The following is a 72089-nucleotide window of genomic DNA, read 5'->3' on the forward strand; positions in this document are numbered from 1 at the left end:
TAAAATATTTATTTATATATAAAAACTTAAAATTAATTATAAGTTTTTTCTTTATCAACAATAATAATTACTTTATTATTTTATCTATATTTTTTTAATTATTTAATTATTTTTTTAAAATTTTCATTATTTTCTTATTTCAATAATAAAATAAATAATATAATATAATAGATTAGTAATTATATTTTTATTTTAATAATATAATAAATGATATAATATATTAATTTGATAATTGTACATTTATTTAATAATAAAATAAATAATATAATATAATAAATTTATAATTTTATATTTATTTCAGTAATAAAATAAGTTATATAATATATACTCTTATTGGTCATTTCACATATCAACAGCAACAGCTAAACATAGTTTTACAAAACACTTAACATAAATTAGCTATCATCAGCTACCAGCTATTAGCTATCAGCTAACAGTAACAGCTAACAGCTACCAATTATCAGTTGTATCCAACAGTTAAACCAAACAGGCCCTAAATATAAATATTAGTGGTGAAATCACATTTTCCACTAAAAGGTCTTCTCTTTAATGGGGAAATTTATTTTCCCCACAAATTGTATCATCTTTAGTGGGGCAAAATTTCCCACTGAAATGCTTGCTTTTAGTGGGGAAATGACAATTCCCTACAAATTGACATCTTGTTTAGTGGGGAAAAATTTCTCCACTAAAAGATTTGAAATTAGTGGGGAAATGGCAATCACCCATTAATTGTAAAGCATTAGTGTCCAATGTTTTACATATTGAAATATTTCAATTTCCCCACATTAATTAATTCAAAGATTACAATAATATAATAATAGCTACAATTTATAAATATATAATCATTTACATAGCACAAAATAGAATCTATACATCAAAATGTTATAAATATCTTCCCAAAATGGACATAGCTCATTTAGTTTTCTTTACATAAACAAAAGTATAAAGCAACATGTTTCATACAAAAAGGAGAGAACATGTTGAGGATCGACCCATAATAATATACATGCAATCGATCTTTGACCATATGGAAGCACAATTTTAAGGCCTAATCAAGTGAAACAATATGATATTAGAATTCATCATAAACAAATTACAAAGTTATTAAGAGCATGAAAAAGTAGAAAATTGAAATTAAAATATGAGCTTCTAATGTACAATTATATAATTCACCAAAATATGATGCTACATATAGGTAGAAAATACTTGTGACCTTTTGACAAAATGGTTTAATAAGCTTGACCAAATCTAGACCATTGTCTTCATTGATCTACATTTTGCAATTAAAGAAATGTAAGTGTTATATGACAAATATATGGAAATGAAGGTTGATAATAACTTGCTAATTATATTCATTTAACAAAATGGAAGCATCTACATAAATGCAAAACTAGCACAAATGATATAAAATGAAAAACATATACCTAGCATAAAAAACAAAAAATTTAACTTCTTATTAAGTATTCCTTCTACTCCCCACTCACCTTAGCTATTTTCCTTGATAAATTTCCCTGTGAAATATATAAAGATGATAATTTTCCCCAATTTGACAAAATAGGTTCAAAAAGTTAAATTTATACAACTAAAATGCATGTGATGCCCAAGAAATCAAATCATGAGGAAATTAAAGGATATTACAATGAACAATTGTTTGAATGGACTGGTTCTTAAATACTTTCCCAGGAGAGGACATGGACACGCGCATTGTTCTTTGATCTAAAATAACAAAGTAGATATTAGTCTCTTGAACCTTTTTTTTTGACAAAAAAAAAAAAAACAAAATGTTATAAAAACAAAAAGTATGTATAAGTACAAACGTTTTTCACTTCTCATGTGAATCATGTAAGTTTCTATATCTTTTGAAGCAAATTTACATGTCGAGCATTTCAATCTAACCGGAAAGTTGAACATATATTAAAAGATATCAGACATATATAGAAGCAACTCATAGTAATGAGAATGAGGCTATTTATTGTTACATACATCAATATCCTTCACATGATCAGATTCAAGAATTGAATTCTTCATTGCCTATAAAGATGAAATAAATTATTGTGAAAATGTAATGATTAACCTAAACAAGATAATGTAATAAGTACTAATTATTGAAGTAAGATTGAAGAAGCAAAATAATTAGCTAACAGTGTGGTGAGAATTGTGCACCGAGGTCTTGGGTCCAACCTAAAAGTCCTATAAGAAGTAAAAAATATAAGGTACATTTAGAAGCTCTTCATTAAAAAAAAAATTAGGTCATTTATTGTTACATACACTAATATCTTCCAAATGATCAAGTTCAAGCATTGAATTATTTGTAGGATATGAAGAGGACACAATATCCAGTCAAAATGTAATGAATCACTTAAATAATATAATGTATAAGTAATAATTCTTAAAGTAAACTTCAAGAAGCAAAGGGGAAAACAAAAAAAAAAAAAAAAAAAAAAAAAAAAAAAATAGCACTCTGGTGAGAACCGCGCATCGAGCATTTGTATCCAACCTAAAAGTTCAACATGAAGTAAAAGATATGAAGCACGTATAAACTCTTTACTAATAAGATTTGGGTCATTTATTGTTACATACATTAGTATCCTTCATATGATCAGTTTCTCACATTAAATTCTTTTTAGGATGTAAAGATGGAATAAAATCCTATAAAAAAATGCAATGAACCATTGACTAAGATAATCTAATAAGTAATAATTGTTGAAGTAAAATTGGAGAAGGAAAAAATAACTAACAATGGATACATAATCATGCATAGAGGAAAATTCTTGTTGAAGTAATGTGCACATTTTAATGCATGCCAGTGGGGTTGGGTAAATTAACTAGTTTGCAAAGGTTATCAACTTTTGTTATGGGAAGGGATCAAGAAAAGGATGTTCCACATTAAATGAATTGAATAGCCTAAACCAGTTTACAAGTGAAATCTCCATTAAAGGACTAGAAAATGTGAAAAGCATTGCATTGGAGTCTAACCAAGTAAATCTCAAGGAAAAGAAACACCTTCACTCCTTTAAATTGAGATGGCATTGGGTAAATAGTGACACATTGTTGGATAACCTACAAGCTCACCCAAACTTGAAAGAATTATATGTTTATGACTATGGAGGTGTGAGGTTTTCAAATTGGCTTTCTTCTATCATAAATCTTGTCCGAACTTTTATAGTTGGGTTTCCAACCTCCGCTAGACCATCTCCCTTATTTGGAATGTGTCTGTCTTCATGGCTTCGATTCTTTGGAGTATATATCAAATAAGAATGATTATTCCTCTTTTAATTTGCATTAATAATATCATTCTTCCCATTTCTAAAGATTCTTGAACTGTTAACCTACCCTAATCTGAAAGGATGGTGGAGAACGTGGAGGGACGCAGAGCTAGTGCCTCAATCTCCTTGTCTTTCTCAATTAACCATCATAAATTAACCTAACCTGACTTTGATGCCAGCATTTCCATCTCTGGACAAGAATCTATGGCTATCCAATGGCAACATAAGACCAATGCAGCAAACAATGAAGGTGAAGATGATGTACAACAACTTCCGCATTAGCATCAACTTCTTCTCCTTCTTCTTCAATTACTACTCCACTTTCCAAATTAAGGTATTTGGGCTTAGAATCCATGGAGGATCTAGCATCTCTACCTGGAGAGTGGATGCAGAATCTCATCTCCCTTGAGAATCTAATTATCAGCTCTTCTAATTCGATGGCTTTGCCAGACTGGATAGGCAACCTGACATCACTCAAAACTCTAAATATCTATAACTGCCCTAATTTGGCATCCTTGCCAATAGGATTGAGCAAAATCACCACTTTACAAGAGTTTGAGATTTTATATTGCTACCATTTATCTGAAAGATGTGGACACGATATGGCTGCAGATTGACCCAACATTTCTCACTTCCCAATATCAAGATCGACTGGTGTTATATTCAATAACAGGGTATATTGGTGGAGCAAGGAGGATCCTCTGCTTCCACGGGTTAGTACTGACTTCTCTTCAGCCCAATGTCTACCTTTTACAAATTGGGTGTTAACAATATAATTATATGATATATCCTAGAGATTCTTACCATGTTTATAATTATAATGGCAGAGCTATAATGAAAAAGAAAGGAACATTCAACTACCTCTTCAATATATACTTCTCTCCATCTTGCAAATTAATCAACTGTATACTCTGTTATCCCTTCACTTTTATTTTTTTAAGTTGAACTTTATACATTATGTTTGTTAGATATGCATATTTAAATTGAACGATTGTTAATTCTAATGTACAATCTATCTCTTATTTACTCAATTGATTTTTCAATTTCAAACTTGTCTGGTGGCCTATTGTGGATTATCTTAGGCACTTTTTGGTTTAACTTAACTGATAGCTGATAGTTAATGGTAATTGATTTATATTTAGTATTTAGCAATTTATATGTTTAATTATTGCTGTTATATGTAAAATGACTAATAAGGGTATATATTATTTAATTTATTTATATTAAAATAAATATATAATTATTAATTTATTATATTACTAAAATAGATAAATAAAAATTAAACAATCTAAATTAACACAATAATATATATAAAATAGGAGCAACAGTGTAATATCATACAAAATAAATAAAGTTGTGATTGGTAAATTTGGTGCTCTCTAATTTCTCTATTCTCCACTTGTTTGAATAGTTATATAAATAATATATGAAATTATGATTCTCTATTCCGAGCTAAAGATATGAAAAGTTTGTTTTTATATTGAGTACCTAACACAGCTTAAAAATCAATAGATAAAGTAGATTTATTATTGTCAAAAATTCAAAGAATTATCCAGCAGTTATGAAACAACTCATATTTTAGAGCTGACAAAAACTGTAGCTGATAGGCATCTCTTCAGTTGCTTATTAGCTATTAGCTATGTTTTTGAAAGTTTATCAAACACTTTGGTTCAGCTGTTTAGATGTCAATAAACTATCAGCTACCTCAAACAGCTGAACCAAATACCCTCTTTGTCTGCTTCACTATCTTTTGGGGTTTCCTTCTCTGGGGGCAATATATGATAACTTGAATGGTTGATAATATATGATCAATCCTATAGATTCTTACTGTGTGTGTAATTATAATAACACATCTAAAACAATGTCATATAATAAAAAAATCAACAGCTTCATCAGTATATATATATATATATATATATATATATACTTCTTTCTATCTGATAAGTTGATGCGCTGCTTACTTTGTTTTGTCTTCATTTAATCTTTCAAAGTTAAAAACTTTAGCTCAAATTCTATATACAGACATACAACTATAGAAGGATGATTGTACAAAGTTTTTATTAGAGTACAAATCCAATTGAAATTAAGAAGTATAATTAATTTAGGAAGTATAATGAGTTTAGGAAGTTTAATAGAATTTAAATTATAAAGTTTAATAATTAGAGTCCTAAAAGGACTAGATTTTAGTAGCCTATATATATGAATAGTTAGTTGGCCATTATATGGAATGCATTGCAGAGAGCCTACAAAAAGTGGAGAGGTGTATTAAATTCCATGAGTTTTGTTTGAGTGATTTTGAGGGTAAGAAAAATAATTAGTGGTTGTAATTATTTTTCCTTGATAGTGGATTTGTTTGGTGGAGTAGGCTTACGCCGAATCACATTAAATTTTGTGTTTTTTATTTTGTGTGGGTGTGATTTTCATAACAAGTGGTATCAGAGTTGTGGTTCAAGATGGTGAACATAAAATTTGAGGTAGAGCAGTTCGATGGGAAAAATAATTTCAATTTGTGGCAAAGCACCATGAAGGATATTCTTGTATAACAAAGATTAATTAAAGTATTGAACGAGAATTAACCAGTGACTATGAAAGATGATGATTAGGAGGAGCTTCAACAAAGGGTTGTGAGTACGATTTGATTGACGTTAGTCCAAGATGTGAAGTATAATGTCTTGGATGAGACTTTGCCAGTTGTTTTGTGGAAGAAATTAAAGAGCTTATATATATGTCAAAATCACTCACAAATCGTTTATACTAGAAAAAGGAGTTGTATTAACTCAGAATGGATAAAGGTACTAATGTGAGGGATCATCCTAATATTTTTAATAAATTAATTACCCAATTGGTTAGTATTGGTGTGAAGGTTGATGAAGAAGATAAAGTCATCTTTCTTTTAACCTCTCTCCGACAATCCTATAAAAGTTTGGTGACAGAAGGAGACTTTGAAGGTGGAGGAGATTACCGTAGTTATCTTGGATTGCTGCGGATTTGGCTTTGCCCGAGGGGCCTCGTCAATTGCTGTGGATTTGGCTCTGCCCATTGATGAGGGCCTTTTGCCCATTGCAGTGGAGAGAAGTTTCGGACTAAGATGGAGAAAGGATATAGAATTCAAGAGGAAGGGATTCTTATCTATTGGTTAGAGGGCATTTGCCTATATAGTTGAAAACACTCTTTGTGGTGTAATATTGTAATAGTAAATATATTGGGTTATGTCTAGAGGAGACTGACAGAGACTAACTAATATATTTACTATGAGCAGTTTGATGTAATGTGAGTTCTCTTAGGTGTGATTGGGTTTATGAATGATATAGCTTTGAGCTTGTAATGATGATTTATTATTATTGATAGTGGAAGATGGCATGCCCGTGGATGTAACCCTATGTCAAGAGGGTGAACCACGTAAATATTATTATTTTATGTGTTTGCGTTTTACAGTTTACACAATTCCGCGGGGCACAACAAATTAGTATCAGAGTATAAGAATGATCTTGGTGAGTTTGGTTAAAGGTGGAGCTATTGTGATATGTGGAAAGTTGCACATGCAACAATGATGATGCAACTTCAAGATGATGAAGAGATAAAATTTAGGTGAAGCTCTTAATGCAAAATCAAGATGGTTGATGATGCGAAGATTTTTTGAAAAATGAAGCAAGTTACACCCAAGATGAAGATTGAAGAATAGAGATTTGAAGGATTCAAGCTCAAGTATGGAGATTTGATGATTTTATGACACCCAAGAATTTAAGGTATGCAGTGGTTGATGAATTTTGAGTCAGTGTGGAAATTATTAGAATTATAACTCAAAATCCTAATGAGATTTGGAGAGACTTTTTTCTAATTTGAATGGGAGAAATATTCCTATATAAGATAGAGAAATATTTCCTATATAGAGTAGAACTCTTATTTTAGTATTATTACTAAATTGAGTGGAACTCCTAATCGGATTAGGATTGACGAAATTAACACTATAAATAAGAGAATGGTGTAAAAAGTTATTTGGCTTTTAGCTCATAAAGTGAGGTTGTCGCCTATTATAGAGAGAGGTCTTGTCAATTACTATGGATTTGACTCTGTCCATTGATGAGGGGCTTTTGCCCATTGCAGTGGAGAGAGGCTTCGGCCTAAGGTGGAGAAATGACATAGAATTCAAGAGGAATGGATTCTTATCCATTAGTGAGAGAGTTTTTGCCCATATAGTTGAAGACACTTTTTGTGGTATAATGTTGTAATAGTAAATATATTGGGTTATGTCTAGAAGAGATTGAGAGGGAATAATTAATATATTTACTATGAGCAATTTGATGTAATGTGAGTTCTCTTGGGTGTGATTAGATTTATAGGTGGTATACTTTGAGCTTGTAATGATGATTTATTATTATTGATAGTGAAAGATGACATACCCGTAAAATGTAACCTTATGTCAAGAGGGTGAACTACATAAATATTGTTGTTTTCTGCATTTACTTTATTTCTTTGCAGTTTATACGCTTCTGCGGTGTACAACAACTAGCTTGGAATTATATGTTACTTTTGCACACAGCAAACTTTTTTCTACTTTTGGATTTGGAAAGGAACATTTTCTAACTTTTTCACCTCCATGTTCCTATGATTGAAGGTGGATATCAAAACTACAATATGAAGTAATGTGTTATTCTATCAGTAAATCCTAGTTTAATAACTTTAATTTCTCAACAGTTTCAGCCTCTTTCTGTGCTTAAACATAGAGAAAATATTTTATTGTCCAACGTACATAGTAAAATTGGATGGTTTGTACTTTTTTACTACAATTCTAGTGGAGGATCTTTTCGAAGTTTTCCAATTCGTTTCATATTAAAATTTACTTTTTGTGGAGGTATTTCAATTGTTTCACACTAATTAAGTATTTATGAATGGATACAACTCCAAATGTTATGATTCTTAAAATTCTGACCTTCTGTCTGTAAGGGATAGAAGCAAATGATGTTTGTCCTGTGACAGTTGATATCTAGCTATCTCTTTCAGTTTCCCTTATTTTTGACAAAAATATTTGCAATGTATCAGTTTCTTTTAATTTATTTTCTTTTTTAACTTTGTACAGGAATGAGGAGATTTTGAATTGAAGATTATCTTCAACATATTTCGTTTTTCCAGTATTGCAAAGGTATGAAATTTTAGTTATTGCTTGAACTACTTTAAATTTTAACTTTCAATTTCAAAAGTCGGTTTATTTGCTTAGTTCATTTCACCATGTTTGTAGTAACAAAAGTAAGGTTAAATTCAGATGAAAAAGATCATCAGCTGCATCTGCATGATATATTTCTCTCCATCTGGTAAGTTGATCAACTGCCTTCTTTCTGTCTTCACTTATCTTTGAATTGGTCAACAAGTTTGGTTCTGTACTATATGCAGGGCTGGAAGGATGTTGATAACTTGAATTAACTCTTGGAATAGAAATTTAGAATCAATTTTTCATTTTCACAAGCAATCAGAATCTGCATTTTGAATTTATTCTTGGAATAGGCATTCCATCTCTAAATTCTGTCAATTGCTCTTCAACTCACATTGCCACATCTCTAATTGGAGGGTGAGAGGTACACATGGATATGATAAAATTTGGGTAAATTTTTTTGCTTGATGGACGAGGTTTGCATTACATGAGAGGGAGAGAGTGAGAGCAGGAGAGAGAGTGGGTGGAGTGAGATCTCAAATCAAACCCCGCACTCTTCCATTTGCTTCTCTTTGGTGATCCCCATAGAATGTCAGATTATTGGCGCTGGGCTCTTCTTCTGCTTTCCCAAAGAGAAAAGGATTTCCAATTTTTCCTCGTAAAGATCTCAATCCCCAACAGTCCCTTGATTACTTTTATAACTAGAATGTAAGTTTCTTTCAATTGCCATTTCTACCCATTTACTGAAATATTCAGAAATTTTCCCCTTTTTATCTCAATTCAAATACCATTGATCGTATCTATATGTGTGCGGTGGCTCTCAATTGAGTTGAGCTGATTTGCTTTTGTGACTCGAGTTGTTGTCTGGAATCAGAGATGTGATAGATGAAAGAAATCTGACTTCCTTTTTGAATCCCCTAGCAGGGAACTGGCCATTTGTACAAGCCAAACAATTGGCTCAACTAGCTTTGAGTTGCTGTGCAAGGAACCAAAGTAGCCGACAAGACCTTGCATCAGAGGTGTGGATGTGGAGGGTGCTCGAACCAATGAGAGCATTTTGCTCAGCACCAGTCCAATTTGGTTCTTAGGAGAATGAACAGCCTCCTTTCTATTTCTTTCGTCCTATTTCGCTGCTAATTCTGTTGCCTTTTATCTATTCATTGACATAACTGAAACTTCATTCTCTTAATTTATAAAAATACTAGGGGGAAAAAACTTGAGGTTTATCATGCTCGAAATTAACTTTCATTAGGATACATTTTCATTTGGTACTTTATTTGCTTATGTTTGCCGGAAGTGATGCAAGATCCTCATGTGGCAGCAGATGGATTTAGTTATGAAGCAAAGGCTTTGACAGGCTGGCTGGAAAGCGGCTACAACACTTCACCAATGTCAATTGGGTGGTGGAAAAGTGCCAATAGAGCAAAAGAAGAAAAAGGATCTCTTGGGGTTAATCCTGTTAAGAAATATGCAAAAAGCATGGATCTATTTCTTATTTTGACATATTGAAATGGTTCCCCTGCACCTTTTTCGGCTAAAGGGTTGCATTGAAGAAGTTGTTTCTGCTACAGACCTTTCTACAAGAAAATGTTAATACAGCCTAATAGACTATGCCAGATTCTTTTTATCATGTGCTATTGTATTATGCGACTTAATGCAGCCTCAAAATTCTAACTGGCACAATTCATTTATGGAGCATTGTTTATGCATTTGCATTCCACTTGCAAAAAGATAACTTACCTTTGATTGATTCTTTTAAGACTGAACCTTCTTGTTAATCCTTCTCTGTATTCTCATCCTTTTTGTTGGACCACAGTTGAAATATTCTCTTTTGCCCTTCCCTGTGATGTTGATGTGCATATATATATATATATATATATATATATATATATATATATATATATATATATATATATATATATATATATATATATTCTTAATAAATTTCTTCATTATTAAAATAAAGGGGAATTGTGGTTTTACATAAATTCAAGGTGATAGAATCTTTGCATTATTCTTATTATATGAGTCTTTCTTGATATATACCACCAGATAAAGCATTCAATAATCAAGAAAGTTTCAGTTCTGTCTTCCAATGCTCATAATGCTTTAACTTTGAAAATTTTATTGCTGAGATTCTTGAGGACTTACAAGGACTTTCATTATATTGGAAATGGAAAAAATGAATGCAGATGTGCGCAGAGAATGGGGCAGGACCAACAAGGGATGAGTTGGATTTCGAGTTCTTGGGGAATAGAACTAGACAGCTCTATTTGATACAGACAAATGTATACAAACATGGGACTGCCGGGCGTGAGATGAGGCACACGCTTTTGCTCAATCCTAGTGAGGAGCTTCACACCATTCCATCCTCTGGAATGACTAACAGATTGTGTATTCAATTTTAGGCCTTGAGAGTATCATTTCAGGATATGAGTGAACTGATTTAAATTTCCATTAAACTATAGGTTCTTCGTAGATAGAGTTCCTATAAGAGTGCACAAGAACAATGGATAGACGAACAATTTCTTCCTCCGAGAAGCCCATGTACCTATTCTCAAGCAATGGGAATCCATAAGTGGGTACAAGAGATGAGCAAGCGAAAACATACTGTAAAAATCAAAATTTCTTGCATTAATAATATTTTTTGATGATGGAATTTTACAGGCGGAATTGGGTTAAAAAAATGGTATAATCGATGAAATTTTCTTTATCCCTAGATATGATCTTTATGGATATGTTGTTGCTCATATGAAACTCCCCAACAAAGACAACAATTGATCTAGACTACTGCATAACATTTAACTGGGATTTTCTTGTTTCTTTATGATAAAGTCAAGTTTAAAGCATGCTATTCTATACGACGTTGAAAAATTCAACTGTTAATGCATTATTTTGAATATAAAAGTTTATTTTCCCCTTTTAGTTGTTTTTTGGACTTGAAAATAATAATAATAATAATAATAATAATAATAATAATAATAATAATAATAATAATAAAATTCCTCAATTTCTCTTACTTAACCTTTTATCTTTATTTGAGGAGTTTTTTAAAGTAACTAAAGGTTTTTTAAGGTTTAAAAACTTAAACTTTTGTTTAAGAGGATAGAAGATTTTTTAAAATATGAATTTTTGAGGTTTTAAAAACCTTCATTTTCCAACCAAACAAATTTCTCTTTAAAACTTTTATATATTTTAAAAAACCTTCATTTCCTTCTAATATCAAAAAAGTATAAATCTCTAAAAAACTATGAAAAACCTTGCTTTGACAAACTTTACTTTATAAAACCTTATTTTATTTTATAAAACCTTACTTTACTCTACCTCCTCCCAAACAGAGGGTTAGTTTCCAAGAAATAAAATTATGCAAATCTTTTCCACTTTAGTTGAGTTTCTTTTTTTTTCTTTTAGTATAATTTGGATATGTTTTTTATCACAACCCGATTTCTGGGCTGGACCGGCATTAGGACTTAGGTCAGTATAAGGTTTTCGAAGCTAATAAGCCTAACTATTTCTAATCCATTCATAGAGCCCAATAAGGTAGCCCAAGCCTAACTATTTCTAATCCATTTATAGAGCCCAATAAGGTAGCTCAATTTCAAGAAAACAAACAAATAGAGTTCGGCCATAAATTGGAATATCCAACAGGGAGTATTAGCTCATCTGACCTGTAAACAAATAAAATCAATAATATAGCTCAGCTCATCCTCACAATTCTCAAACCACATATATCAACATTTGGGAGCTCAGCTCCCTCCATCATCAATAATAAACATCTCATACATCCATGCAATCTCACATAATTAATTTTACAACTCCAGAACTAAGTTATTACAAACTAAATAAAAATATAACTATTGATCCATGTGAAGTTCTAATTTAAATAAAAGACAATAAAAGCAAATCAACATATTTTCTATTTAAACCTGCAGGGAAAGAAAGCAGGTTAATCACAAATCAAGTCACCTGAGAAAAAATAGTTTAATAGGGGTGGGCGTTCGACTCAGAGAGTAAGATATTGATTTTAAATATAATCTCTATAACTATCTAAATCTAATACATTCATATGTGTGAAATACAACACATTCAAATAGTTCAACAAATTCAATCAATATTCACAAAAAAGATAATTTAGAGTACGTACGCACTCATGTATTACATCAATACATATATAGAAGTTGATACCCTATACAGCTTTCTTAATCCAATACCTGCCAATGAGGTCAACTCAAGTCGGACTTTCGCTTAATAATCTAAGTGCGGGAGCCAGCAAGATCAACTAAAAATCGTGCTCACCCCAACTTATCCATATATAAGGATTGGGTCTCAGCGAATTAAGCTCCAACCGTGACTACCCGTATCCATATTCATACCATACTCGCATCAACACACATAGCTCCAAGTTATTTTAAGACGATGTCCACAAACAAATTCAATAACATATGTAGCAAATGAGTGTGTCTAGCATTTAACCAATTATATACATACATATAAGTGAATGCATAAGCAAATCTTAAATATAAATTAATAATATTGAAATTATAAATAAATCAATATGAAACTCACAGATTATCCAAGTTTTACTGTGGTAGCTGAGAAGAAGAGGAAGGTTGACTCGGATCATCTAAACAATTATATTCAAGAAATTTATCAATAATAAATCCAATAAAGAACTAAGAAGCCGAAGATATCCTACATTTATATCAAAAATCTGGCGAAATTTTTCCTGTACTTAGGACTTACCCAACCTACAAAACAATTCAATTAACATTTATCAATCCAAAATGTCTCAGGAACACAATACAATAACAACACATAAAATAATTATTTAAAAATTTGAGAGGTTATATTTTTTTTCTTTAATTTTAGGCCATTAATATATTTAAAGTTCAATAATTCATAACATTAAACATTTATTGTATTTTTGAATTAATAGTAATTACATTTTATTTTTAACAAATTAATTTTATTTAAAAAAAAAATAAAGTGTTTGTTTTTATCACTGTATTCATTAACTTATAAAACCTTTTTTTCGTTGTGAGAATGTTATAAAACGATTCTATCAATTAAATACTATAAACACTTATTCAATCAACACTTAAACAAGTGATTAGTAAATAAACACTTGTTCAATCAACACTTAAGCAAGTGATTAGCAAATCACATATTTAAATTGATCCTCCAAGATTAAAATTCAGCACCCATCACTATTAGTTTCCTTCTCTTCCCAGCATTCCATATGTTCTATGGAACCAACAGCAACTCAATTGAATTCAACTAAAAATTAACGATAAACACTCACTTTTCTTTATAACAGAGGGGTTAAATTAGGCTTTTGATCTATATTTTCTTTTAAAGGTAAATAATTTCATTTAAATATTTTGAGAAAGAATTGTTTTTGTGTGAGATCTAAACAATGTCATTGATTTTTTTTTCCTACATTTTTTCTCAAGAAAATTAAAAAATAAAAAAAAATAATACAAAGAATTTTGTTTTTCACTAGTAATATTCTATCGAATTATTACTAGCATTTTCTGTGATAATGCTTCGACGAGTTACTGCTCGAGGAACATAAGGTGGTGTTCTGCATCTTAATAATGCCCAATTAATTCCATTAAAAAATTGGTGATGCTTAATTGCAGCTGCTCCCATTGTAGAACCCAACCGTCTTACAGGGTCCTTCACCAGAAGTTGTGTGATCAGATCCTTAGCCGTCGCCGGCACGATGGGCTCCTTAGGAAATTCTAAGGCTCGAGCCACTATGTTGGCTAGGGTTAACTCGTGATCAACCCCTTTAAACGGAGTCACACCATACAACATTTCAAATATGAATATGCCCAAGGTCCACCAATCCACCGCATTGCCATGCCCTTCGCCGGAGATGATTTCCGGCGCCAAGTACTCATGGGTCCCAACGAATGACATTGACCGAACGTCTATTGGCTCTGCCACAATCTCTAGGGATCCACGTTGATTGGATTTCTTTCTGCGTTTACGTTTCGGATGAAAGCATGAGACAGCTGGCACGATGCAATTGGGTAGAATGCATGATGACATGTCGGATTGAGGTGGATCAGGAGGGTACTCATTTATTGAATCTGCAGTCGCCGGGTTTTGATCAGAAACAATTTGAGCCGTTGAAGTTGAAGTATCATCTTTTAAGGAGAGATCAAAATCCGTAAGCATAATGTGACCGTCCGATCTAATGAGAACATTTTCTGGTTTTAGATCGCGATATATAATTCCCATCATGTGAAGATATTCCAATGCGGCCACAACTTCAGATGCATAAAACCTAAAGCCAATAAAAAAAAATTACATCAGGAATTTTTGCATCTTAAAAACTAAATTAGTGAATAATAAAGCTCAATTATAAAAAGATTTTAATAAATATATTCATAATAAAATAATAAAATGAAAAGAATGCAAAATTTAGTTTAGATTAAATAAATTTTAATTTAATAATATTTAAAAATTATTTTAAATTATATAATTTTGAGTTTGAATTTTAATTAAATTTAAATAAATAAATAAATTAGTTTAGAACAATTATGCCCCCTTATAATTTAATGGCATTTTGTTAAATAATGGATTATTTAACTTTGTCACTTTTAATATTTTAGTAAAAATATATGCATGAAATCAAAATTTCAACACATTTTATATTAAAAATCAAACAATCATTAACATATAATTTTCAAAAATAAGAAATATAAACATAAAATTTTTACTTAAATTTGATATATTATATATTCAAAATAAAAATATATAAGATTCATATATTTAATAGATGAGTCTTATCATATATTAGTTTAGGGAAGAAAAAAACTTAATAATATACTTAATATATTAAAAAGTGAAAAAGAAAGAGAGAAAAAAAATATATTGTGCCTAAAAAGAAGAGTAACTTGGAAAGGAAATTCTCCAGATTCTATTATATTATATATAACCAATTTCGATTCCACTGTTTATCTTGAATGGTCCTTTTTATTACATAGTTGTACTCTTATTTTAAGACATTTTTAATAGACATAAATAATCATTAAATTAATAATTTAATAATAATTATTTAATAACATAAAATTTTAAATTTTGATAAATTTTATAAAAAAAAAAATCAATGAAAATAAATCACTAAGGCAATATGATATCATATCCAGGAATTTGAAAAATGCCATTAATTGAGCTTGCCATTTTTTTTTTTTTTTTAATTTTATAGTCTGAGAAATGCCATGATCTAGTGCAGAGTCACTGCAGAAGTTCCATGGACCACATTATGGACCCTACATGCAATCAACAGTCCTAAACAAATGGTAAACCCTACCCCACTTGTGATTAATCATTATGCATCATTCCTCATCATCACCCTTATTTCATAATTTCTAATTAACCACTTCAATTGTTTGATTAAAATTATTGCATTTGATCAACATGTCCACAAAAATGTACATATAAAAATGTAATATATATATATATATATATATATATATATATATATATATATATATATATATATATATATATATATATATATATATAGTGTATAAAAAATAATGTAATTTGAATATTTCTATATAACAATAAAAATTAATTAATTTCATTGGGAAAAATAACACATAAAGTTGGACATTTGAAAATTTTAATATTTTGATATCTTTACTTTTAATTATATATTTTTTCTATTTTGTTGATTATATAATTTATATAATTATATTTCTTAATCTATTTTTATTTTAAAATAAAAATTAATATTTATAAATTCGTCCTTAATTATGAACAAATTTTTTGTAATTGATTAAATTTGAATAGAATTTGAACTCATAATCATACAATTCTAAAAATAGAATTTAATATTAATTATAAAATAAAATTTAATGGTAAATTAAAATAAATTAACTAATACTATATATGAAAAATAAATTTATATATAAATGCATATGAATACATACCGGACGGCAGCTTCATCGAAACGTTTGTCAGGTTGCCGTTGCCGGAGAACATGAAGGTCACCGCCGGGGCAAAACTCCGTCAGCAAACAAGACCATCTAGGAGAGTCTAAAGTGGCATATAAGGTAGGTAAAAAAGGATGATCCAACACTTCCAATATTTCTCTCTCTATTCTGGCCCTAGTTTCTTTGTTCCTGCTTGCTATTTCCTTCCTGTCCATCACCTTAGCAGCGAAAAGGCACCCATTGCCTCCCTTAAGCTCCACAAGGTACACAGTCCCTATGTCACCGCTTCCTAGCCGGTGAACGAACCGGAGATCAGCTAGGGTTAGGGTTGAGTTATCACAGTTGGAACGTAGGATTGCTTGCCAACATGAATCGCATGGAGGTGCGTGGTGGGGCTTGGAGGAAGTTGACGAGTGGTTGGATACAGTCCAAGTGGTTTCAGACGCAGAACTTGTACTATGCTTTGTTTCATTAGCAGTAGTAGTGGTGGTTGTGGCGGAGGAGGTGATACTAAGGTCGTCAAGGTCATCAGTGAGATCTTCCAGGGATGGTTCCATGGTGGTGGCGGTAGTGGTTGTAATGAGAAGCGTCGAGAATGGCTTGATGGGTTTTTGAAGGGCAGGGATGAGAAAAGAGGAGTAGAGGCCGGCAAAATGGAGTTGGACCATTTGGCTAATTTAGGAAGAAGTGGGACCCATGGAGGGCCCAACAACTGGATTCCAATTTTGATTATTTTGATTTTAATTATTTTATTGGTACTCTGTACAACTTAAAGATTTAGATTTTTATTTTTTTATTAAATAAATATATTTTTTATTATTTTTTTAGTATTTTCAGAATAATTTATAAATTAACAGTAGAGTTTTCTAAACAATTTTTTTTATGAATTTTTATTTATGAATCAGAATTAGACAAGAAATCTCTTCTGATAATAAAATATTTATAAAAAGAGGAGTGTTTTTTTTTTATTTTCTATGATTGTTTTGATTTTAACTCACTCTACTCATATTTTATATATTTTATTAATAGATTTAATTTTAATAATTTAAAATTAATGGCATTCATTGTATAAATAATCTAAGATACTATTGTTATTTGGTTACCTTGAAGGCTGTACATTCTTTCCTTTTTTATATATAAAAAAAAAATAAACTTAGCTTTCAATCAGATCATGTCCTTGTTGTCATTTGATATAATCCAGCCAAGAATGATCCTTTTTTTTTTTAATTATAAATACACCCTATAAAACTGGACATATTTCTAAATAAAATTATGATAATTTTATATGATAGTTATGATAATTTTATATCATAGTTCTAACCTATTTAAGAAAGTCTTAATATATATATATATATATATATATATAAAATACAATACCATTTGGAAACAAATCTCTTGCTTGGTTGGTAAATGGGAATTGTGAGGTGTAATGCTAATTTGTTACCTTAATTAGATAACAATATAGTGAATATTATATCTCAATTAATATGATATATTTTTCTTTATTAATTCTAAAAATTTTTTAAAACTATTACTATATATGGTCAACCTAAAAATAATTGAGATGGGTCATCCCATAATTAAAAATATGGTAATAGTGATGGTAAAGGTTCAGTTTTTGCTGGTACTCGATTTAATTAAATTTTAATAGGATGAGTTTGGATAATATATAATTAATTTTAGGATCGGTTCTATTTTGAAAAATAATATCTGTTACATATTCAAGTCGAGTTTAAGTTCTACATACTGAGTATTCATTATTTAAAATCGTTTATATAAAAATTTAATTAAATATAATATATATATATAATAATATTTATAATTTCTTATATATTTTATTTTATATAAACTATAATTTAAATGTCTTATGAAATTATTACATTTTTAAAATATAAATTATTAATTAAAATAATTTTTTATTTAAATTATTAATTAAAATATATAAAATTAATTAAATTCAAATTTTTTAAATAATAATAATTAGGTCTCAGATAAATTTAATAATTAAAAATAAATTTTAATTTAATTTAAAATAAATTTATATTTTAAAATATTAATCGAAATTGGACTGTGATTCCTAATTGAGAAAGAAGAGGTGTATGATTTATTCTAAATAATAATTAATTTATTAAGTATATGTTTAATTATAATTTAATGTGCAAGACAAACAAGTACTTTTCTTGTACTGTACTGGAGAAAAGACAAACTTTATTCTGCATCATGGAATGGGACTTTGGACTACTAATTTAATCTCAATTTAATTTAAAAAAAAAAAACAGTTTTTTTTTTTTAAATTTTATTCATTTGCTTGGACACATTAGTCCTTTAATCTTCTTTCTACATGTCTTCGTGTTTGTGGATTTTTGCTACTTTCAATTATTTTGGGCAGATTATATCTCTTAATTTTGTCTTCTTTGAAATTAGCATACAATTTAATTAATAAGCCTATATAAATTATTATCTGCAATAATGATAATTTAAGTGCTAATTTTTATTAAATTTTGGATATCTCGAAGAGCTTAACAAGTGAACCCGCCTGAAAATGCTTAATAATGGGGTTTTACATTGATATTATCTACACTTTTCAGTTTCAAATTTTAAATTTAGGGGATAATTGTTAAAAAAAAATTCTTTAATTTTTAAAATTTGCTATTATATCTCATGTTATAAAAATTGCTAATTAAACCTTAACAATCGCAATTCTATTATAGACATGACATGGCATTTGATGTGCTAGTTAATGCAGTATCTCTATTAGTGAAATAATGATTTTGTTAATGGTAAAATCAATTGATAAGGGTTAAAAAAAATTAAGATTTAACTGATAATTTTTATAATATAAGGTAAAATTATAAAAATATGAAAAGTATATAATTTTTTTATCATTTTTTCTAAATTTAATTTATATTTAAACATTTTTTTATCAAAAATTATAATTAATTCAATTAACAAAATAATCATATAGTATTTATAATCGACAATATTAATATAAAAAAATTATGATATAACCTTGTAGAATAAGACTAATCTCGTAAAATGCTACGTAGGATCTCTTCTGCCCTACTCTAAATTGTTTTGATGTTTTAGTAAATTTTTTTGTTTATTTGGTAGAATTGGATACTAATAATAATTTAAAATTACTAGATACTTTTCCATAAAATGAGGCTTAATTATCAAAATAACCATGAAGTTTGATATTTTTTGTAAGTAAACCCTGAAGTTTGCATAATTGTTAACTAAACCTTCACATTTGATTGATGTGTCAAATTGAATAGACTGTCAAAAAATTGTTAGTGTAGTTAATGAAAGTTCCATGTCAGCTACCATATCATCATGTAGAATGCACATCTAAAACCTTATATTAGGGTTAATTGTCAAAAAAAATTATGAACATTGTCAATTTTTGCACCAACACTTCAACTTTACTCTGTAAATTATTAATTAGTATATCATTTTAATCATACTATTTATTGAGCTGTAAATTTTATTATTAATTTTCCTCTAACTCTATAACTTTCTCCTTAAGAGCATTTCTTTTTTGAAATAAATGTGTCAATAGCTCTTTTTATGGGCCATAGTAAGATAGATTAAACTATTGGAAAAAAAATAATCATTCTTGTTAATCAATTGTCCATTAATATTAACTATCAACAAGCTTATAAGGTATAGATTCCAATCAAAATAGTCAAAACATAAGTCATTGCAATTATCTCCTAAGCACTACATACTAACGGTTTATCGATGATCAGGTCAATTTGAGACACTAATTAAATATGAAGGTTTAATTAGCAATTACACAAATTTTATAATTTAATTGTAAAAACTGAAAATTTCATGATTTTTTTGGCAATTAACCCTAATTTGAAGTTTTTGATGTTACTTCTACAGTGATGATATTACAGTTGATGTGAAACTTCCGTTAAGTATACTAATAACTTTTTGACGGTCGAGTTAATTTAAGATCTCAATTAAACATGAGGATTTAATTGATAATTATGCAAACTTCACTGTTTAATTGCAAAAATTACTAAATTTTAGGGTTTTTTTTTTTGCAATTAACCCATAAAATAAAAGGGTAATGTCTAATTTTGAGGTTTTTAATAATTCTATCTCAATATTTTGTTAATAAAAATACTCTAAACTTTGAATATTTTAACAATTATACCTTGCTGTCTATTCCACTATTAAAGATAATGGATTTTGCCATTTTAGCATAGAAAATGTCTAAAAATATTCCAAACTTTGCCTTTTTTAACAATTGTACCCAAACTATTTTTTTTTAACAAATATACCATAAACTTTAAACTTCACTACAATTGAATCTCATTATTAGTTGCTCCTTTCAATGCTAACAGAGGTGCCAGTCAACACATTTAATCCTCAAAGTGATATCGATTTAACCTAACAAAAAATTTATTTACAGTAAAACTGACATCACTTCCACCATTGTATCATCTCAACAAGTCATCCTCTTTATGACGCTCACCTCTTTCCAATCTAACTCTGTCCTTATAAAGACTTAACCTCACTCTCCATCAATATCCCCTCTCAATAATTTAACCAGACCCATATTAGCAGCCTCAAAATAGTACCCATTAATTTATCAATTATAGTTTATTTTATTTTAAATTAGATATAATTAGTTTTAATTTCAGGGATTAGAAATACTAACCTAACACCTCTTTAGCATTTAATGGGGCAACTAACAATGGAATTCAATTGTAGTAAATTTTAAAGTTCAGAGTATATTTATTGAAAAAGATAGGTTAGGGTACAATTATTAAAAAGTATAAAGTTTGGGGTTTTTTCTGGACAATTTCATTGTTAAAATTGATGGTGGAATAGACGGTTGGATACAATTATTGAAAAATTTAAAGTTTAGGGTATTTTTGTTAAAAAAATTTAACTAATTGTTAAGAATTTCAAAGTTAATTATCCCAAAAATTTTAAAAAAAAAGAAAAAAAGAAAAAAACAATACTCACAAAGGAAAGAAGACAATCATATAGTAAAATAAATCCCACATAAAGAGAAAAGAAAAAACCAAAAACTTAACAGAATGAGAGAAATAAAATAATAAAAGTAAATCTATCAATAACAGATTCAATTTTATTAAAAAAAAGCATGAGTTACTGTTCCTAATGATTATAATTTTAAATTAAATTTGGATTGAAAAGTCTGTAAAGAGAAAAGAAAAAATTAGAAAGAAATTATTCCAACAAATTATTAAAAAAAAAAAAAAGTATTCGTCAAAATGGGATTATAAAGAGTCATGATATAGTTGCATGTTAAGACAATTGAAGCTAACTAATTAGTTGATGGTGTCCTTAAAGCAGTAGCTTGATCATTACAATCATTCAACTCATTATGGAAAGTCAAATTCAATGTCTGTTATTTATGATTGCTTCTTCTACTAAAGTAAAGGATATGATAGTTATAAGAAAGCAGGTTTCTTCAAAATTTTTAAAGTTTGGACGTGGTTGACAATATCATGAATGAGCCTTTAACCATGGATGCCCCTTTTTTCTTTTAACTGCTTTATTATTCATATGGCTTCATTTAAAAAAATTCTTAAAATATGCTTTGGTTTATATTTCAAATTTTGAGAGATCTTAAATTATTTAGTACTTAAAATTATTTTATAACATGACAAGTCTAAGAGTAAATTTTTATCATGTTTCTAATTTTTGGAACTAAAGCATATTAAAAACTCATAATTTTAGAATAAATGAGTAAAATCTGGAGAGTGCTGAAAACTGCTAACATAATTTAGTTGTTTGAGGTCGGAGTTGTCTCTACCATAATGATTTAAACCAATTTGACTTGACTCTTGTTGTTATATATTTATTTTCAATTTCTTGTTATTTTTTAATGTGGGACTCCAATACTCCTCTCTCAAGTGTAACTCGATTGGATTTAAGTTTTTAGGTCCATATGTCACTTATATTACATGCGGTGGCCATCTAGAGTTTCACTTCTTCTTTTATGGTTTCGTTCTTTATTATTAACCCATGGATCTATCTGGGTCCAGCTCATTACAGCACTATCTACCATACTTTTTTGAATTTCAAATTATGACCTATTCTAACACTATATTAAATTTTCTTTGACACAAAGAGATACTATCAGCATGATTTAATTGTTTAAGGTGAGCAAAGTGAAAAGTGATTAATGGAAACAATACAAATCATAACATATTATAGAAAATCTCAAAAAAAAAAAATCTAATTAACCCTATCTATGAATCAAGACCAAAAGCTTCTTATATTTAACCTCCTTTTTTTTTTACCACTAGAAAGTTATGTATTCACTGAGAGATAAATTTTGATAACTGTCCCTTAACTTATCTAGTTGTAACATTACAGTTCATCAACTTAAAAATATAACATAAAACCCCATCAACTTTCAAATTTTGCACAGTAAAATCCCTCTAACCTCCAATTATTAGTTTTTCAGTTAGACGCTGACCTGGACAGTTCTAGCATGGAGCTTAGTAAATATTTCTCTTTTCTCTCTCAAGCTATGTGTAAATTAAATCATTTTTCTCTCTATGGACAGAATAATTTTTCATGTGTAAAGAGAATAATTTTACACTTTGCATAAGAGAGAAGAGAGAAATATTGACTAAGTATCATGCGGGAGCCATTTACATCAGTGTCTAACTGAAAAATCAGTAATTGAAAGTCAGAGGGATTTTACTGTGTAAAATTTGAAAGTTTAAGGAATTTTATGTTACATTTTAAAATTAAAGAACTGCAATGTTACAAGAACAGTTGTTGAAATTTATTCATTCACTAAGTATCCTCAAAATAGAAATTTTGCGTTCACAAATATTTAATCCTTAAACCTTCAATTGATCACCCAGAGTGAAATTCTCTCAATTCAATATATATATATATATATATATATATATATATATATGTAAAATTAAATTTCGCTTCAATATCAGTCTGATATGATATGTCGAATGAAAATACCAAAATTAATTTAACTCAGTATAATTTTAATTGGTTAGGTGCAATTCTTTGAGACTCTTAAAACCTTTCGTAAAGAAGTTAAAAGCGATAATGAGGTAATAAATAATAATTACAGCAACTGCTTATCTATTTCCCTAAAATTATTGCATTAGCTTCCAACATTTCATACTCACGTGCAGACAAAGATGACTTGTAAACAGAGAGATCATAGAACAAATCAAACACGAAACTTCTTATTAGTTGTCCTCTACTGAGAAGCAGCTGTCAAGAAAATGTTCAACAAGCATCAGGATTTGAAAAATTCCAGCTGATACTATCAATGCAATTTTATTAATTTAAGTAACTTGGACTCGGACATGAAAAGCACTTGTTTATTTGCTGAATCAAAGGTTGTTCAAGGTCACCTGTATGCAGAAAGTGTTTTCTAGGACAATTTCACAATAAAATCCAGTAGCCTCGGTGTAAAGAGTGCAGAGCCACAGTTGGAAAGTTAATAATCAACTACTCGGAGACTAGTCGTGGTGCTGTCGCCGGGCAAAGAAATGGGGTTATAGAATCCACTAAAAAATAGCTTTGCTTTAATCAAGCATTACTACAACCAAGAACATAAAAATGACAAGAAGTCTTAAATCCTCAATCAACTACAGAAGAACATGGCTACAGGTCCCTCAGGAAACATTGAATGAATGGCTTATATATGTACTTACAAATGCTGCACAATCTAATCATATGAGCAAAACGCAGAACATATACAATCATATTTAAAACAAATACATATGATAACATTGAGTTGCCTCATAAAAAAAAAATGTCATACACTTAATTTATCCTATATAGAAGGTAGAAGTATAGAACAATGACCATAGTCCACCTATAACAAATAGGTTTCAAGTGCTACCTCTACATCCCCAGATCAGTGTGTACATGATCTTTACATATGATACTATGATACGAGAATATATATGGTGGTCTTAAAATTTCGGCTTATCCAATTCCAACTAAATGAATTGGATGAAATATAAATTAATACATATATTACGCTTCATAAGCCTATTTTAATATAATTATAATAATTAATATAATCACTGATTGAAACCTGGAACATTAGATCAGTAATAGTCAGAACATTTACCCAAATTCTACCTGCACAGTTCAGATACTCATACTATGTAGGTCTGTTTCGAATTCTTTCTTCCCCGCTTTCTTCTTGGGTTGGCACTGATCATGCAAGAGAAGGCATTGACAAGCTCTGGATCCTCTTCAGTTATGAGCATCTTAGCTGCAGATGGGTCTGCAAGCAAGAGCTTTGCTACAAGGTATCCAGCAATAGACCAGGTCTGGAACAGGCGTGCTTGTTTTCCAATGAATCTTGCTCTTTTGGTATCATAATATTCAGGCCACTTGTCCCGTGATATGCATCTTTCGGCAACTTCAACAGCTCTGGCAGCAATTTCTGGTCTATTCATCTTTATGCCTGCAACTGTCAGCTGAAAACAGCCTCAAATATATTAGCATGCATTTCCAATTTCTACTCGCACACACTAACATTCAGGCAAAATATCAGCATGTTTATCTAATATAACAATCAAAGGTACTGAGTTATCCAATTAAATAAGTATTAGGCAGGAACACAGAGGGCAAAACATTCTAAGATAACACAATTATGTCCTTCAAAATTTACACTCACGAGTCACGACTGGTTCCAAAAGGTGTCCTAAACTACTATAGTGATCCTGCTTTTACCTGTCTCTTTACTAGTACTCATATTTACTTTTCTCTTGAAGATACTTTTAACTAAAAAACTTACTAAATCATGTCACTGCAAAGTTTACACTGTAAACTAACCTGCCAAAGAAGAGTTGGCCAAGAACCTGCATTGTGGTAAGACCAAGGCCTGTATCAAGAACAAAGAACCATCACACTGTGAAAATAGAAGGTACAGTGAATGAATCAAAATTTTCAAAGAAATTAATTTTTACGTGTTCTTGGGATCACTGCCTGTGATGATCTGCCATTCCTGGCCTTCAAGAGCAGGATAACATATCTTCAATGGCATGCCTGCTACCAAATCTGTCCACTTGGCTTCAATGAGATCCAATATGGCATGTGATTGATCTATTGTAGCAAGACCACTTACAACAGACCATAAGTTTCCAAGAGAGAAAAATCTAAAATCCATGTGAGCTGGCTGCAAGTTCCCAATTAGATAGCCCCCTTGGTTGGGCATCCATTCCACCAGCCAAGGAGAGATCTGATCTGGATAAATGTTGAACTTATTAACTGCATCATAAGAGTACTCTTCAGTCTTGTAACGATAAATCTCATTTAGTTTTCTCAAATCAATCCAATAATATTCCCTGATATGGAATGACAGAGCAACTAGACGATTGTTCAAAGCTCGGATGAGATCAGCTGATCCATCCTCAGGAGCAAGCATCTCCCGAGCACAAAGTAGTGCTGAATAAAAAAGTGCCTACAAGAACAAATACTTCACATCAGAGAATCAGATTAGCAAATGAAAAACCATTTTCACTTTAACATTCTCATGATTCTAATAGAAACAGATTTCTTAGTTGCCAATATTCCAAAAAATTTAGAGACATATTGGTAAAATAAGATACTAAGAATGGAATGAAACTTGGTTATTGTCAACCTATTGCAACTGATTATGAGATATAAGGTTTAGTTAGGATGTCTTTTCTCTAACAAAATCTTCTACTTGCAAAGATAGGGTAAAATAAACTGAACATAGACAATGCTCTACCCATACAATCATTCATTTTTTTCTTTTTTATTTTTAACATTTCCTCTCATGTCTGTCCATTCCATGGAGCATTTGACATGTTATTAATAAACGAAAAATCAAGGCCATTTGAACATATAATCAGTTCAAGTATGATTGGCCGACCATAATAAAATGTAAGGTATGGGGTTAACATATTTGGGTCTTGCTGTTTGAAACCTCATAATCAGAACTCTAAACATTTATGAATTTTGCTTCCTCAAATCCTTGCTAGTTTCTCCTTGAAATTGTGCAAGTTGAGATGTTCAAAGAAAATTATCATTGAGTAAAACAAGTTTATATGTTCAATTTGCAAAGAACTAGATATGCAAAATTATAATTAGAACAATTAAGATCTAAAACTTCTCCCAAAAATTTGTTATATAATGCTTAAATACTTTCTTATGTTCTCGTGCCCAGGATATCATCACATGCCTGTTAACAGTGAAATTTGATTCAAAAGCTAAAGCTTTTACTTTACTTCGATTCTTTCCTCAACCTGTTGTTGCTGAAAATGTGAGCTCATTAAAAGGGAGCTCTAACCTTAGACTCGTTGAAGAAGAGAGAGTCCAGATCTCAATTTAATTAAAAATAATTGTGCTTACTTTTAATAATTCAAGCAACCCCTTTTATAGAAAAGGTTTACACAAGATTTATTGGAATCCTACTAGTAATAGGAATCCCAAACCAGTAGGAATTATAGTAGAAAGGAAATATTAATTAAAACATAACTAGGAAGGAAAAAATAATAATTAAAATATCTATACTAATAAGGATACTGCCAGCGGAAGCCCATCTAGGTCTCCACTCCTTCTGTAGCTTTTAAAGAATGCATCCATAATATCACTCCCCTACTGGAGAAAGAGCTTGTCCTCAAGCTCAATAGTAGGATAAGACTATGAATCATCCGTAGTCCTTTTCCCCGTTGCTTCCTCTAAATCATCCATCTCCAACTAAAATAACTTCTTACATTGATGCCGGATCACAATTATAGCGAAGCCATCTCTACATGGCTCAATCTTTTACCAAAGAGAGACGAAACACTTTATGAATCGAAATTCTATGATGTGCTAATGGTCTAGTTGGCGGTAGCCTTGGTTACAAGTAGAATTGATGAAACAACTGTTGTTCTTGTATTGGACCATGAATTTGTCCAATTTTCTTGCCGTAAGTCTCACTCAGCCCAACTTCCATTTTCTTTTAAAGGCCCTCGTTAGGTTCATAGCCGCCACCAAACTCAAGGGATTTTTTATCTCCACATCAATCTGGATTGAATTTATCAGGCCTGCAATAAACAAATCAACTTGTTGATCTACCCGACTATTGTTGCATAGGCTAGAAGGCTCTGGAACTAACGTTAATTCTTCCACTGTCCTTGTCTACTTCAAATTAACCAATTTTCCCAAAGAATTGCTACTGAATGGAGGCCCGAATCTCAAATTGCAGTATCCTTTGAATGCATTTCATAATAGTCAGGGTTCTTTTTGTTCTAATCTATAGAACAAGAGTTATGCATTTCCATCATATGAAATGTGGCAAGTCCTACTTTATCTCCTCTCAAGTGTTCATTGATTGGAGAAGAATTGCTTACATCTGAGTAACTAACTCAAAGAGTCCTCTGTACTTCCATCATACATTGGAAAATGCAACTTAGCATATTGTGGCACCATTCCAATTCCTGGGCGTACCTTTGTTCTTCTTTCAGTCCTATTGTCAAAATTTATATTACTGCTACTACTACCCATTCATTTGTTTGATTCCCTTCCTTAGTTCCCACTAATTCCGGGAAAGAATTTTTGCAACTGCTTAGATAAATTCTGCAACTGGGCTTACAATCTTGCCTTTGATTGTGCCACCCGTGCCTCCATCCTAGATTTTGCTTGAACTACTCTAGCTTCGGTCTTCTTAGAAAAGTAACTTCAGTTCTTCTAGAGTGTTTGAATCGCCAATGACATTAGGCTCTGATACCAATTCGTAATATTCTCGTGCCCAGGATCTCGTCACAGCCTATTAACAGTGAAATCTACTTCAAAAGATAAAGGTTTTGTTTTATTTCGATTTTTTCCTCGACCTCTTATTGCTGAAAAAGCGAGCTCGTTAAAAGGGAGCTGTAACCTTAGACTCATTGAAGAAGAGAAAGTCCAGGTTTTAATTTAATTAAAAATAGTTCTACTTAATTTTATTAATTCAAGTTTATAAGAGAAGTTTACATAAGATTTATAGAATCCTACTAGTAATAGGAATCCCAAACCAGCAGGAGTTATACTAGAAAGGAAATATTAGATAAAACATAACTAGGAAGGGAAAAATAATAATTAAAATATAACTAATAAAGATGCTTCCAGCAGAAGTCCATCAAGGTGTGATCTCCACACCTTCTGTAGTTTTTAATGAATGCGTCCATAACATACTTAACCATCTTATGCAAGTCATATATCAAATTAGACTTAATAGTATAGATAGTTGAGAGTGATTACAAAATGAGAATTTGACTAGAGTTCAAATTGAAATTCTTGAATTGTTCAGGGTTTGAATTTGTATTTTTTTCAATTATAAGATTCGAATTTTAATACAACCCATACTTCAAGGATTCTTTTGTAATTAACCAGAAAATTATATCCTTATTCTGCAATTGTGCTTTCTTAACACTGCATTTCATTAGGCTCTGTTAAGGTCTATGTTGTGGACGCTTTTGTTGGGCAGAACTATCATCGATGTGGGACCAGCAGGATCAGTGGCAAAAGAGCTTAATGTGACAGCATGATTTCAGGAATCCAATATTATCTTTTAATTTAGAGTCAATGATTCTGGAAGAGTAATTTTAGGGATTAGTTTCTTTATGTTATTTTCTAAATAATTGTATTCCTATTTAGTTAGGAATTTCTTCTTTTATGGATTCCTTTTGCTGTGTAAGCCTTGCTATAAAAAGGCAGAATTTTATTGAATAAAACCATAAAAAATTATCTCTAAATTTCAGTGAGGTTTAAGGCTCTCTCACTTTCAACGGGTCTTGAGGTTCGGGCTCCCTCCAACGAGTCTGTAGTCTGTCATCATAGCTTCTACAAGAAGGAAGAATCAAAACAAGGGTAAAGTTATAAGTTCTAAAGGAGATTTTATAGTTCATAGACCAGTGACGCGATCCTTAACTCGTGAACATAACAGTCTAACAAACATAGTCTTATCTAATGAAATTAATGATAAAAAAGTGTCAATAAACTTCACATCTCTTTTCATGTTTCACACATCTATTTCCTAGCTCATCTTATCCAAATTCATCATCATGTGCAGACCCTTGGAAAAATCTTTCACATAGTACAACTTTTAAATGCCACTGAAAATTCTCTCTGCGATCCTCCCTAAACCCCAAAACACACTTCAACACCAAACATAAAGGAAAGGATAGTCAAGAAGAATAAGAAAACAAAAATATAACATGGCTGAGTCCAAAAGGTAATAACCCCAACAAAGTGCTGCTCTCAAGAGACAATCAGAGATCATGTTTCCTTGCAGCATTCTTACATCAAGTGGCTGTTCGCTGCTTTGCTTTATACTATACCAAACCAAGCATTTCTTCGATAACATACAACTAGTAAAATCCTAACAAGTCCTTGTGCTTGATTTCATCACCATTTCATAAACTTTCAAAGTTCTACTCATATATAAGGCAATATGGTCTTCTTTTTCTTATTACTTTTTCGTATAACTGCGTCAGCAAGTTTTTTTTACTTAGCCAATGTTACATAGCAGCCTTGCACACCTTTCAAACTCAAGATAACCAGAGAAGAAATAGAGTAGATGAGAAAAGAGAAAAGAGAGTAAATGAGAAGAGAAATAAATTGGATGAGGAGAGAGAATATTTCAGAGATAAGAGAAGAGTATTCTTGTTTATTGATTCTTGGAATGATTCTCCTCTAGCACATTTCTCTTATTTATACAGCAAAGACTCCCTCTACAATAACTACTCTACTCTCTTCCTCATACAACTACAGCTCCATTCCTATTCTTTACTTTCCCATATCTAGCTCTGCTATACGTAACAGCCAGCCTACAGCTTCCCCTTATACTAAACTTTTTGAATCAACAACATGCAACAAATTTTCCCAGATTTTGAACTTCATGTTATCAATCCAAAAATCAGCCTCTCCACTTCACCATACTCTTTGATCGCTCAAAAGACTGAACGGCCAGACCATGCTATTCACTCAGAGCATTGTGACAATTTATTTCACAAAATCAAGGGATATCGGCATAATAACCAAATACACAATTAAGATTTTCTTCTTCAGACACTACTAACTTGTGCATACTTTTCCAACTCCTTTCAACAACTAATTTTTTATAATAGCCATCCCACATATAGGCAAGACATAAAAATATGCATAGCCAAAGTCTAGAGATGAAAGTAGACCAACAGAAATAGTGTGCCACCTTTAAGAGTTTAACAACTTTATCATTGGTTCCAATTTGTACATAACGTATCTATTCCAACTTCAAACGCATACCTTTATGACCTTTATGAAGATACAATTCCTTCATAAAATAAGAACAATATAATATTCTTCTCTTTCTATACACCAGAAAGAACATATCAATTTTTTAAGACACCATCATGTGATCACAACTCCCATCTGAAATACCTTGCCAAACCCTACCCCATCATGTGTGTGTATTTGTGTAGACATCTAACAGAAACAGGACAACAACCAAATTGTTTTTCTACTGAATACATCTCTTCAGATTGGACAATGCTACATAGATTGCCTGCACAGGTTACCATTAAAAACTCTATTCCCAATTACCTGGATTTCTAGAGGGTGGCCATGAATTCCCATACGGCGATCTATCATGCAAGAACCATCAGTCACCAACAATGTTGGGAACATGTCAAAACCATCAGCAAGACACAGCCTCAGAATCATCTTAATTCCAGTCTGCACATCAATCCTCTCTAGAATTGAGAGATCACCAGAACATTTTCCATATGCGCGTAATAAGATAATCCACCATAATCCTATGTTTGACATGTAACATAAGAGGAAATTCAGCAATGTCAAGGGTAATCCAAACATTTCCTGATTCAAGAAACTTCTTGACCTGAAATTTTATTTACCAGAATCAACAGGTGCAACACGACCTATTGCCGCCTCTCCAAAGTCGGGATCCAATACCTCTTCAGTTGCTGAGTCATCACCATCCAGGGGAACTGTACGCACCTTGAAACTAGCAGGCATCAATCCCTGACCCGGGCTGTGACAGTCCATTGTTTTCTCCCAGCTCTGCAATATAAAGAGTCAATATTATAATAGATAACTCCAGAAAAAAAAAATTAATAACAAATAAAGTGGAAATGCATCATTGACCCAGCAGTGAGGCACACAATCGACTATTCTCATCATAGGAAACTTAAAAAACTGATTTTTACTTTAGCATTGATCTAGATGTGTAGCCGCTAATCCTTGGATATGAGCAAATGCTATGCAAACTATACCATGTTTTAGTTTCACAACAACACCAACAAAAGCAAGCAATCACAAAATCCACTACCACTTTCCTTGTTAATTCTTGTTATGGAAAGTCAATCACTATGTTATGGAAAGTCAATCACTATATTATTTCTCTGTATATTTTGTATTCTGTATTCCTATTTAGGATTTCTTATTTAGGATTTCTTCCTAATTAGTAGAACACAATTATAGGAATCAATTGTATATATATACCCATGTACAGATTAATTGATATCAATGAGAATCATCTCTTTCTACATGGTATCAGAGCAGGTCATCAATCTAGGGTGACTATTTGTTCTCACTACCCAGCTCAGGAGAGACCTTGGCCGCCGACCGGCCGTTTCAACCCCGATCAACATCGCCGGCGTCATCTCAACCCCCTCATTCCACCACTGTGTGCTGTTGCCTGATCCAGTATAACCATTAAAGGACTTCTGAGGTTTGGCTCTCAGATCCTATTTCGGTATTTGCTTGATTTGTGATTTTGGGTTATTTTGCTGCTATAAGCACTTTGGATTAGCGTTTCGGTTAGTTTTCTTTGTCTCAACAAATGGCAGACAATAAGAATGTTATTTCTGATGTGATTCCGGTGATGACTAAGATCACGGAACACAAACTTAATGGTTCGAATTACCTGGAGTGGAGTAAAACTGTTAGGGTCTATTTGCGTAGCATTGATAAGGATGATCACCTTACTAAAGATCCACCCACTGATGATACACGACAAACTTGGCTAAGGGAGGATGCTCGGTTGTTTTGCGGCTTGAACTCGATTCATAGTGAGGTAATTAGTTTAATTAATCACCGTGAATTTGTTAAAGAATTGATGGATTACTTAGATTTTCAGATTCTCGTAAAGGGAATATCTCCGTATTTATGATGTTTGTAAGGCATTCTACCGTCTTGAAAGAGGATAAGTCTCTCACGGCTTATTTTATGGATTTTAAGCGGGTATATGAGGAACTTAATGTATTGTTGCCTTTTAGTCCTGATGTGAAAGTTCAAAGAGCCCAACGGAGCAATCGTTATGAATTTTCTTGCAGCCTTCCTTGAGTATGAGATCGCTAAATCTCGATTCTCTCCGCCCGAGATTTCCTCTTTGCATGAAACGTTCACACAGGTCCTTCGTACAGAGAGTACTCAATCTTCACAGCCTGCCAGTAGTGCTCTTATTAGTCGTAATCCAAATGGACAACAGGGTAATAGAAGAGGAAGTAGAGAAGGAATTACAGCAAATGTATAATCAGCGTAATGGAGAGGCTAGTTCTAATCAGAACTCAAGAGGAGTCATTTGTTATTATTGCCATGAGCCTGGCCATACAAAATATAATTGTCCGCAATTTCAGAGAAAAAAATCAGCGATCACAGATGGCAAATATGGCAGCAGAGAATTCTACAGTATCTTCCTCTAAGAAAATTATTTTGGTATCTGCAGAGGATTTTGCACAATTTTTCCAGTATCAGGCATCTCTAAAGCCTACCAGGTTCTCACATCGCGATCACGAGTCGTAAATCCACTACATGCCTTGTGTCTTCTTAATCTAATTGTGTTATTGATTCAGTGCGATGCATCACATGACAGTAATTCTAGTCTTCTATCTACTTTTCACTAATCTCACTTCCTCTCATTACTTTAGCTGATGGTTCTACTTCTTGTGTCATGGATTCTGGAACTGCGAACCCGACTTCGTCAATTTCTTTGTCTTCTGTTTTGTGTCTACCAAAATTCTCTTTTAATCTACTTTCTGTTAGTAAACTTACTCGTACCTTAAATTGTTCTATTTCCTTTTTTCCTGACCAGTGTTTGTTTCAGGATCTTACGACGAAGCAGATTATTGGTAGAGGACGCGAGTCAGGTGGTCTCTACATTCTGGAAAATCATGTACCGCGGTCGCTTGTTTGCTCCAGTACCTTAACACCTCTTGAAGCTCATTGTAGATTGGGTCATCCTTCTTTGTCTACCATAAAGAAGCTGTGTCCTCAATTTCAGTCTTTATCAGTACTAGAATGTGAGTCGTGTCAGTTTGCAAAACATCATCGTTTGCCTTCTATGTCTAGAGTCAATAAATGGGCTTCATCTCCTTTTGAGTTAGTTCATTCTGATGTTTGGGGTCCTTGCTCTGTTACATCTAAAACTGGATTTCGTTATTTTATTACTTTTATTGATTATTACTCTCGTGTTACCTGGTTATATTTAATGAAGAATCGTTCTGAGTTATTTTCTATCTTTTGTGCCTTTTGTAATGAAATGAAAACTCAATTTAATATTTTTGTGCGCATATTAAGAAGTGACAATGCCAAAGAATACTTTTCAGCACAATTTCAGCCTTATATGACACAAAATGGCATTCTTCATCAGTCTTCCTGTGTGGATACCCCATCCCAAAATGGCGTGGCCGAAAGAAAAAATCGTCATCTTCTTGAGGTAACTCGTGCTTTTCTTTTTTAGATGAAAGTACCTAAACACTTTTGGGCGAATGCAGTTTCTACGGCATGTTTTTTGATCAATCGTATGCCGTCTTCTGTCCTTAATGGGAATATTCCTTATACTACTTTGTTTTCTACAAAATCTTTATTCCCTATTGAACCCCGTATTTTTTGTTGTACCTGTTTTGTGCGTGATGTTCGTCCACAGGTTACTAAATTGGATCCAAAATCTCTCAAATGTGTCTTCCTTGGGTACTCAAGGCTTCAAAAAGGGTACCGTTGTTTCTCTCCTACTCTTAATCGTTATCTTATTTCTGCAGATGTCACATTTTTTGAGTTCACTCCATTTTTTCCTCCATCATCTGTGTATGAGAATTAGGGGGAGGAGGATGATCTCTTAATATATACTGTCCAACCAATATCTAGTCCTCTCCCACAGCCTGTTCCTTCTGTCTCTAGACTTACTTGACCTCCCGTTGTTCATGTTTATTCCAGGAGATTGGAGATTCCTGACTCAGATCCTCCACCAGCTACTTCGTTGGGAGATCCTATACCTCATACTAATCATGATTCTGATCTAAACTTACCCATTGCTCTTCGTAAAGGTAAACGTTCATGTACTTACCCTATCTCTTCTTTTGTTTCTTATAATCAATTGTCTTCTTGTTATCGGTGTTTTGTTACTTCTTTAGACTCTGTTCCTATCCCTAATACTGTTGATGAGACACTGTCTCATTCTGGCTGGTGTGATGCTATGAAAGAGGAAATGGAGGCTTTAGATGCTAATGGTACATGGGAACTATTGCCTTTGCCCACTGGTAAGAAAGCTATTGGTTGCAAATGGGTATATACAGTAAAGGTAAATCCTGATGGTTCTGTGGCTAGGTTAAAAGCACGCCTTGTAGCAAAAGGATATGCTCAGACATATGGGGTTGATTACTTTGATACTTTTTCTCCTGTAGCTAAACTTACTTCTATTCGCTTGTTTATCTCTTTAGCAGCTACATATGATTGGCCCCTGCATCAATTGGATATCAAGAATACTTTCCTTCATGGTGATCTTCAGGAGGAGGTGTATATGGAGCAACCACCTGGGTTTGTTGCTCAGGGAAGTTGGGTACAGTTTGTAGGCTTCGGAAGTCTCTTTATGGCTTGAAACAAAGTCCTAGGGCATGGTTTGGGAGATTCAGTGAAGCAGTACAGGAATTTGGTATGCAAAAGAGTAAGTGTGATCACTCAGTATTTTATAGGCAATCTGAGGCTGGTCTAATTCTCTTGGTACTCTATGTGGATAACATTGTCATCACTGGGAGTGACTTTGCAAGTATTTCATCTCTTAAAACCTTCCTCCAAACTCAGTTTCAGACCAAAGACTTGGGATTGTTAAAGTATTTCTTGGTTATCGAAGTTATGAGAAGTAAAAAGGGTATTTTCTTGTCTCAAAGAAAATATGTCATCGATCTATTGACAGAGACAGGAAAATTAGGTGCTAAGCCTTGTAGCGCACCAATGACTCCAACTTTACAACTGTTAGCAGGGGATAGTGAGTTGTTTGAAGATCCAGAGAGATACAGGAGATTGGTAGGAAAATTAAACTACCTTACAGTCACTCGTCCTGACATTGCTTATGCCGTTAGTGTGGTAAGTCAGTTTATGTCTTCCCCAACTGTTGTTCATTGGGAAGCCTTGGAACAAATCTTGTGTTATCTGAAGGGCGCTCCAGGAAGAGGTTTGCTATATGGTAATCATGGGCATTTGAATGTTGAATGTTTTTCAGATGCCGACTGGGCTGGATCTAAGGTTGACAGGAGGTCAACTACTGGATATTGCGTTTTTATTGGAGGAAATTTGGTGTCTTGGAGAAGCAAGAAGCAGAGTGTAGTTTCTCGATCTAGTGCTGAATCCGAATACAGAGCCATGGCACAATCAGTATGTGAGGTAATATGAATACTTCAATTACTAGATGAGACAGGTTTTAAGACCTCCCTGCCTGTGAAATTGTGGTGTGATAATCAAGCTGCTCTTCATATTGCTTCTAATTCGGTGTTTCATGAGCGGACCAAACATATTGAGATTGATTGTCACTTTATTCGTGAAAAGATTCAACAACAGATCATCTCAACAGGACACATAGTATTTTCACAAAAGCTCTGAATGGAGCTAGGATTGACTACATTTGTAACAAGTTGGGCATGATTAACATCTATGCTCCAACTTGAGGGGGAGTGTTATGGAAAGTCAATCACTATGTTATGGAAAGTCAATCACTATATTATTTATCTATATATTTTGTATTCTGTATTCCTATTTAGGACTTCTTATTTAGGATTTCTTCCTAATTAGTAGAACACAATTATAGGAATCAATTGTATATATATACCCATGTACAGATTAATTGATATCAATGAGAATCATCTCTTTCTACAAACAAGCTACCATAAAAAGAATAGCACTATTGCACTCACATGTCTGGTGGCAAATGTCACATTTTATTTACTTTTCCGAATTTACAAGGACAATTAATCACATACAGGCAATTATGGAGAAATTTACATCACTAACAGTAGTAATTGTTTTCTCTTGTTTTGGGTGCAAGGCACTCTCCCTCTCCCATATGCAGCACAAATCCACAATTTCTACCAGAAACTAACCAGTAATGTTGGAGACAAACATTTCAATAACTATTTCACCATAAACCTTAATCATTAGCAATCAACCTTGTGGTATAGAAAATAGTCATTATTACTCAAATGACTATCTTGGAAAAATTTAAAAAAAAAAAAATAAAGAGAGAACATAAATAGAACAGCAATATTCATAAATCAGTTACACACAAATGGGATAAGCAAATGTAAGATAATAATCTGAAGTGACATGCAATATATGAAAATGATTAGTTCACACAATAAAAAAGTTGATAGAATCAACCATTAATTACCTGCAACTGAAGTGTGTGAAGAATGAAATTCCGAACAATATCATACTCTCCCTTCAAAAGAAATGCAATACCAGAAGGTATAAAGTCTCTAATGAAGACCTGATCATAATTCAACACATTGGAACTAGTAGGGTCACTGGCAGCGATTGTTCCAATAGGACTGCCACAATAATAAACCATAGAATTAAGCAATAAGTCCCAAGCTTCATCTTCAATAGAATCTATGGTAACCTTGGAGGCATCTTTACCTATACCTAATGCACCATTACTTGGAAAACTCTCGTTTTCCTGTTTAACTGCACCATTAGATGTCAAATCACCATTTTCTTGTTTCAACTGCTGAACATCATCAAACTCCAAAACATTTGGAGGATTTATCACACCATTAAGGTGTAATGCCCTTGAACTATCTACAAACCAGGTTCCATTTCCATCTTCTGCAGTTAAACCACCAACACTTTCTGCCTGCTGGCATTTGCAAGTCAGAAGCTGCAATCTGTCAACTGTTGAATTCCCAAACAAACCATAGTCTCTTGTCCTCTTTAACCGATGGATTCCTATCCGATTCTGTAGAAAACTTGAACAGTTGAACATTTGCTTACGCCTCGATGCCCTTTTCTTTACACATTTTATGTGGAATTTGGAAGCAAAATTCAAATCTAAATTGCTAGCACGTGGATCAGAACTTAAAATACAAGAACCAGAAGACAAAATTTGCAGAACTGCCTCAGAAGTTCCCATCATAAAATGCTTATCAAGAACATCAAATTGCAACAAATTGAAAATGCCTTTAGTCAAAGTGCTTCCAAGAACTTTGCCTTGACTGAAGACACACCTAAATAATACACCTTCGATTAGAAAGTGTTACAATAATGTAAAAATCATTGCTTTAGATATATCATCAGACAACAGAGCATTCAAATTGTTAAATGATCAAATCATACAAACAAAGAAGTCTCAAAGTTAGTACCTGAGAATAAGCAAAAAAGGAAATATAGAAACTAAAAAAATGCAAAATTTATTGCGAATGAACAGCCTAAAATTTCCTTTAACCTCAGCCTAATACATCATTTTCTTTCCACCTCATTTTGGAACCCAAAACTAAAAATGATCTAAGGAAATCAGATCCTTACTTATTGGCCCCTCTGTTTTCTCAGCAACGAAACAGGCACTTTTAACTGTACCATTACAACATCAAAATTAGAACAAAACTCACTATGATCCACTCAAAATCATTAAAACAAAAAATAATAATAATAATTTTAATTCCACATCATCACCATCAGAATCAACCAACACCGCCAGAAAAAAGACAATAAACATCCAATTTAAATTGAAATTCAGAGAAATAAACAACATCATAAAGCAATCAATCCATTAAAACACAGAACAACCTCAACACCTAAATGGATCTCAGACTTTTCAATCATTAAACCATAAAAAAATAAAAAAATAATAAAAAAAAAGAAAAAGAACCAATTAAGAATCAAAACCCAGATCAAGAAACACCAAAAATTAGCAAAACAAAAATACTCACCTGAAACTAAACCAACAAATTTTGGTTGGGACCAAGCAAAATTATCTGAAGGAACGAATAAAGAGACTTAAATTATAGTATAATCTGCACGAATGCTATGGGTTTTCTATATTGGATAAGCAAACACATAACCCGTGCCTTGAACGAAACTAAACAAGCAATCGCAATCAGAACTAAAGATAGTTTATAAATTTTTTTTTTTTTTTTGGGTTGTTGATTTTTCCTTGTTTGTGAAAACTCGCGGGAGAAAGAGGGTTCACATGACATGAATATCCAACGTACGCCTCTTTTTATTGTCCTTTATTTCTTTTTTTTTTTCTGATATTCATATTTCTTTTTAGGAATATATTTAGATTTTTTATGAAAATAATACACAAAAATAGGAAAGAAAAAATTTTTTTATGAAAATAATTTAATTTTTAAATAAGTTAATTTTTATCATCTAAATTTATCATTAATTCTATTAATTTTTTTTAATTTGAAAAATTCACTTTCTGAAATTTTACTTTGTGAAATTTTAATTTATTAATTAGACACTCTATATTTAAATTTCATATTTAAATAATTATAATTAAAAATATAATTATTTAAATACAAAATATTAAAATTACTAATTTGATAATAATATGGTCTCAACAAATAAAATGTTTTACTAAATTATTATTTTATTTACATGTGTTATTTAATTAATAAAGCATATTATTATTTTAAATATTTTCTATTTAAAATTATAATTATAAAAATATTTAATATTTTTATAAATATAAAATTATTTAAATGTAAAATAAATGATTATTTAAATATAAAATTTAAATATAAAAACTATTTTTTAAAAAAATAAATATGCAGTGATTAAATTTTTTTAAATTTTTAAATAAAATGATCGAAGTTGAACATAATTTGAAAAGCAGAGATTAATTTATAAACACAATCAAATTTTAAGAATTAAACTATTTGTAATTTAAAAAAAATAGTGACTGATTTATAATTTTTAATATACTTCACTAAATACCCTGTAAAGAAAAACAAGACAAAAGAAAAGTAAGGAGTCACCAACAACATGTGACAAGGGCACAATTGGGTTTCCACTAATATTTGCTATTTTCTCTTTGCAATTTATTTTTAGCATATTTTTTAAACAATTTAGATTTGTTTTCTTGCATGTAAGATGAAAGATTATTTCTATTTTTTCTTCAATTTTTTTCTAATTTTTTTATTGAAAAAATATAAAAAAAATATTAATAATGGATTTATGTTCCTCACACTCTTGGCTTAGTAACCTTATAATTTTATTCTTTTAAAAAATAATTTCAAGAGTTTAATATTCATAAATTATTATGAGTCTATTTAATATTTTTATTAAAATTATTCTTTTAAAAATTTATTAAGGTATCTCTCATGATTGTTTTACTATTCATATAAGAATGATATATTTGATATTCATAACTGACTCTTTCAACAATATACTTTTCAATAATCGAATCCTTTTAAGAATGCAGTGTATTTTGTCAATACACTCAATATTTATTTATTATTATTATTATTAAAATTATTATTGAGTTGAGAGAATAATTTAAAAATAAATTTAATAATTTTTTTACAAAAATTTTAAGTGAGTAAATTATTTTTAAATTTTATGTTTTTAATAATATTTAAAATAATATTTTTCCAAAAAAAATTTTTTTTCCTAATCACAAGGTGAAAGGAACCTACATCAAAGTACACAATACCTCAAAAGGCAACTTCTAAAATACTCATCATTTCTTGATTAAATGGAAACTTTGTTGAAAAAGAGAATATAAAAATAATAAATTTTAAATTGATTTTTTTTTCTTTTTTATTTTATTCAATTAGATATATATTAAACTAAATTTTGAATACGAATTACGATCACCAAAATTAGAAGTTTATATATATAATTAGAAAACTTTAAAAAATTTAACTTATTTTATACATATATATATAGCTAGATTCAACCAATTTAAATTTTATAAAATTTTAGCAACGCTAATTTTTGTTTTATAATAGAAAAAAGTTACACATTTATATTTCATTTGTTTTACGATAAATTTTTTTTAGAAATTTTTTTTTTATTTTTTTATGTTTAGATATTTAGAAAATTAATTAATAGAAAATATTTTCTTAATTAAGTGGAAATTAAGTCATTTTTAAGGAAACTAAATCAAAAGAGAAAATTACTTTTCGAACTTTTGACAATCTTATTAAAATGTGAAAACATTTATATATATATATGACATAAGGTTGTATTTGGTAGAATGTAATGCAATTGTCACACCTTACCCCTCTGTAAGGTATAACATGATCCCGTAGAATACCTAATGAACTATCGAACTTCGCCTACAGATAATTCATTAAGTACACTACAAGGGATTTTAAAACTATTTTCTTGCATTTTGGAAGTGGTGAGCATTTTGATAGGAATTAAAATCATTTATTCAAAGCTTATAAACTAGTAAGAATTTTTGTCCATTTTAATTCTACTGCAAATTTTATAAAAATTTTGATAGAGTTTCGTTTGTATTTGGAGAAAACCATTCTTCAAAATCCTATAAAAAGCACTTTCAATAATTTTACACAACTCCCAATCACCAAATAATTTCAAGTCAACTCAAAATTTTGAAAACAAACCATTTCAAATAATTCCATCAACATAGTATGCACAAATTAAATTTACAGATATAAAATTCGAAAATAATATTATTACAATTTATTATACAACTGCTCACTTTACATTGATACTTATGACATTACAGTATTTACATCAAAATAATTACAAGGGTATAAAACAATACCCGTACAAAAGTGATCAAGAGTTCTTGTCAATCCCGCAGCTCACTCTGCTGCTTTCTCTTTGCTTTTATCTGCGACAGCAAAATAAGTTATCGCTGAGTATAAAAATACTCAGTGGTGCACAATAAAAATTTAAAATATAATACATAAATCATTCATTGCCAAAACACAGTTTAAATATTTATCAATCACATTTCATAAATTATCAAAACTCATAATAACACAATTTAGTCAAATAATTTAAGAAACACAGTGTTGCCAATTCATACACAACTTAAGCCATGACACAAAATTTTCGATCAATGCCGCGTTGTACACCACGACAAAGCAATCTACAACCTCACTAATCGAAATCAATGAGGGAGGTGGCTAGCTAGCTAATGAGTACTCATCCGATCTACAACCTCAACTGGTAAACCAGAGAGGGAGGAAAAATAATCGATCTCACCCCATGAATGGAGAAGGAGTAATAAGGCACTGTCATGCTAAGTGTGAATCAAAAATCATTTCAAACATTTTATTCAAATAATTCATGAGAAATTCGATAAATTTCCAAAGTCATAATTTCATTCACAAGGTGGCAACACAATTCATAATTAACTTCAAATTTTCATAAATCACACTAAATCAATTTTTCAATGACAAAAGGTTCAAATAAGGTTTATTGTGCACAAACCTGACGTGAGTTGCCTCTAGGCCTTGACTCAGTCTCTCAGAACTTCCAAGTCTTTTTCAGCTGAAACACACAGTTTTATAGTGTTTCAGTACCATAACTTAGCATAAATCCAAAAATAAATTTAACTTCACTTTTACCTAGCTCTAACGTGCTAAATTCGACGTTCTCGAAATTTTTGTGTTTCGGGTTACTATTCACTATACTATTCAAGTCCAATTGTTGACTTTCTAAGGATTAATAGATATGAGAATTCCAACTTCACCCACATACCACATTTTGGTCACCAAACTTGTTGGTTTTGGTTATTTTCTCAACACTTAAGTCTTTTAGGCAAAATTGTCAATTTTCAGTTTTTGGTGTCTCTGTTGCACTGTTCCATTGGTCATTTTACTGTTGGAATTTGGCAAAACTTCCTTTATAGAAAATGTTCCTTATTGTCTTAAGTTTATTCTCCTTTTTGAATCACTCCAATTGGAGTTTTGTAGCTCAAGTTATATGCAATTTACGTTTACTGTTCATGCTACAGAATTTAGTTCTACAGATTTATTGATCCAAATTTGTTCAGCAATTTGATCAAGTTAAGTCCATAATTTGGTCTAATTTTCTTCATATGAAATTTTCTACTATGTCTTAGGTTTCCATCGGTTCAAGAATCACCTAAATCGGAGTTTTCTAGAGAGAGTTATAGCCATTGAAACTTTACTATTCATATGATAAATCTGCAGTCTGCAGATTCAGTGATCCAACTTTGCTCAGTAATTTGATTGGGTTAATGGCATAATTTGGGTTGGTGTTCTACATGAAAGTTTTAGTTCTATATCTCATCTAACCACTGGTAAAATTTCAGGTCATTTTGACCTGCCTAGCTCGAGTTATGACCAAATGAACAAACACTGTTCATTTGGTCAGTTTGTGCAGGGCAGCCTATAATTTTTCAACTTTAGTCAATTTGTTCACTAGGTTTTAGTCACTTTTTGGGCATGCTTCCTAAATGAAATTGTGTCATTTAGTGCCTATTTTCATTCCCAATTGGTCTCATACTAATTGGACTTGTAAAATTCTATTTTTGGTCCCTTAAAGTTGATTTTTGGTCATGGTGCATACCCAATCCGAATTTGGCTTTGATTCAAACACTTCTAACACACTTAATTAGGTCACAAATGGCCATTTCTTTCCTTAAACTATGTCAAAGACATCATTTAGCACTTCTTCACATTTTTGGTCTCTAAACCCTAATGTTCAAAACCCTAATTCATGTCATTTGTTGCATCTCTTTTTATACCCATCCACCAGTAATGCTCCTTTAGCCCTCTATACATCTTTATACCACCAGGGTGCATGGCAAAAGGAGACTCATGTGCTTCCTTCAAAATGATCTGCCTCCTCAAATCAACATTAGGAACACACATTTTGCCCTGGTGTAGCAACAGACCATCATCTCTTATTGAGAATTTTGGTTTCTTACCCTGCCGGACTTCTTCCAACAGCTTCTGATATTTCTGATCATTCTGAGCAGCCATTCTAATCTGATCAATCAACACTGGCTGTACATGCCATGCAACTGCTGTCTGTCCATCGTCATTAACCTCTAAGCTGGCATGTAATGATCTTAACTCATGCACTAAAGACAAAGGAGTAACCTGTAGACTTGCCATAGTCTTGTGACTTAAGGCGTCAGTCACCACATTAGCTTTCCCTGGCTGATAGTCTATCAGACAATCATAGTCTTTTATCAACTATAACCATCTCCTCTGTCTCAAATTCAACTCTTTTTGGGTGCCCAAATACTTCAAACTCTTATGATCTGTGTAGATGTAACATTTCTCCCCATACAAATAGTGCCTCCAGATCTTAAGAGCAAACACAATGGCTGCAAGCTCCAAGTCATGTGTCGGATAATTCCTCTCATGCGGTTTTAGCTGGCGTGATGCATAGGCAATGTCATTTCGATCTTGCATCAATACACAGCCTAACCCATTGTGAGAAGCATCGCTGTAAACTGTATATTCTTTACCCGGTGTAGGTAAAGTCAGGACTGGAGCCTCAGTCAAACATCTTTTCAATTCATCAAAACTTTGCTGGCATTTGTCCGTCCACTGAAATTTCACATCCTTTCTAAGCAGCTTGGTCAATGGAGATGACAACATGGAGAATCCCTTCACAAATCAACGGTAGTATCCAGCTAACCCCAGAAAACTGCGAATCTTTGTGATATTTCTGGGTGGCTTCCAATTAAGGACAGCTTCTATCTTGCTAGGATCTACCTTAATACCCTCTGCTGATACTATGTGCCCCAGAAAGGATATCTCCTTCAGCCAAAATTCACATTTCGACAATTTAGCATATAGCTGTTTCTCCCTCAAAGTCTGTAGTACAATCCGCAGATGTTTATCATGCTCTTTTGCATTCCTCGAATAGACCAATATATCATCTATAAATACCACAACAAACTGGTCGATGTATAGTCTGAAGATAGTGTTCATCAGATCCATAAAAGCAGCCGGAGCATTAGTTAACCCGAATGGCATAACCAAGAACTCATAATGGCCATAGCGGGTTCTAAGGGCAGTTTGAGAAATACTCTGCTCTTGTACTTTCAGCTGATAATAACCTAATCTCAGGTCAATTTTAGAGAACACAGCTGCACCCCTCAGCTGATCAAACAATTCATCAATACGTGGCAATGGATATCTGTTCTTTATTGTCACCTTATTCAACTGCCGATAGTCAATGCATAACCAGAGAGTGCCATCCTTTTTCTTTACAAACAACACTGGCGCTCCCCATGGTGACACACTAGGGCGGACAAAGCCCTTATGAAGCAGCTCTTGCAATTGCACTTTCAACTCCTTCAATTCTGCAGGTGCCATTCTGTATGGCGTTATGGAGATTGGGTCCACACTAGGCATAACATCAATTTCAAACTGCACTTCTTTTTCTGGAGGTAATCCTGGCAATTCATCAGGAAACACATCCGGAAAGTCACATGCTGTGGAGATGTCCCTCAGTGCCGGACTCCCCACTTGGATGTCTATCACATGTGCCAAGTACGCCTCACACCCTTTCCTAATCATTTTTCTGGCCAGTGCAGCTGAAATGATGTTTGAAGGCAATAACTGCCTCTCCCCATGTATTACTACATCACCATACTGAGGAAGACCAAAAGTGACTGTCTTCAGTCTACAGTCAATCATCGCATGATGCCTGGCTAACCAATCCATGCCCAAGATAATATCATAATCTCTGAAGGGCATTTCAATCAAATCAGACAGAAAAGTGTGTCCTTGGATCACCAAAGGACAATCCCTATATAATTTATTTACCCTGACCTCCTGGCCTAATGGACTAGTTACTAACACATCATAATCCATTGGTACACACTGCATAGCAGTAGAACACATCACACTAGCACTAACATACGAATGTGTGGAGCCAGGATCAAATAACACATGTATATCTTGGTCAAGGATGGAGAAAATACCAGCTACTACATCTGATGTTTCAGCTTCCTCCCTCTGACGCATGGTATACACTCTGACTAGTGCGCCACTGGATACTGGCTGATTAACAGTGCTTTGACTCCCAGAAGTGTTACCAGGACCCCTACCTCTGCCTCTACCTCTAGCAGCTGGCTGTGATCCTCTAGGTGCAGAGACTTGGGCTGATCCTTTAGATGTAGCAGAAGGTCCAGACCGGCGCGGACTAGTGCAATCCTTAGCGAAATGTCCGCTCCCTCCACAGTTAAAACATGCACCAGTAGCCTTGAAACAAACCCCACCATGAGTTCTACCACAAGTTTCACACTTGCATCGATAGAGCTCCTCGGGTGCTTCTGGTCTCGACTGCATCGAGGTGGTCTTTGGCTAGAGAATCGCCTGCCGGATCTACTGAGCCGGATCCCCAAACTGCTTTCCTCTTCCCGCAACCACTCTCGTGTGCTTTTCCAGTAGTCTTTTCCGTCTTTTCGTTCTCGTGTGTACCCTTCTTCACTGCCCCTTCTGATTCTATCCTTTCCAGCCTGTGGCTGTGAGATCAACTCACAAATTCGATGTCCAAACCCACAACTTGCATTCTCAGATTCGGCCTTAACCCGGACTCAAACCTCTTACATCTGTCTCCGGGGGTGGAGACTAAGCTTCCAGCATAGTGGCTTAGCCTTGAGAAGTCTCTCTCATACACTTCTATGGTTCTGTCCCCTTGTTTCAAACTCAAGAATTATTGTAACTTCATATCCACATATGCATCGGGGACCCACTTCATGAAACTCCTCAAAAAGTCGACTGTGTTAACACGGGTGGCTCAACCAGGCTGTGAGGGATAGTCTTCCACCATTCATACGCATCCCCTTGCAACAAGGAAATAGAATACTCAAACTTTAGCTCTTCCATACACTGCAGCTTTTTAAAAACCCGTTCCATTCTTTCCAACCACTGTTCTGCCTCCAGTGGATCCACAGTGCCTTTGAACTCGGTGGCCCCAAATTTCATCAACTTTTCATATTGCCGAGCTGAGGGCTGTGGTTGTGCTACAGGTACTTGCATCTGAGCTTGGAGTGGCACATTTCCCGCCATTTGCTGGAAAAACGGAGCCATCTCATTGCATACAAGCGAGCAGAAATCTGCGGTCTTTGGAGTAGGAGCCGGAGTAGCCGACCCACTCACATTCAGGTCTTTGGGCTTCCCCTTGAACCTCAGCCTCAACAGATTGTTCTTCGGAATGATCTTCTCCTTCCATTCCGTTTTCTCAAATTTTCTACTTCCTGAGATCAAACACAAGGAGGTTGACCTCCGTTAGTGCATATTCATGATGTAAATATGTCATATGTATCAATTAAAGACACTTGAGCAGTTGTATTTATCAAAGAAATATTCACATGCATAGTCAAAATTTATTGCAAAACCATGCTCTGATACCACTAAAACATGTCACACCTTACCCCTCTGTAAGGCATAACATGATCCCGTAGAATACCTAATGAACTACCGAACTTCGCCTACCGATAATTCATTAAGTACACTACAAGGGATTTTAAAACTATTTTCTTGCATTTTGGAAGTGGTGAGCATTTTGATAGGAATTAAAATCATTTATTCAAAGCTTATAAACTAGTAAGAATTTTTGTCCATTTTAATTCTACTGCAAATTTTATAAAAATTTTGGCAGAGTTTCGTTTGTATTTGGAGAAAACCGTTCTTCAAAATCCTATAAAAAGCACTTCCAATAATTTTACACAACTCCCAATCACCAAATAATTTCAAGTCAACTCAAAATTTTGAAAACAAACCATTTCAAATAATTCCATCAACATAGTATGCACAAATTAAATTTACAGATATAAAATCCAAAAATAATATTATTACAATTTATTATACAACTGCTCACTTTACATTGATACTTATGACATTACAGTATTTACATCAAAATAATTACAAGGGTATAAAATAATACCCGTACAAAAGTGATCAAGAGTTCTTGTCAATCCCACAGCTCACTCTGCTGCTTTCTCTTTGCTTTTATCTGCGACAGCAAAATAAGCTATCGCTGAGTATAAAAATACTCAGTGGTGCACAATAAAAATTTAAAATATAATACATAAATCATTCATTGCCAAAACACAGTTTAAATATTTCTCAATCACATTTCATAAATTATCAAAGCTCATAATAACACAATTTAGTCAAATAATTTAAGAAACACAGTGTTGCCAATTCATACACAACTTAAGCCATGACACAAAATTTTCGATCAATGCCGCGTTGTATAGCACGACAAAGCAATCTATAACCTCACTAATCGAAACCAATGAGGGAGGTGGCTAGCTAGCTAATGAGTACTCATCCGATCTACAACCTCAACTGGTAAACCAGAGAGGAAGGAAAAATAATCGATCTCACCCCATGAATGGAGGAGGAGTAATAAGGCACTGTCATGCTAAGTGTGAATCAAAAATCATTTCAAACATTTTATTCAAATAATTCATGATAAATCCGATAAATTTCCAAAGTCATAATTTCATTCACAAGGTGGCAACACAATTCATAATTAACTCCAAATTTTCATAAATTACACTAAATCAATTTTTCAATGACAAAAGGTTCAAATAAGGTTTATTGTGTACAAACCTGACGTGAGTCGCCTCCAGGCCTTGACTCAGTCTCTCAGAACTTCTAAGTCTTTTTCAGCTGAAACACACAGTTTCACAGTGTTTCAGTACCATAACTTAGCATAAATCTAAAAATAAATTTTAACTTCACTTTTACCTAGCTCTAACGTACTAAATTCGACGTTCTCGAAATTTTTGTGTTTCGAGTTACTATTCACTACACTATTCAAGTCAAATTGTTGACTTTCTAAGTCTTAACAGGTATGGGAATTCCAACTTCACCCACATACCAAATTTTGGTCACCAAACTTGTTGGTTTTGGTCATTTTCTCAACGCTTAAGTCTTTTAGGCAAAATTGTCAATTTTCAGTTTTTGGTGTCTCGGTTGCACTGTTCCATTGGTCATTTTACTGTTGAAATTTGGCAAAACTTCCTTTATAGAAAATGTTCCTTATTGTCTTAAGTTTATTCTCCTTTTTGAATCACTCCTATTGGAGTTTTGTAGCTCAAGTTATATGCAATTTACGTTTACTGTTCATGTTGTAGAATTTAGTTCTGCAGATTTATTGCTCCAAATTTGTTCAGCAATTTGATCAAGTTAAGTCCATAATTTGGTCTAATTTTCTCCATATGAAATGTTCTACTATGTCTTAGGTTTCCATCGGTTCAAGAATCACCTAAATCGGAGTTTTCTAGAGAGAGTTATAGCCATTGAAACTTTACTGTTCATATGGTAAATCTGCAGTCTGCAGATTCAGTGATCCAATTTTGCTCAGTAATTTGATTAGGTTAATGGCATAATTTGGGTTGGTGTTCTTCATGAAAGTTTTAGGTCTATATCTCATCTAACCATTGGTAAAATTTCAGGTCATTTTGACCTGCCTAGCTCAAGTTATGACTAAATAAACAAACACTGTTCATTTGGTCAGTTTGTGCAGGGCAGCCTGCAATTTTTCAACTTTAGTCAATTTGTTCACTAGGTTATAGTCACTTTTTGGGCATGCTTCCTAAATAAAAATTGTGTCATTTAGTGCCTATTTTCATACCCAATTGGTCTCATACCAATTGGACTTGTAAAATTCCATTTTTGGTCCCTTAAAGTTGACTTTTGGTCATAGTGCATACCCAACCCGAATTTGGCTTTGATTCAAACACTTCTAACACACTTAATTAGGTCACAAATGGCCATTTCTTTCCTTAAACTATGTCAAAGACATCATTTAGCACTTCTTCACATTTTTTATCTCTAAACTCTAATGTTCAAAACCCTAATTCATGTCATTTGTTGCATTTAGCTAATTAAACACTTATAAACATGCTCCCTTAACTCAATTAAGCTTCCTAACATGTTTAGCTCAAACAAATTTATACTTTGTCCAACCAAACCCTAGCTGTCCAAAATTCTATATAATCCCTCAACAAATTTTCTTTCCATTTTAAATGAATTTCTAAGTAATTCAAGCTAAAACCACAACAATTAAATCTCAAACTTTCAAATTGATGTGTTTACCTCACTTTGTAGATTCCCTAGTTCTTCAATTCTCCAAGTTTTCTCTCCCTTCTTGCTCCCAAAGTGTTTATCTAGGTCTAAGGGTAAGATTTAATGTTGGGATTTAGGGGATTTATGGAAAGGAACCAAAGAGTTCAAGCTTTTGTTCCTTAAAAATGGTGGAAGAAAAATGAGAAAGAGATGAGAGAAAATTGGGGCGGCACTTAGGAAGAAGAAGACCAAAAAATGATTTTTTTTCATTTCTTTTTTGTTATTTTATGTCTCATTAACAAGAATTGACTTGGTCAATTTGGGTAGGCAAATTAAAATTGTATTTTGGGATCATGATGATGTCATCCAATGAGGTAAGCATGAGTTAATAAACTTTTTTCAATTTTCTTTTTTCTTTTATATTTATTTTTTTCATTAGTTCTTTAATTTAATTCCCGACTCTGAAATTTTTCTTTCTCCGATTTTATTTGACAGCTAGGTCAGGAGTCAGCTCTCGGGGTCAATTGACCAAATTACCCCTCGCCGGTTCATCCCGGTTTGCAAATAATTCAATATTTCTTCCGGCTCCCTGACCTAATTATTTGACTGGCTTAACAGTTCTTTTTCGTGATTTTCTCTTTTCCACTGTGTTCATAAGGGTCCTAAGGACCGCAGCGTCACATTTTACGATTCAAAATTTGAGTTTAAAATGACTTCGCAGTCGTTCCTGAGACGGTCACCCATCGCTGTGACTCTTGGCTCGTTTAACCTCTTATGTTCTGTTTTTCTTATTTATACTTAACTAATTGGCAATTACTAATTATTTGTATTTATGGCTTCTTTAGTTGTCTTAAGTGTGGTTCTAATCCCCTTAATTGTCTGGACCAACAACGGTCACCGGAACAGTGAAATATACCAAGCTATACAAATGGGGGTGTTATAACAATGTAATCAGTTCTATAATGAAATCAATGTTTTAATATAATGCAATATATATTTAGTTGCAAAATAAAAATATAAGTAATGTAATGTAATATAATGATAATTTTTGTTTTAGTATTTAATATATTTATGATGTTAATAATAAGTGATAATTGTTGAAATAATTGGTGGTAGAGTGTTAGTGATAGCTAAGTGGTGATGGTGATGATCAGGTGGTGGTGGCAATGATAGTAGTGTCTAAGTAGTGCTAACGATAGCAGTGTCTAAGTGGTGGTAACGATGGTTAAGTGGAGGTAGCGGTGGTGAAATGGTAGTGGTAGTGGTGGCAAGGTTGGATAGTGGTGGTGGTGGCCATGGTGGTGGTGATAACAAGGTATGAGTAGTAATAATAGTAGCAGTAATAGCCAAATAGTGGTGTCAGTGATAGTGTTGACAATAAATTAAAAAAATAAAACAAGTAACTATGATATCATACATTTTTATATATAATAATCATTACGTTATTTTAAGTGTAATTGATTACATTATATAATTGTTATTTATTACATTAATTTTTTTTTACTAAATAATATAATCAAATATGCAATATAATTACGATTACATTACAATTTTAATTAAATCATACCAAATATGACTTAAATTCATATAATTAGTTTAATATTTTAACTAAATAATAAAAAAACTAATTTTCATAAAAAACATTTTCTATATATAAGTTATATTTTTCAAAATAAACAGAGCCTAATTGCAAATAATTTTTAAATTTTAACCTAAAAGAAAGAAGGAATTATTAAAAGAATTTACAGTAATTTATAAAATGGCCTTCCAAATTTGTAAAACTAGAAATAAAGATACTTAAGGGGTGTTTGGTTTAGCTGTTGAATATAGTTAATATGTATCAAAATAATTGAATTAAGGTGTTTGATAAAATTAAAAATACATGGCTAATAGCTGATGGACAGCTAATAGGATACTTATAAGTTACAATTTGTATAAGTTGTAATTTGTATTAACTCTAATTATAGAGCTGTTCATGAATAGCTATCTAACTTTTTCATTATTTAACAAAAATAATTTTTACTCATACACTAAAATTTACAATTCACGGTTTCAAAATATAAATATGTATATTCGTGGACAGGGGCGAAGGAGCAGAGGAAGGGGGGCTAGGGGTGGCCTTGGCCCCCTAACTTCAATCGTCTTTTTAATATTGCATGTGTATTTAAAAAAAAATAGTTTATTTAGATTAATTTAATTGTTAGTCCTTTAAATATTTTCAAAAATTTTTTAATTGGTATATTAATTTTAATTTTTTATATATTAATCTCTAAAATTTTTTAATAGTCTCTTTAAAATATTTATAAAAAAATAAATAAGTGCAATAAATTTTTATTTTTTGTTAATGACCTTTCAAATCTTTTATTGATCCTAATAATTTATGATTTATATATTATAATTTAAATTAAAATATTAAAATTACTTGGTTTTCATTAAATAAATGTAAAAGTTCAATAAAAAATTAATTACTCAAACTTTTAAATCTACAAATTAAAATTTGATTGGCAATTGTTATTTGAAAAATTAAATTTGGGCTAGCCTAATAATTTCCTATCACATATTCGAGAATTAGATGAGATTAAAATTATTTTATTTATTTATCTACAAAGTAGGTAAAATTAGTAGTCTAAACTCTTATGCAAATTTTAGATAAATCTACTTAATTATAAATTTATTTTTTATTGATATATTTACTTAATTTTTTACGAATATCTATTTTTTTGTCTCTTAAATTTTAATGATTATTTTTTTTAATCTTATACTATTATGCCATATAATTTGTTGTCCGTTGTAGCAACCCAAGAGATGAGGTAAATTAGGTGTTAATTAAAAATTTGAAGGCTAGGTAGAAATTTTTGAGAGAAAAATAAATGAAAGGATACAAGGAATTTTATAGAGGTTCGGCTATTTCAAACCTATGTCATCTCTTCAAGATCTTCTTTGAAAGTTAACTCCGCTACAAACCCCTTACATAAACCACAAGAGTAAACTCTTACTTTTTTATAAATTTCTTTACACACAAGAGTAATCTAATACTCTATTAGACTCAAATAATAATAAATGCTCACAACAACTTAAATAAACTCTTTGAACCAAAGAATTATAGCTTAACACAAAACTCTCAATAATTAATTATGATAGCTCAAGTTCTAGAGAGAAAGAATGATTAAAAATCTTTAAATCTCAATAAATTCTAAAAAAAATAGTTGTTGTAACTTCTCTCAGTTATAAATAGTCTTTATTTATAATTTTGACAAGAAAATAATCGTTGAGAGTGCATTAAATGCAAATATAGCCATTCAACCACCTGAAACCCCTTTTTATTGAGTTGCAGAAATTCAAGTTCGGCTGCCGATGTCCCTTACTTCGACTGTCGAAGGTTGGGGCGCCAAAAACCATCATTTAAAAACTAAACTTCAGATGCTAAAGTTCCCAACTTCAACTGTCGAATCTGGACAAAAGGGCAAATAAACTTTAAAAAATCATAACTTTTGGATCCGAGCTCAGATTTTCGATTCGTTCAAATCGTTGGAAAGCTAATTTAATAAAATTTTCGATGAAAATACTTTCAAAAACAAATTTACATTTCTCAAAAGTGAAAATTTCATTTTCCCCCTGGATTAAGAAAAGTAAAAAATAGAGACTAAAAAAATTTAGAGAAACCTAAACTTGAGCCAATATAACTAACTATTTGAGATTCACAAGATAAAAATAATTTATATTGTAGTATCTCTTTGATCTTTGCTTCAATTTCTTGCTATCTCTTTCAATCTTGAATGAAGCAATTTCTCAATTTTGAACTTGGGACCTATAATCTCAACATAAATACTTTCAAGATAGATTAGTAGTGCACTAATTATTTATTATTATCAAAACATAGATTAAGACTCCTAGGTCCAACATAATTTTTCTATTTAGCATTTATATTTATTTTTTGACTTTTGAATTTATGAATTTTATGCAAAAATTTAGTATAATACTTTAATATCAATTGATTTTTATTTTTTAAAATCATATAATTTATATAATGAAGTTATATAATAATTAAAACTATAATATTGTAATATTTATATTTATTATAGAAATTTTTATTACAATTTTTTTAAATTGATAACAAAATTTTTATAATTTAATAGTTTATGTTATATATATATATATATATATATATATATATATATAGTTTTGTAATTCAAAGGTTTCTTGAGGGTTTTGTTCCTTAAAAACCTGTTGTTTTGAATTCTTTTTATGAGGAATTTTATTTTTAACAGTAACAGGATCAACAGACAGTTTTTCCTTTGTTTGTTTAGCAGACAGTTTTTCCTCTGCTTTCTTTAGAAGATCTTTTAGAGCTGCAATGAACTCTGATCGATTATCTTCTGGCTCCTGTTGTTTTGGTTTTGTAATTGGAGAAGGTTTTGAAACTGGAACTGATTTTTTGAAAGTTTTTGGAGTTTTTGAAAACGGATATGAAATGTTATGCTCTTCAGCATACATCTCAAACCAATCAAAGAAAAGAATATGAACTCTGTGTTGGTGTACAAAGTCATAATATTTCTTTTGAATTTCTTCCCTTCGACCAGTGAAATTTTTGAAAAACCATATTTGCTTTTTATGATTTTTAGGAGAATAAAAATCATCATGCAAATATTGTCTGTCTACTTCAAATTCTTTTTCAAGCACATTAAGTTCATGGTTTACATTTTCTGTAATGGCTGAAAAGGTAGGAGAAGTAGGTTCTGACTCTGTTTGGGTTTCATCCTGAACAGACTCGTTTTGTAAATTTGTATAAACTGGATGTGGAACATTTGTAGAGTAATTTACGTTTTGTAAAGTGGATCTAGGTATTTCTGAAGTAGAAAACCTAGAAGAGCTAGGTAAATCTGAGGTAGAATACCTAGGCTGTATATTTTGTATTTCAATTGGTTTTGTAATAGGCAAACTAATGACAGAAGGTATACGAGACACTCTTCCTATGTCAACAGTACTGGATGTTGAGGAATCATTTGAAAACCTAAGGCTTCTGTTAAAGCTAAGGCTGACTCTTCCATCGTCATACTGGGTTACTTGCCTAAGTTGAACATTTGGCTCAACTAATTTTGAAGATTCTGGTTCCACTGCACCTTCTAAAATCCATTCTTCTGGTAGGGTTATGTCCTTCCATCGGATAGATCTAGGGATTACAGTATTGGATTTTGTAAGATCAGTTTGTAAAAGCAAAGTTTCTCCTCTTTTGCTTTGAAACTTATGTTTTGTTGCAAAAGCAGAAATCATAGCTTTGTAATGAATTTTGTAAATCAGTGCAAGAGGAATAGATCCTTCAAGCATTTATATATACATATATATATATATATAATGTGTTATAATTGGCCCCCAAGAAAAATTCCCTGACTCCTCCCTTTTTGGTGGAACCTCTATGTTGCAGTAACATTACAATTGCATGCATCAACATATATTTACAACACAGATTCAAGTCTTAGTGTTCGATGAATCTTCAAAAATGTTTATTTTAAAGAAAAAAAAAATCATGTCTATAATTTTTTTTAATAGTTATTAGTTATCTGTTATTTAAATTAATTTTTTATATATTTTTATTTATTTTAATGATAAAATAAATAATATAATATAATAAATTAATAATTATATATTTATTTTAATAATAAAATAAATTATATAATATAAAAAATTAATAATATTATATTTATTTTACTAATATTTATTTCAGTAGTAAAATAAATATATTATATATAATTTTATTAATCATTTTAAATATTAATAAAAATAATTAAGTATAACTAACTGTCAATTATTAATTATATTTAATAAGTAAATTAAATAGATTCTTAGTCCTGCAAATTTTAGTTATATTAATAAAAATGTGTCTCGCCGTACAATTTGAAGTGGAATTACTTAATTAAAAAAAAATTAAAGAGTGAAATTCCTAAAATACCCTTAGTCTCTTTCCCGTTTGTTGGCAGACCCCTTTTGCTTCCTCTAGCCTCTTGTCCTCGCCTTTTCTGCAATCTGGACCCTACCAATCCCCCACTTTCTACTGCCATCACAATCCTCCTACCAAAATAAAATTTTCAAAATAAAATTTTCATGATTTTTGAATCTTTATAATTAAAAGGAAGGATAAATTACAGTTTAGTGCTTAAAATTTAATATATAATTTATAAATTAGTCTTTATATTTTTAAAACTCACCTATTTAATTTTTAATATTTTATAAGACTTAAAATTAATCCATACCATTAAAATCACAATTAAGTTGCTAGTAGTTTTATAAAAATAATTAAAATATCCTTTGTTGTATTTTTAATATAAAATAACTAAGTTACTAAAGTTTTGTTTTATTAACAAAATAATATCTGATGATTTTGTTATATTTATTTATATATAATATTTGAATATTATAATAAAGGAGTGCAATGAGGTATAAATTTTCCCCTTTAGTAGAAGATCAAAGTTTGATTGTTATTGAATTAGATTCGTAAAAAAAAGTTGAGTCGAACGATAATCGATTATCAATGAGTAGAGCATATTTCCTACTGAATAATCAGCTCAAATACTTAGTCAACACAATCAGAACATTCAAATTAATAAAACTACTATTTGTTTTTAAATTATTTATCTTAAATTTTCTTGCGGTAATAGCATGAAGTTTAGTACTTTATATTTGTATTTTGTCCCCATTTGATAATAGCTCTCTTATTTAAAAAAAAAAACAATGATAAATTTTAAAAAAATAAAATAAGATGAATTTATTAATTAATCTTAGATATGTTCTTGCTAATAGATCTTAAGTTTTTTTGTTCTTTTCTTTTTCTTTTTTTTTTCCTTTATGAGGATTTGTTGTCTCCTTTACAGGATTTGTTGTTTTCTCATTTAATTTGTGAGGATGAGTTATTTTCTCCCATGTGAGGATCTATTTGTTTCTTTTCTTGTGAGGATTTGTTATCTTTCATATCATGAAGTTTGTTGAATGCAGTGCTTTATTACTTAAGAAGGAGTGCAACGAAGTATAGATTTTCTTTTGAGTAGGAGATCAAATTTTGATTGTTACCAAATCATGGTCTTAGAAAGACTTGAAATTGAACGGACAAAATGCTAATGAGTAGAGCATGCTTTCTATTGAATGATTAATTTAAATGCTCTATTAAAATAATTAGATCTTTTAAATGAATATAATTATTGATACATTTTTAAAAAGTGATTTATTTTAAATTTTTTTACTATTTAATACTTATTTTTGTATTTTGTTTTCATTTAAAAATAGTTCTCTCATTTTCTTAAAAAAAATAATGATAAATTTTAAAATATAAAAATAAGATGAATTTATTAATTAGTTAAAATAACTGAAGAATTTAACTTAAATAAAAACTTTAAATTTTCTATTTTTCATTTTTAATACGAAAATTAAATTTTTGTTTTTATTTATAAAATAAAATAAAATATTTTCAACGTACATTAATAATAAAATTAAAAATAATTCAAAGTTAAAATCTTATAATTCATTAAATATTTACTTGATAATCAATATTTTTGATTTAATTTATTAATTTATTAAAAAAATTTCGATTATATAGTATATTGTCAACGTAATTTTTTATAAAAATTAATATATTAAATAAATAAAAATAAGAAATTAATAATAAATATATAAATTGATTAAGTTAAAAGGATGGTTCTAGAAAATCATATATTTTCTGTTTGTATAAGTTAAAAATATTAAATTTGGGATAAATTTAATATTTTGATATTTCAATCCCTTTTAAATTTAATTTTTATAAATTATTATTGCTATAAATTTATTAAAAAAATTAAAAGGAAATTTCAATTAAATATGAAAATCCTTATGCAGTAACCTGAATTTTAAAATATAAAGTTTATTAAATTTTAATAGTATTTAAATATTATGTTAGTATTATCTACCTAATTTATAATTTTGTAATACTTTCATTTATATATATTATTTTAATGTCATTTTATTTCTAAATATATTTTATAAATTATTTAATAGTCCAATCTTGATTTAAATTATTAGTTTTAAATATTAATATTAAATCAAGTAATAAAATATATTATTTCATTATTGTTATTTTTGGTCGTAAGATTTAATTTAGTTGTTATTATTATTATTATTATTATTATTATTATTAGATAATGATCAATATTATTTAATGTATTTTTTATGATTCAATTATATTTTTATTGTATTTTGGGACCTAATTGAAAAGATTTTTAAGAACTCCTGACAGGCCATCCCAGAAAGTGGTCAAGTTTACGGTTATTTCCAACATTTTTAAATGTTCAAGACACATTATAGATAGTAGAATTTACAAAAATAATCCCAAATTCAAGTTGTGCAGTTTCTACCTTGGTTAGGCTAGCTGACTAATCTATAAAATATTCCTAACTTAGTAAAGCTAAGTAAAATGATTTTAATTAATACAAGGATGATGTAGAGGACCTCCAATAATTTTTTTTTTCTGATATTCATATTTTTTTTTAGAAATATATTTAGATTTTTTATGAAAATGATATACAAAAATAGAAAAGGAAAAAAATTATGAAAATAATTTAATTTTTAAATTTATTTTTTTTAAATAAATTCATTTTTATCATCTAAATTTATCATTAATTCTATTAATTTTTTTTTAATTTGAAATTTTACTTTCTGAAATTTTAATTTATTAACTAAACACTCTATATTTAAATTTCATATTTAAATAATTATAATTAAAAATATAATTATTTAAATACAAAATATTAAAATTATTAATTTGATAATAATATGGTCTCAACAAAAAAAATGTTTTACAAAATTATTATTTAATATACTATATTATTTAATTACTAAAAACATATTATTATTTATTTAATTTTTAAATATTTTCTATTTAAGATTATAAGTATAAAAATATTTAATATTTTTATAAATATAAAATTATTTAAATGTAAAATAAATGATTATTTAAATATAAAATTTAAATATAAAAACTATTTTATTCAAAAATAAATATTCAGAGATTAAATTTTTTAAAATTTTTAAATAATATAATCAAAGTTGAAAATAATTTGAAAAGCAGAGATTAATTTATAAACACAATTAAATTTTAAGAATTAAACTATTTGTAATTAAAAAAAATAGTGACTGATTTATTATTTTTAATATATTTCACTAAATCCCCTGTAAAGAAAAAGCAAAAGACAAAAGAAAAGCTGAGGGGGTCACCAACAACATGTGACAAGGGCACAATTGGGTTTCCACTAAATATTTGCTATTTTCTCTCTGCAATTTATTTTTAGCATATTTTTAAACAATTTAGATTTGTTTTCTTGCATGTGAGATGAAATATTATTTCTATTTTCTCCTTCAATTTTTTTAATTTATTTTTATTAAAAAAGAATATGAAAAATATTAATACTGGATTTATGTTCCTCACATTCTTGGCTCTGTAACCTTATATTTTTATTCTTTTAAAAAATAATTTTCAAAAGTTTAATACTCATCACATCCAAACACACTTTTCAGCTGTTTTTTAAAAAATAAAATAATAAAATTATTATGAGTCCGTTTAATATTATTATTAAAATTATTTTTTAAAAATTTATTAAGATATTTTAATGTTTATTTTATGATTTATATAAGACTAATTTATTCGAGATTTGTAACTAACTCTCTCTCAATAATATATTTTTTAATAATCAAATCATTTTAAAAATATAGCGAGTTTTACCACTATATTCAATATTTATTATTATTATTATTATTATTATTATTATTGAGTTGAGAGAATAATTTGAAAATAAATTTAACAATTTTTTGACAAAAATTTTAGATGATTAAATTATTTTTAAATTTTATTTTTTTAATAATATTTAAAATAATATTTTTCTAAAAAATATTTTTTTTCCTAGTCACAAGGTGAAATGAACCTACATCAAAGTACACAATGCCCCAAGAGGGAACTTCTAAAATACTCATCATTTCAAGATAAAATGGAAACTTTTTTGAAAAAGAGAATATAAAAATAATAAAATTTTAAATTGATTTTTATTTTTTCTTTTTTATTTGATTCAACTATATATAAATTAAACTAAATTTTCAATACCAATTAAGATCACCAAAATTAAAAGTTTATATATATAATTAAAAAATCTTAAAAAATTTAACTTCTATAACAGCCCAATCCATCTCTAGTCAGTATTGTCCGCTTTGGCCCGTGGGCCTCACGGCTTTCCTTCCCGTTTCCGATGTGGGACACGAATCCACTCCAGTGAGTAGCTGGTTGAGCAAGCACGTCCCAACCCCATCCCTGGGTCGTGACAACTTCCATTAATCATTTGGCATATATATATATATATATATTATAGCTAACTAGATTCAACCAATTTAAATTTTATAAAATTTTAGCAACGTTAATTTTTGTTTTATAATAAAAAAAAGTTATACATTTAGATTCCATTTGTTTTACGATAAATGTTTTTTTAACTTTTTATGTTTAGATATTTAGAAAATTAATCAATAGAAAATATTTTTTTAATTAAATGAAAATTAAGTCATTTTTAAAGAAATTAAATAAAAAAAGAAAATTATTTTTCAAATTTTTGATAATTTTATTAAAGTGTGAAAATACTTTTATCTATATATATATAAGATTGTATTTGGTATAACGTAACGCAATGTAATCAGTTATATAATGAAATTAATGTTGTAATATAATGCAAGATATATTTAGTTGTAAAATAAAAATATAAGTAATGTAATGTAATATAATGAATAATTTTTACTTTAATATTTAATTTATTTATGATGTTAATAATAAGTGATAATAGTTGAAGTAATTGGTGGTAGAGTGTTAATGATAGCTAAATGTTGATGACGGTGGTGACGGCTATAGCAGTGTCTAAGTGGTCGTAACGATGGTCAAATTATAGCAGCAGTGGTGGCAAGGTAGGATAGTAGTGATGGTGGCCATGGTGGCGGTGACAGCCAGGTAGGGATAGTAATGATAGTAGCAGTAGTGGTCAAATAGTAGTGTTAGTGGTAGTATTGACAATAAATAAAAAAAATTATAGCTATGATTATATACATTTTTATATATAATAATCATTTCGTTATTTTAAGTACAATTAATTACATTATATAATTGTTATTTATTACATTAATTTTTTTTGTTATTAAATAATATAATCAAATATGTAATATAATCACAATTACATTACAACTTTAATTAAGTTATACTAAATATGACATAAATACATATAATTAGTTTAATATTTTAACTAAATAATAAAAAAATATTTTGATAAAAAAATTTTTAAAAAAATAATTTTCATAAAAAATATTTTTCATATATAAGTTATATTTTTAAAAATAAACAGTGCCTAATTGCAAATAATTTTTACATTTTAATGTAAAAGAAAGAAGGGATTATTAAAAGAATTTATGGTGATTAATAAAATGGCCTTTCAAATTTGTAAATTTATGAATAAAAATACTTAGGAGGTGTTTAATTTACCTGTTAAATATAGATAATGGATATCCAAACAGTTAAATCAAGTTGTTCAGTAAAATTAAAAATACATAGCTTATAACTGATGAGGAGTTAATGGAATACTTATCGGTTACAATTTATATTAGCTCTTATTATAAAGCTGTTAACCGTCTAGCTTTTTCATTATTTAACAAAAATAAATTTTGCTCATGCACTAAAATTCATTATTCACGGTTTAAAAAATACAAGTATGTATATTCATGGACAGGGGTGGAGGGAGGGGGGTTAGGGGTGGATTGGCCCCCCTAACCTCAACCATCTCTTTTATATTGCTTGTGTCTTTAAAAAAAATAATTTATTTAGTTTAATTTAATTGTTAGCCATTAAAATATTTTCAAAATTTTTTTAATAGGTATATTAATTTTAATTTTTTATTGATTAATCTCTAAAATTTTTTAATAGTTGCTTAAAAATATTTATAAAAAAATAAATAAGTGCAATAAATTTTTATTTTTTTGTTAATTGAACTTTCAAATTTTATTGATCTAATAATTTATAATTTATATATTATAATTTAAATTAAAATATTAAAATTACTTGGCTTTCATTAAATAAATATAAAAATTTAATTAAAAATTAATTACTCAAACTTTTAAATCTACAAATTAAAATTTAATTGACAATTATTATTTGAAAAAAAAAAAATTTAGGCTAACCTAATAATTTCCTATCACATAATCTAGAATTAAATGAGATTTTTTTTTTAATTTTTTTTCTTTGCTCTCTCTCATTTTATGAGTAATATATATATATATATATATATGTTATCTTCCCACTCATTTAGGTTTTTTTTCATTTATTTCAATATAATTACAAATTATTTTATTTATTTATTTACAAGTAGATAAAATTAGTGATGTCAATTCTTACGCAAATTTAAATAAATCTATTTAAATATATATATTTATTTATTATTAATATATTTACTTAATTATTTTACAAATAACTTATTTTTTTCTCTTTAATCTTAATGATTATTTTTTATATATATTGTTATGTCATATAATCTATATATTTAGTGTTTATGTTTATTTTTTGACTTTTGAATTTATGAATTTTATGCAAAAATTTGTTATAATACTTTAATATCGGTTGCTTTTTTTTTAATTATATAATTTACATAATAAAGTTATATAATAATCAAAACTATAATGTTATAATATTTATATTTATTATAGAAATTTTTATTATAATTTTTTTAAATTGATAAAAGAATTTTACAATTTAATATATATATATATATTATAATTGGCCCCAAATTGGACCCCAATAAAAATTCTCTGACTCTGCTCTTGTTCGTGGAACCTCTAAGTTGCTATAACATTGCAACGTTGCTATAACATTGCAACGTTGCATGCGTCAACATATATTTACAACACAGATTCAAGACTTAGTGTTCGATGAATCTTCAAAAATGTTTATTTTTAAGAAAAAAAAAATTCCATGTCTATACCTTTTTTAATAGTTATTAATTATCTGTTATTTAAATTAATTTTTCATATACTTTAATTTATTATTTTTACCTATTTTAAAGATAAAATAAATAATATAATATAATAAATTGATAATATTATATTTATTTTAATAGTATAATAAATATGTTATATATATTTTTATTAATTATTTTAAATATTAATAAAAATAATTAAATGACATTTTATTAAATATTTAAATAAATTAATTATTATTAAATAATAACGATCAATTGTCAATTACTAATTATATCCTAAAACTAAATTAAATCGATTTTTGGTCATTTAAATTTAGTTGTATTAATAAAAATGTGTCTCGCCGTACAATTTGAAGTGGAATTACTGTGGCTGTTAGTCAATTGTAATTAATTAAAGTAAAAAAAAATTAAAGAGTGAAATTCCTAAAATACGCTTGAGTCTCTTTCCCGTCAGTTGGCAGACCCCTTTCGCTTCCTCTAGCAACTTGTCCTCGCCTTTTCTGCAATCTGGACCTACCAAGCCCCCACTTTCTACTGCCATCGCAATCCTCCTACCAATCAACCATATAGCAATCAAGACTCACTGCCCACCCTTTGTTTCCTCTCCTCTACCCCTGATGCAACCAACCCTCTCATCCTGCTTTTTTTTTTTCTTTTTTTTACGCTTTATTCGAAGAAGATAGAGTAAATTAATTTTTTTTAAATAAAATTTTAAAATTAGTTATAATTTATAAATTAGTCCTTCTATTTTAAAACTCACCTATTTGATTTTTGACATTTTATAAAACTTAAAGATTAATCCGTATCATTAAAATCACAGTTAAATTGTCATTAGTTTTGTAATAATAATTAAAATACCCTTTATTATATTTTTAATATAAAATAACAAAGTTATTAAAGTTTTATTTCATTAATAAAATAATGTCGGATGCTTTTGTCATATTTATTTATATATAATATTTGAATATTATAATAAAAGAGTGCAATAAGGTGCAAATTTTCTCTTTAGTAGAAGATTAAAGTTTGATTGTTACTGAATTAGATAGGTGCAATTTTTCTCTTTAGTAGAAGATCAAAGTTTGATTGTTATTGAATTAGATTCGTAAAAAATCATTGACCCAAACAATAATAGATCATCAATGAGTGGAGCATATTTCCTGCTGAATAACCAACTCAAATACTTAGGCAACACAATCAGATCTTTCAAATCAATAAAATTACTATTATTTTTTTTAAGTTATTTATCTTAAATTTTCTTATGATAGTAGCATGAAGTTTAGTACTTCATATTTATATTTTGTCCCAATTTGATGAGAGCTCTCTTATTTAAAAAAAAAAATAATGATAAATTTTAAAAAATAAAATGGGATGAATTTATTAAATAATCTTAAATATGTTCTTGTTAATAGATCTTGAGTTTTTATTTATTTATTTTTTCCTTTGTGGGGATTTATTGTCTCGTTTTTATGAGATTTATTGTTTTCTCCTTTAATTTGTGAGGATTAGTTATTTCCTCCCATGTGAGGATCTGTTTGTTTCTTTTCTTGTGAGGATTTGTTATCTTTTATGTGATGGAGTTGTTGAATGTAGTGCTTTATTATTTAGAAAGGAGTGCAATGAAGTATAGATTTTCTCTTTATTAGGAAATCAGAGTTTGACTGTTACCAAATCAGGCTCGTAGAAAGACTTGGAATTGAACAGTAATAGGTTGCTAATGAGTAGAGCATACTTCCTATTGAATGGCGAACTCAAACGCTTTATAAACAAAATCAGATCCTTCAAATGAATATAATTACTCATACATTTTTGTGAAAATAATTTATCTTAAAATTTCTGACTGTTTAATACTTATTTTTGCATTTTGTTTCCATTTAATAAGGGTTCTCTTATTTTCTTAAAAAAATGATAAAATTTAAAATATAAAAATAAGATGAATTTGTTAATTAGTTAAAATAACTGAATAATTTAACTCAAATAAAAAACTTTAAATTTTCTAATTTTCATTTTTAATACGAAAATTAAAATTTTGTTTTTATTTATAAAATAAAATAAAATAAAATAAAATATTTTCAATGCACATTAATCATAAAATTAAAAATAGTTCAAAGTTAAAATCTTATAATTTATTAAATATTTACTTGATAATCAATATTTTTAATTTAAATTATTAATTTATTAATAATGTCGATTATATAGTATATTATCATTGTAATTTTTTTTATAAAAATTAATATATTAAATAAATAAAAATAAGAAATTAATAATAAATATATAAATTGATTAAGTTAAAAGGATGGTCCTAGAAAATCATATATTTTCTGTTAGTATAAGTTAAAAATATTAAATTTGGGATAAAATTAATATTTTGATATTTCAATCCCTTTATAATTTAATTTTATAAATTATTATTACTATAAATTTATTAAAAAAATTAAAAGGAAATTTCAATTAAATATGAAAGTCCTTATGTAATAACCTGAATTTTAAAATATAAAGTTTATTAAATTTTAATAGTATTTAAATATTATTTTAATATTATCTAACTAATTTATAATTTTGTAATACTTTCATTTATACATATTATTTTAATGTCATTTTATTTCTAAATATATTTTATGAATTATTTAATAGTCCAATCTTAATTTAAATTATTAGTCTTAAAGATTAATATTAAATCAAGTAATAAAGTATACTATTTCATTATTGTTAGTTTTGGTTCTAAGATTTAATTTAGTTGTTATTAATTTTATTTTTATCCTTCTTCTTCTTCTTCTTAGATAATGATCAATATTATTTAATATCTGCTTTATTACATTTTTATTGTTTTTTGGGACCTAATTGAAAAGATTTTTAGGACTTGTTTGAAAAGTTTTAAGAAATTTATGGTCTTAGTAAGTAAATAAAAGTAAAAACAAAAAAAAAAAAGGAAATTTCAAATTGAGCAGCAGCACCCCCCCTTCCCCCTTAGTGATCTTTCTCTCCCCGCTCCCTTCTCCCTTCCCTTTCTCCGGCCATCCCACACCTTCCATTGGTGGCAAAGTTTCCAGGCAGCACCTATGACGTTCGATAGCCCTCCAGCCTCCGTGAAATGGAGGATAGAAGCTCCAAGAGCCACAAAAATGGGAAGGGAAGAGGAAAACTGCGCACATGTTGGTTGCCACTTCTTGATGTTGTCCTGTCCCTATCTAGCCACCATTCCATGTGAAATTGGTGGCATTAGAATCCTTGTCCAATAAGCTTTCTTTCAAGATCGGCCTTGCTTCCAATGGTGATTAGGGGAAGGAGATCTGATAAGAGAAAGAGGAGAGAGAAATGGGTTAGGTAGCAACTTTCCAGCCAACAGATTGACAATCTGAGACCATCATTGAACTCAGTGTATTGAAACTTTTGAGATGGGATCAACTCTTGATGAGGAGCCACCATAACCACTTCCATTGTTCAGAGGTCCCATTACTAGAGCAAGGGCAAGGGAACTTCAAAATCTAGTCATTGAGCATTGGAGGCATCAGGAGACAAATGCCAATCACATTGAACCGTCATGTTTACTATTGGAGACCAAGCGGATCATTCTCACCCAAATAGGCAATATCCAGCACGTGCCACGTTATCACCAAGGTGACATGTCATCACCTAAGTGGTGACATGTCATCACCCAAGTGTGCCACATCATCACCCACGAGGTGACATGCCACTCCCACATTTGGCCAGCTTGGCATTTGGAGATTACTTGGCTACCATCTTACCAGTACACATAGCTTTAGATGATTTGGCCAATTGAGTAAATATGGAATGTTTTTCCCATGACAGCCATCCCAAATCTGGAATATTCTTTCCCATACCAAATGCCACATTTTAAGGAGGATATTTTCATTTCTTTTGTCTTTTAGTGCCATGTAGGCAGTATTCTGTTGGTGCCCCATCTATATACACCTGTCTTCTTTATTTTTTTTAGGCAACTTGAAGAGTCATTTTTGAGATAAAACACTGCAGAGAATTCTGCCACCATTGTTGAATGAGTGAGCTTGTATTTTCTTCCTTGTTTCTTGTAAGAACTTGGATTCAAGCAATCTGATCACATTGCTTGTCTTGTTTTGATGATCAAAGTGCTCTTAGACAGGTTCTAATTGTATCTTGACACTTGATCAATACATTTTCTTCTGCATTTCTTCTTAGTGCCTTGTCACATTGGTTGATATTGTGTTGAGTGGATGCAAAGTCTGCCTTGTTGGATGGATGAACTTGGGTACTGTTTGCGAGTGCACATCATCTTGGTATCAGAGCATGTCCAAACAAGGTATTTATATCTATTACTATTGTTTATCCTCCGTTTGCTTCTTCTTCCATACTTGTTGACTGGTTCTGATTGTTAAAATCCAATCGGTTATGTTATATTCTGCCTAGGGGTCATCTTGAGCCTGGTTTTGTTGCTGGACCTTATTTTGTTTCTTAGTGTGTCTTTTTATTCATGTTTTGTTCATATTATGCTTGACCAAAACCAACTCTTAGGGTTTAGTATGATTTTGCTTCTGTTTCTTTAATATCTATTTTTTTGAGTTTGTTTGAGAGTCTTGGGTTAATCAAGCTGTAGCCATCTTTCTAGCTATCTTATTTTATTTCTTTGAGTTTGATATCAAACATGAGGGGTTGTTTGGAAATAAATTACTAATTGGGATGAGTTTGTGCTATAGATGCGCATTGTTTTCTTGATTGGTGATATCAGACCTGCTGGTATACTAGATCTGATTGGTAACTTATTTGGGTCATTGAAGTTAGACTTACCCATTTCACCTGAAACTGTACTAGCATTATTTTGGTGTGTTTAGGACATTCTGTGTCAATTTTGGGAGCTGTTTGACATTATTTGCCTATTGAACTAAAATTTTGCGGCAAACCTAATTAAATCTAGTTCACATAACAAACCAGTCCAAAAAGCACTGAAATTTATAGGCTGATTATACTCTATTTCAGTAGTGTATGTGTCGATTTTGGGGGTTGATTGACATTCTTTGCCTATCGAACCAAAATTTTGCGGTAGACCTAATTAAATTTAGTTCATATAACAAACCAACCTGGAAAACTGTGAAAATTTACAGCTGATTATGCTACATTTTCGCAGTTTGTGTCAATTTTGGGGGTTGTTTAAGATTGTTTTCCTATCGAACCAAAATTTTGCGGCAGACTATATTAAATTTAGTTCACATAACAAACCAACCCAGAAAACTCTAAAAATTTACAAGCTGATTATTATCCATTTCAGTAGTTTCTTTGTCAATTTTGGGGGTCGTGTGATATTGTTTGCCTACCAAACCAAAATTTTGTGGCAGACCTGATTAAATTTAGTTCACATAGTAAACCTACCCAAAAACTCCTAAAATTTTACTAATAGTTAATTAGTATTGGGTTGCCTATGTCTACCAAATTTTAGATCAAAATACATTAGTTTGTATGGTGAACCAAAATTGGTGTATATCTTTAGTGAATTGTGTGAACTACTGGTATCTGTGCTAAGTTGGTTGTGAAATTCTATATTTGAGCTTGATATCACTTCCTTATGTTGTCTCTTTTCCTATTTACAAAATCTTTCCATTTAGTGTCTATCTTTTATCTTTGACTCCAGTGTCACATTGCCTATTCTTGTGTCACATCTTGTTCCTTGTCGTTCTTGATCATTTGATAAGTTTGCAAGTGTTTTGATTGTTTTGTGTTTGAGTTCCCTAAAGAAACAAAGGAAGGAAAACTAAGTGATAAAAGGCAGAAGTGTTAAGAGCAATTGAAGGGTAAGAGCCTAATTGTGTGCTAAACACTTGAGAGGGTGAGCCATTTATCTACTAACCTTGTTTCTTTGCAGCTTAAATGGATCCAAATATTAGTAGTAGTAGTGGAGTTGAGGGTGAGGAAAGGAACTTTGGAGATGAAAGACTATATAAGGAAGCCTTGGCACAACAATTTGAAAGGCTTTCCTTGTTGACAGCCAATCATGATGAAGAATTGAAGGGAATATGGGCTGATTTGAATAGGATGATGGAGTATTTAATGAGGAACGAAAGGGAGCCTAGGAATAGAAGGGAGGAAGAGGAAGTGAATATGGGAAATCAAGGTAGAGGTAGAGGAGTTGTAAGAGCAGAACCTAGGATTGAAGAGTATGCTGATCCAGTTTGGGATAAAGATGAGTTTGAAGAAGCATATGAGCATGGGAATTATCAATTTGGTGGTGGGGGATTTCAGCCACCAAGGGGTAGAGGAGCTAGAGGCAGATTTGGTGAGAGAAATTTCAGGTATGATGACTACGAAATCAGGGGAGTGCATAATGGGGCAATTAATGCAAATGTGGGTAGAAGAAAGTAAAATTGGCAGCAGTAGAGTTCAAGGATTATGAATTAGTATGGTGGGACCAATTGATTGCAAGGAGAAGGAGAAATAGCTGGAGGGGAATTAGAACATGGCCTGAAATGAAGAAAATAATGAGGAAAAGATTTGTGCTACCACATTATAGTAGAGAAATGAAGTTGAGATTGCAACAACTTACACAAGGAGCTAAGAGTGTGGAGGAGTATTACAAAGCCATGCAAATTATAATTATTAGAGCTGGAGTGGAGGAGGATGAAGAGTCTACCATGGTTAGGTTCTTAAATGGCTTAAATCCAGACATCAAGTTTATAGTGGATTTGCAAAATTACAGAACAGTGGAGCAAGTGATGCAGGTTGCCATTAAGACCGAAAAGGAGATGAGAAGGAAGCAGGCTGCCAAGAACACTCAACCCACATACAATCCAACCTCCAAGCCACCATGGAAACCAAATTGGAGTGGAACTTCCAAAATAGAGAAAGAGGAGCCTAAATTCAAGAAGGAAGAATGGAAGGGCAAAGGTAAGCTAGAAGGGAAACCAGAAGAAAAGATTAAGAAGGGGGAGACCCAAGCTAGAGATGTGAAATGCTTTAAATGCTTGGGGAGAGGACATTCTGCCAATGAGTGTCCTAACAAAAGAGTGATGTTTATGAGAAATGATGGAGAATGGGAAAGTGGTGAAGAGGGTGCTATAGAAAATGAGCATGATGATAGTGATGTTGAGTTTGTGGATGAGGGAGACCAAGCGCCCATAGAGGGTCATGCTCTCGTCACCATGCACACAGTTAGTGCATAAGCTGAATTGGAGGATAATGATGCTATACAAAGGGAGACAATCTTTCATATAAGGTGTTTGGTGAATGAAAAAGTGTGCAGTGTGATTATTGATGGAGGGAGCTACTACAATGTTGCTAGTTCTCTTATGGTTGAAAAGTTGGGATTGCGCACTACCAAACATCCCAAACCATACGGCTTACAATGGCTGAATGATTGCAACAAGGTGAATGTGGTGAAGCAAGTGGTTGTTCCATTTAGCATTGGGAAGTATTATGATGAAGTTGTTTGTGATGTGGTGCCAATGGTTGCTACACATCTTTTACTTGGAAGACCTTGGCAGTATGACGGGAGTGTTTTGCATGATGGGAGGAAGAACAAATACACCTTGGTGAAGGATGGGTGCCGATATCGCTTGACTCCATTGGCACCTTCTCAAATTCATGAAGACCAAATGAGGATTATGAAATCCATGGAAGAAAAAAAAGAGAGTATGAGAGAAAAATCAAGAGAGGCCAAGCTTGATATGGGGAAAAATGAGAGGAGTGTGAAAGTAAAAGAAATAACAAAAAAGAAATAGAGTGAGGGCTCGGGGCAAAAGGAGAGCCGCGTGAAAGGAATGAGCTTGTTTGTGAAAGGAAAAGAAGTGAGAGAGGGTTTACATTGTGAGAGACCTCTTTGTGTACTTTTGTACAAAGAGACACATTTGTGTATTTCTAACCTTGACCCCAATTTGCCTAGTGGTGCTGTTTCTTTGTTGCAGGAGTATAATGATGTCTTTCTGGAGGAGTTGCCACCTGGATTACCACCCATTCGAGGGATTGACCACCAGATTGATCTTATTCCGAGGGCACCCATACCAAATAGACCCGCTTATAGAAGTAACCTAGAAGAAACAAAGGAGCTCTAAAGGCAAGTGGAAGAACTCTTAGCAAAGGGATATGTGTGTGAGAGCATGAGTCCTTGCGCTGTTCCGATGATTCTTATGCCAAAGAAGGATGGGAGCTATTGCATGTGCATGGATTGCAGAGCCATCAACAAAATCACTGTAAAATATAGGCATCCCATACCTCGACTTGATGATTTGCTTGATGAGTTGTTTGGTGCATGTGTGTTTTCTAAGATTGATTTTAAAAGTGGTTACCATCATATTAGAATGAAAATAGGAGATGAATGGAAAACTACTTTCAAAACTAAGTATGGTTTGTATGAGTGGATGGTAATGCCATTCGGACTCACTAATGCACCTAGCACTTTCATGCGTTTGATGAATCATATGTTGAGATCATTCATAGGCAGATTTGTGGTAGTTTATTTTGATGACATCTTGATCTATAGCAAAGACATGGATGAGCATTTGCATTATTTGAGACTTGTATTTGATGTGTTGAGACATGAGAAATTATATGCGAATGCAAAGAAATGTTCTTTCTGCTTGGGAAAAGTTGTCTTTCTTGGTTTTGTTGTGAGTGGTAAGGGTGTTGAAGTTGATGAAGAGAAGGTCAAAGCCATTAGGGACTGGCCAACTCCCAAAAATGCATCTGAAATTAGGAGTTTTCATGGATTGGTTAGTTTCTATAGGAGATTTGTGCCTCATTTTAGCTCTATTGCTGCTCCTTTGAATGAACTTATTAAAAAAGATGTTGCATTTGAGTGGAAGAAGAAATATGAACTTACATTTGCTGAATTGAAAGATAGGTTGTGTTCTGCACCATTGTTGAGCTTGCCTGATTTTGATAAAACATTTGAAATTGAGTGTGATGCCAGTGGTGTCAGTATAGGAGCTGTTCTTATGTAAGAAAAAAGACCTATTGCATATTTTAGTGAGAAATTGCATGGTGCTGCCTTGAATTACTCTATTTATGATAAGGAATTGTATGAATTAGTTAGAGCCTTGGAGACTTGGCAACATTATTTGTGGAACAATGGGTTTGTCATACATTTTGATCATGAATCTTTGAAGCATATTAAGAGTCAAAATAAGTTGAGTAAAAGGCATGCGAAATGGGTTGCTTTTGTTGAGATGTTTCCATATGTAATTAAATACAAGTAGGGAAAAGAGAATGTTGTTGCTGATGCTCTTTCTAGGAGGCACACACTATTATGCACTCTTGATGCAAAGTTGCTTGGATTTGAGTTCATGAAGGAATTATATGTTAATGATGATGATTTTGCTGGTTTGTTTGATGCTTGTGAGAAAGGTGCATTCCAGAAATATTATAGACATGATGGGTACTTATCTAAAGAGAATAAGCTTTGTGTGCCTAAATGTTCTATACGTGACCTGCTTGTTTTGGAGTCTCATAGTGGTGGTTTGATGGGTCACTTTGGTGTATCCAAGACTTTGGGCATATTGCAA

General features: G+C 30.7%; 2 protein-coding genes, 1 long non-coding RNA gene and 1 other non-coding gene across 5 annotated transcripts; 2 read left to right on the forward strand and 2 right to left on the reverse strand.

The window, feature by feature from the left end:
- Window positions 1–8260: 8260 nt before the first annotated feature.
- On the forward strand, window positions 8261–10121 carry LOC131169047 (uncharacterized). The gene is made up of 3 exons (XR_009142948.1): window positions 8261–8406; window positions 8527–8575; window positions 9337–10121. It is a non-coding gene; the product is annotated as an uncharacterized LOC131169047 (long non-coding RNA).
- A 197-nt stretch (window positions 10122–10318) lies between these two features.
- On the forward strand, window positions 10319–11076 carry LOC110645576 (uncharacterized). Its single transcript, XR_009142949.1, has 2 exons — window positions 10319–10758; window positions 10892–11076. It is a non-coding gene; the product is annotated as an uncharacterized LOC110645576 (transcript).
- A 2703-nt stretch (window positions 11077–13779) lies between these two features.
- Window positions 13780–16994, reverse strand: LOC131172480 (serine/threonine-protein kinase D6PKL2-like). The gene is made up of 2 exons (XM_058133268.1): window positions 16362–16994; window positions 13780–14707 (listed from the first exon to the last, which is right to left on the reverse strand). The coding sequence occupies exons 1-2, from the start codon at window positions 16919–16921 to the stop codon at window positions 13912–13914; spliced, it is 1356 nt and encodes a 451-aa protein (XP_057989251.1). The 5' UTR covers window positions 16922–16994; the 3' UTR covers window positions 13780–13911.
- A 7159-nt stretch (window positions 16995–24153) lies between these two features.
- LOC110651821 (alkaline/neutral invertase E, chloroplastic) lies at window positions 24154–38776 on the reverse strand. 2 transcript variants are annotated; one of them, XM_021807255.2, is made up of 8 exons: window positions 38531–38775; window positions 38127–38171; window positions 36994–37828; window positions 31232–31397; window positions 30921–31132; window positions 25319–25812; window positions 25185–25233; window positions 24154–24826 (listed from the first exon to the last, which is right to left on the reverse strand). In XM_021807255.2, exons 3-8 carry the CDS (start codon window positions 37735–37737, stop codon window positions 24500–24502), a joined length of 1992 nt encoding a protein of 663 aa, XP_021662947.2. In that variant the 5' UTR covers window positions 37738–37828; window positions 38127–38171; window positions 38531–38775; the 3' UTR covers window positions 24154–24499. The 2 variants fall into 2 exon arrangements, with proteins under 2 accessions (XP_021662947.2, XP_021662946.2); XM_021807254.2 differs by lacking the exon at window positions 38127–38171 and having other exon boundaries at window positions 38531–38776.
- Between the last annotated feature and the right edge of the window lie 33313 nt (window positions 38777–72089).

This window comes from Hevea brasiliensis, chromosome 14, assembly GCF_030052815.1.
Source record: "Hevea brasiliensis isolate MT/VB/25A 57/8 chromosome 14, ASM3005281v1, whole genome shotgun sequence".
NCBI lineage: Eukaryota > Viridiplantae > Streptophyta > Magnoliopsida > Malpighiales > Euphorbiaceae > Hevea > Hevea brasiliensis.

What these genes read in the sequence shown, in the direction of transcription:
- LOC110651821 (XM_021807254.2), bottom strand. Translation starts at nt 37,737, where the DNA reads ATGATGGGAACTTCTGAGGCAGTTCTGCAAATTTTGTCTTCTGGTTCT. An exon ending in TTCACACACTTCAGTTGCAG is followed by an intron (nt 31,398 to 36,993) that starts GTAATTAATGGT and finishes TTTATATTGCAG; the next exon opens with AGCTGGGAGAAAACAATGGA. An exon ending in TGTTGCACCTGTTGATTCTG is followed by an intron (nt 31,133 to 31,231) that starts GTAAATAAAATT and finishes TGTCAAACATAG; the next exon opens with GATTATGGTGGATTATCTTA.
- LOC131172480 (XM_058133268.1), bottom strand. Translation starts at nt 16,921, where the DNA reads ATGGAACCATCCCTGGAAGATCTCACTGATGACCTTGACGACCTTAGT. An exon ending in TTCGATGAAGCTGCCGTCCG is followed by an intron (nt 14,708 to 16,361) that starts GTATGTATTCAT and finishes TATTGGCTTTAG; the next exon opens with GTTTTATGCATCTGAAGTTG.